At 43.1% G+C, this 51,221-nt stretch overlaps 3 protein-coding genes across 3 annotated transcripts; 1 reads left to right on the top strand and 2 right to left on the bottom strand.

Annotated features, from left to right (window-relative positions):
- Positions 1-222: 222 nt before the first annotated feature.
- sall1b (spalt-like transcription factor 1b) lies at positions 223-4,232 on the bottom strand. The gene is made up of 2 exons (XM_029757468.1): positions 1,074-4,232; positions 223-648 (listed from the first exon to the last, which is right to left on the bottom strand). Exons 1-2 carry the CDS (start codon positions 4,230-4,232, stop codon positions 223-225), a joined length of 3,585 nt encoding a protein of 1,194 aa, XP_029613328.1.
- An 18,733-nt stretch (positions 4,233-22,965) lies between these two features.
- snx20 (sorting nexin 20) lies at positions 22,966-25,151 on the top strand. The gene is made up of 3 exons (XM_029759136.1): positions 22,966-23,271; positions 23,422-23,585; positions 24,151-25,151. Exons 1-3 carry the CDS (start codon positions 23,151-23,153, stop codon positions 24,820-24,822), a joined length of 957 nt encoding a protein of 318 aa, XP_029614996.1. The 5' UTR covers positions 22,966-23,150; the 3' UTR covers positions 24,823-25,151.
- Positions 25,152-28,432: 3,281 nt separating this feature from the next.
- Positions 28,433-44,798, bottom strand: LOC115197517 (terminal nucleotidyltransferase 4A). Its single transcript, XM_029759137.1, has 12 exons — positions 43,490-44,798; positions 41,252-41,375; positions 41,013-41,059; positions 40,767-40,896; positions 40,520-40,627; positions 34,143-34,271; positions 33,649-33,862; positions 33,255-33,381; positions 31,564-31,667; positions 31,313-31,461; positions 30,219-30,359; positions 28,433-30,089 (listed from the first exon to the last, which is right to left on the bottom strand). The coding sequence occupies exons 1-12, from the start codon at positions 43,810-43,812 to the stop codon at positions 29,901-29,903; spliced, it is 1,785 nt and encodes a 594-aa protein (XP_029614997.1). The 5' UTR covers positions 43,813-44,798; the 3' UTR covers positions 28,433-29,900.
- Positions 44,799-51,221: the final 6,423 nt, after the last annotated feature.

The following is a 51,221-nucleotide window of genomic DNA, read 5'->3' on the forward strand; positions in this document are numbered from 1 at the left end:
CACATTTCCTGTCGCTGCAGGAAGCAAACTGGCTCAAATTAAGACCCTACATCTGTACACAACCAGTAGGCTACTCTACCCATGTAAATAGGTAATAAAAATAGTCCAACTCTAATAAGCACACTGAAAAGCAAGGAGACTTTCCAAGCCACTTGACTCCAAATAAGGTTATTATCATTTATATACAAACTCCTAAAAACTCTAAGATAATATTCAGTCTCTTTAATTTGTAATCATTTCCTTCCTCTCTTCTATCAAATGAGTGAAACAGAAATTAGTCGCTCTTTTGGTATCATCTTTACCAGGCAGCGCAAGAGCAGCATTGTGTTCTGTATGGTGCAATTTGTCCCGACCAACATTTACGCCCCCTATGGGTGAGCTGGCCCCATGCCCCATTGGTCCAGAGAGGTAAGGCCCACCTCCGACTGAGATATCATTGGTCCTCATGGCCAGGTTCTTAGAGAAGGAGTCTGTACAGTGGTTCCAGATAAAAAAGGAGTCTCCATTACTGGACCTAATGTCTGGCCTCTGGGGAGGCTCTGGTAGCTTCACAGGATGAGTTCCCATAAACATTAATGGTCCGTCCACAGACAGTCTGCGTCCTCGCCTGGTGGGGGTGCTACACCACATGTGAGTTCCCATATGGACCTACATGGGGAAGAGGGCAATGGTGAGTCACACTCCTTTTATGAAGACAAATGGTTCGATATACTACATTTCTCGTGGACAGAGTACGTAACATAAATGGTATCGTAACATCTGTCAGAAGACTAACAAGCAACAGTTGTTCCGGTGAACTGGTTTTTCGCCACTGATTAGTTGGAAAAATCAAGATTTAGCAGGTGTGAGCATCTTTTGAAATTCGGAACCGGAGGGGACATTTGGCCCATAGACTTGAATCGAGTAACTGGCGCAAGATTTCCGTTCTGGGTTTTCGAAATGATATATACTGAATTAATGAAAAAAAAAAGCTGAACTTTGCATGATTTTATATCAAGTGTCCATCGTTTTCACATTTTGTTTCTTGACAATCTCTCTAAACCCTATCTCATAAATGTAAAAGTGGAATGTACCTTCAGATTTCCTTTGGTGGTGAATGCCCGACCACAGACAGTGCAGGCAAATGGCTTCTCCCCAGTGTGAGTCCTCTCGTGGATTTGCAGGGCACTAGAAGAAGAGAAGGTTTTCCCACAAGTGTGGCAGTAATGCTGCTTGGGGGTCCGTCGAGGTGGCGGGGTGGCAAGCACTGGGGAGGAAGAGGCAGAGGACGTCCTCATACTCAAACTCCCTAGAAGATCCCTTGGTACCCCATAGCGGGCACTACCCAGGAAACTGTTCATTTCTGTCTTGATCATTTGGGAGCTCAGAGGATGTACAGAGTTGTTGGGGCTGGAGGCAAGGCTGGGAGTGGTGGGCTCAAACAACTGGGATGGCAGGTCCCTCATCTGATGTGTTAGCATGTGCTGCTTGAGGTTCCCCTTGGTGGAAAACCCTCTGTTGCACGCTGTACAAATAAATGGTCTCTCCCTGGTATGGCTTCGATAATGGATGTCCAAGGCACTTTGGCAGGCAAAGGTTTTACCACAAATATCACATTCAGTGTTCTTGAATATGCCTAGTTGTTCACGGAAAGCATAGACCATGTTAGTGGGATCCTTCAGTGGGTTTAAAGATTTTAGGTGGTCAAGGGACACCAGTGGACCAGTGCCAGTGAACTGCAGAAGGTTTGGATTGATATGTGCCTGGGATAAAGCTTTCTGGTACATTTCCTCAAAGCTTGTGGGGCTAGAACATACTGGAACAGTCTTGCTTTGGGAAAGAGACTGCTTGTCAACAGTATTCTCAGAAACAGCAAGGCTCCCACCACTTCGGTCCCCTCCAAGAGATGACGAGTCATAGACCTGCTGATCCTCTTTAGCCATTCCCTTCGTCTTAAACCAGTTGACCTGCTTCTCCTTCACTGGCCTATGATAGTTAGTTGTCCTTTCGGCATCAGAGGAGCCTGCTTCTGTACTATCAGATGGAGAGGAAGACATGCTGCTGGATGAGGAGTTATTAAACCTAGTTTTTAAGTCTATATCATCAGAAGGGTTCTCCAACTCTTCTAATTTCCTCTCATCTATTGAACCTCCATCAGACTCCATTGACATTGGGTAGTTCTGTTCAGAGAGAGGGGTGTTGGGAATCTGGCAACCCATATGCATACGGATGTGCTGCTGAAGGACAATAGCGTTAGTGAACTTCTTCTGGCAGATAGGGCAGGAGTGGTGGACCCTCAGTGGCGGCGTAGTGCGATGAACCGCATGGTGCGTCTTCAGGTTCCCTTTGGTGGAGAACGCCCGTCCGCACACTTTACATCTGAAGGGCCGCTCTCCTGTGTGGGTGCGGTAGTGCATCTTGAGGGCGCTCTGACAACTGAGTATGCGGTTGCAAATGACGCACTCATTGGGGTCTGTCACCTTGTTGTCAATGTTCTCAACCAGCTGCTGGAGTTTCAAGGTCTCTGATGTCTGCATGGGATCAAGGACTCCTCCTCTGAAGGGATGTTTGGTCTTGAACTGCTCCAACTTGATGGGATTTGTGCTGATGGAAGTGACATTGGCGGATACATAGTCAGCTGATCTTTCTGTTGTGGAGCTCATCTTGGAACTAAAGGTCAAGGGAGGTTTAACGTTGTCTGTTTTCAGATTCATGGTGGGGAAGGTTGGGACTTTTCCAGCCTCTATCAAGTCTACGCTCTTGGTAGACTTTACTGCACTAGATGAATCATGTACAACCGGACTGGAATATGCAGTTATTGAAACAGGCTGCTCCTCTTTCTTGATGAGAAAGGGTAAGTTGGGTGATCCAGTTTGGAGCAACAGGCCTACAGAAGTTGTCAAGGTGGCTAGGGATGGTTTATTATCTTGCCAGCATGTAACTGGTTTTTCTGGTGGCATAGACATGCCATAAGGGATTCCTGTGGTGGTTGGGATGTTGTCCAGGTGTTCTGGAACAGGGTAAGGGTTCATTTGGATATGGGGGAACCTCTCTTTGTGCCGCTGGAAGTGTACCTTCAAGTTTCCACGGGTGGAGAAACGATTCCCGCAGATGTTGCACTTGTATGGCCTCTCCCCAGTGTGGGATCGCAAATGGATCTGTAAGGCACTGTCACTCCCAAAAACCTTAGAGCAAAACCTGCATTTATGTTTAAAGAAAGCCTCTTTGGAAGAACTTTTGGGTTTGAAAGAAGTCACATTGGGTGGTTTTCCTTTCCTTTGTTCGGCTAACGCCTTTAAGGCATTCAGGTCCTGCACAATTGTGCCAATGCTTGGTCCAGCGCTAGAGAGTGTTTGATTGCTGGGTGGTGGCTGAGGTAGACATGGTGTATTTGATCGGTTTAGCGAGCTACTTGTGCCAAGTACCGGTGAGTTCTTTATGGTTTGGGCTGAAAAATGTAGTTGAGGGTACAGACCGCTAGCATGAGTGTACTTCTTTCTAGAGTGGGGCTTGCTAACTGCTGAAGCTATGTGTTTACTTATACTTTGTAAGGGTTCAGTGCTAGAGTGCACAATACTCCTTCCAAAGGGGCTCTGTGGTAATTGTACTTTTGCAGTTAATAGTTTAAAGTGTCCGATGCTGGCAGACTGGCTGACGAGACTCTGGGCTAACCCAGCAGCTGCAGCTAGCTGCTGGGAGAGATGGGAACTGAGGGTTATCAACTGGCTGGCCTGCGTTGATGCTAGACTAACCTGAGGGCAGCTGATGGGTGTTTGTGTCAGTGTCTCTGATACCTCAGACCTCTGGGAAGCAAATAGTAAGACCTGGTGACGAATCTGATCAATCAGCTGCAGCTGGTGGATCTGATGCAGCTGCAAGGCCAGGAGTTGTTCCATCAGAGATGAGATGGCCATCTTACTGCTGCCACTGCTGCCGGTGTCCGATCGGCTCTGCTGGGGAAACTGGGCCACGGCCACTTTAGTGCTCTCTAGGTTTTCAATGATGACATTGCTGTTGAACCATGAGAATGTCCCCTTATGTTCCAACAGATCGCTGCCAGGTTGAGGTAGTGAAATTGGGAGAACTGAGGTACATGAAACAATGTCAGTCATGCTGTCAGCACTGCTTTTCCGGCTGCTACTGATGCTACTGGGGCTATCTAGCTGGCAATGGCTATTCTTAGTTCTGGAAACATTAATGGATTCTTCCTTCACTTCTGACTTCTCCTCCGACAGATCGCCGCACTCTTCCATTTCAGAGTTGTTGACTGTTTCACCTGGTTCCGCTGCTTTACGAGGCGACAAGGCTAGATGGAACATTTCAGCAGACGACACTGGATCTTCATTATCATTGATGATCAGGACTAACTGATTGGGAGAGCAATCCCTGACATGTAGTTCCAGATCTGATAGTTCAACAAACTCAGCGCAGCATCTACTGCAGACATGAGTACAAGAGACCGCTAAACTGTCGTGTGTGCCCCCTGAAACAGACAAGAAGGAGGCAAAGGTTATTTATATATATATATATATATATATATACAGTACCAGTAAAACATTTGGACACACCTACTCATTCAAGGGTTTTTCTTTATTTTTACTATTTTCTACATTGTAGAATAATAGTGAAGACATCAAAACTATGAAATAACACATATGGAATCATGTAACACATTTTTTTTTAAGTTGCCACCCTTTGCCCTGATGACAGCTTCACACACTTTTGGCATTCTCTCAACCAGCTTCATGAGGAATGCTTTTCCAACAGTCTTTAAGGAGTTCACACATATGCTGAGCACTTGTTGGCTGCTTTTCTTTCACTCTGCGGTCCAACTCATCCCAAACCATCTCAATTGGGTTGAGGTTGAGTGATTGTGGAGGCCAGGTCATCTGATGCAGCACTCCATCACTTTCATTCTTGGTCAAATAGCCCTTACACAGCCTGGAGGTGTGTTGGGTCATTGTCCTGTTGAAAATCAAATGATAGTCCCATTAAGCACAAACCAGATGGGATGGTGTATAGGTGCAGAATGCTGTGGTAGCCATGCTGATTAAGTGTGCCTTGAATTCTAAATAAATCCCAGATAGTGTCACCAGCAAAGCACCCCCACACCATCACACCTCCTCCTCTATGCTCCACGATGGGAACCACACATGCCGAGATCATCCGGTCACCTACTCTGCGTCTCACAAAGACACAGTGGTTGGAACCAAAAATCTCAAATTTGGACTCATCCGACCAAAGGACTGATTTCAGCCGGTCTAATGTCCATTGCTCGTGTTTCTTGGCCCAAGCAAGTCTCTTCTTATTATTGGTGTCCTTTTAGTGGTGGTTTCTTTGCAGCAATTTGACCATGAAGGCCTGATTCACGCAGTCTCCTTTGAACAGTTGATGTTGAGATGTGTCTGTTACTTGAACTCTGTGAAGCATTTATTTGGGCTGCAATTTCTGAGGCTGGTAAACTCGAATGAACTTATCCTCTGCAGCAGAGGTAACTCTGGGTCTTCCTTTACTGTGGCGGTCCTCATGAGAGACAGTTTCATCATAGACCTTGACGGTTTTGCGACTGCACTTGAAGAAGCGTTCAAAGCTCTTGAAATTTTCCACATTGACTGACCTTCATGTCTTAAAGTAATGATGGACTGTCGTTTCTCTTCGCTTATTTGAGCTGTTCTTGCCATAATATGGACTTGGTCTTTTACCAAATAGGACTATCTTCTGTATACCACCCCTACCTTGTCACAACACAACTGATTGGCTCAAACGCATTAAGGAAAGAAATTCCACAAATTAACTTTTATTAACAAGACACACCTGTTAATTGAAATGCATTCCAGGTGACTACCTCATGAAGCTGGTTGAGAGAATGCCAGGAAGTGAGCAAAGCTTTCATCAAGGCAAAGGGTGGCTACTTTGAAGAATCTCAAATATAAAATATATTTTGATTTGTTTAACACTTTTTTGCTTACTACGTGATTCCATATGTGTTATTTTATAGTTTTGATGTCTTCACTATTATTCTACAATGTAGAAAATAGCAAAAATAAAGAAAAACCCTGGAATGAGTAGGTGTGTCCAAACTTTTGACTGGTACTGTATATTTGAGCAATTACATTTACTTTTGATACTTAAGTATATTTAAATCAAATACTTTTAGACTCAAGTAAGATTTTACTGGGTGACTTTCACTTTTACTTGAGTAATTTTCTATTAAGGTATCTTTACTTTTACTCAAGTATGACAATTGGGTAATTTTTCCACCAATGAATAGTATTGCAGTTAAGAGTATCACAATGACAGTGATCAAAAATAATTTGTTGGTCTTGTAGTTTAGCAGCCACATTACCCACCCATTTCAGAGGCAGGTAGAGGGGCAGCAGGAATCCTAGTGGTTAGAATGTTGGGCCAGTATCTGAAAGGTTGTTGGATCGAATCCCTGAGCTGACAAGGTATACATCTGTTGTTTTGCCCCTGAACTTGCCTAGTTAAGTAAAAAATGTATAAATTCAGCAATTTCTAAATAAACAAATACGTTAAATGCAATGAATTATTGACTATAAAAATATGTATTACTTATTTAGGCAGGAATAGTAGAAAATATTAACTCATAATTAATGACTACATAATTTCTGTTCAATTGAAAGGGGCAGACACACAGATTTCATGTCTGACATGAAAATTGAATTGTGATGACTGTTTTTGACACATTATTAGTAATAAAATGTAGGCTATAGACAATTAGCCTAACAATAATATTTGACATTATAAAAAAATGAGGCCTCCATTGTCATTTAATAGTTGTGTGCAACTAAGTAATCATTTATAACTTCTGTAAGCCTAAAATTGCCCTAAACCTATTACAGAATTGCACACAACTATTAAATGATCTTCATATCATTTTCAATTGCATCATATGTTCCCTTATAATCATTTAGCCTACAGTTTCGTCCCAAACTTACCAATGCGTTCCGATAAAGCCAAATTATGATCCGACTGTACATGTTGAGGCTTTGCTTGTTTCCTGCGCGACATGATGATGTCCCAGTTCCACACATCAATTCAGACAGAAGAGAAAATGTCAAAATAAATATGCTTCGGAAGTTCGGAGTTATGAAAGCTGAATCCATTCATACAGTTTGTTGTGTTCAATGAACTCTGTAGTAGTTATTGCCAGCTGACAGAGCGCGCACCACCGTTCTCTTTCGTGGAGGAGACGGCACTTAACAGCGCGCGCAGAGTTAACGACGCGCGCACATTCGCAGTTTATGTCAAGGCAATCCGCTGTGGGTAGTGTCCATATTCCAACTGTCCAATCCTTGGAAAAAGTTAATAAACTCATTTTGAAATGTAACAAAGGTCACCGTTTTATTGAAATGCTGTTGATGATACTGAAATGCATATCTTACATTCTATTAAATCACTGAAAACGTGAAAAGCTCATAAGAAGTACTTTAAAATAAGTTATTGTGTTCACTGTTATGTGTTTGATATTGTAGTCTGTTTCTAGTATCCAGCATGACTTGAAGTCCTCAATGCTGGCCAGCAATGCTATTGGTTACCAAGCTATTGTATCAAAACTGAAAGGGTGGAGGAAGAGAGTGAGTATGAGTGTTTGTACCGATCAGTGTGGGATTGTGTGTAGGCTATCTGCTGGTGCAATGTCACACATCCAAGTCTGTGAGTGTGTGCAATCAATTGGCTGAAACAGTCTCAATGATTATCACACTCATTGGTAACTCATTCATGTTAAAATTATAAGTCTGTTTCCATTTTCTTTTGTGTAGCCTACTATTCCCATACAGTATCATTAACTGGCACCTTTTTCCAGTGTTCTCATGAACAAAAACATGGATGACCTGAGTCAGTCAACCAACTACCCTAGAGGTTTGGAATTCACCTACCCTTTGAAGCTCTATGAACATGACAATTACTGTCCACTGGATCCTTTGAGTCATGGCTGATTCATTTCACAGCTCAAATACACAAATACATATCTGTCTGGTCTGCCTTTTTCACAGGTAGGGGCTGACAGGGAGTGTGCCAGGTGCTCCTTGCCTCATCCTATGACTCACCCACCTGCCGTCATTAGGTATGAAGGGGCCTGATAGCACACAAACATCCCAGGCCCCAGGGCCTTAGCAACAGACTCAGGGGCCAAACGGTTACAGAACAGTGAGTCGTGTAAATAACAAAAAAACTGTTTCTTGCCCACCTTAACTACCTTCCTGTGACCAACGCTGTGCAGGCTACCTTTGTATGCCCCAGGTACAACTTTGAGCCAGTGTATGAATCAACATTAGAAACATCAGACAACAATGTCTTGAGTCATTATGCTTTTATGTAAGGATGAATTTTCGGCCTAAGTGCTGAATACTGAGGTAAAAGTTTTAAGAGGAATTACTTGGTGGTCAACACTGTTCCCTATAGACATCCCTAGAACACCATTACAATTCCCCTTGAAATCTGATTCTAGAGACATTTAAACTTATAGGGACAATCATTCATTTTGAAGACTGGATGACTGAAATATTCTATTATTTTTGTAAATTTCCCCCATATTTCCCCTGCCTCAACTATGACAGGCAGAATCCTTTAGGTTCCATTGCTTTTCAAAAGTTAAGGTTTCTAGTTCTGTCCCCCTGTTCTTCTGAAAGGTGCAGCCGTCAAACCCTAATCTCTTATTGTCTCACAAAGTTGTCAGAAGGAAAGTGTCTGAGTTTTTCTTAGGTGGAGTAAAATAACATATATATATATATATATATACTGCTCAAAAAAATAAAGGGAACACTTTAAACAACACAATGTAACTCCAAGTCAATCACACTTCTGTGAAATCAAACTGTCTACTTAGGAAGCAACACTGATTGACAATAAATTTCACATGCTGTTGTGCAAATGGAATAGACAACAGGTGGAAATTATAGGCAATTAGCAAGACACCCCCAATAAAGGAGTGGTTCTGCAGGTGGTGACCACATACCACTTCTCAGTTCCTATGCTTCCTGGCTGATGTTTTGGTCACTTTTGAATGCTGGCGGTGCTTTCACTCTAGTGGTAGCATGAGACGGAGTCTACAACCCACACAAGTGGCTCAGGTAGTGCAGCTCATCCAGGATGGCACATCAATGCGAGCTGTGGCAAGAAGGTTTGCTGTGTCTGTCAGCGTAGTGTCCAGAGCATGGAGGCGCTACCAGGAGACAGGCCAGTACATCAGGAGACGTGGAGGAGGCCGTAGGAGGGCAACAACCCAGCAGCAGGACCGCTACCTCCACCTTTGTGCAAGGAGGAGCAGGAGGAGCACTGCCAGAGCCCTGCAAAATGACCTCCAGCAGGCCACAAATGTGCATGTGTCTGCTCAAACGGTCAGAAACAAGCTCCATGAGGGTGGTATGAGGGCCCGACGTCCACAGGTGGGGGTTGTGCTTACAGCCCAACACCGTGCAGGACGTTTGGCATTTGCCAGAGAACACCAAGATTGGCAAATTCGCCACTGGTGCCCTGTGCTCTTCACAGATGAAAGCAGGTTCACACTGAGCACATGTGACAGACGTGACAGAGTCTGGAGACGCCGTGGAGAACGTTCTGCTGCCTGCAACATCCTCCAGCATGACCGGTTTGGGGGTGGGTCAGTCATGGTGTGGGGTGGCATTTCTTTGGGGGGCCGCACAGTCCTCCATGTGCTCGCCAGAGGTAGCCTGACTGCCATTAGGTACCGAGATGAGATCCTCAGACCCCTTGTGAGACCATATGCTGGTGCGGTTGGCCCTGGGTTCCTCCTAATGCAAGACAATGCTAGACCTCATGCGGCTGGAGTGTGTCAGCAGTTCCTGCAAGAGGAAGGCATTGATGCTATGGACTGGCCCGCCCGTTCCCCAGATCTGAATCCAATTGAGCACATCTGGGACATCATGTCTCGCTCCATCCACCAACGCCACGTTGCACCACAGACTGTCCAGCAGTTGGCGGATGCTTTAGTCCAGTCCTGGGAGGAGATCCCTCAGGAGACCATCCGCCACCTCATCAGGAGCATGCCCAGGCATTGTAGGGAGGTCATACAGGCACGTGGAGGCCACACACTCTACTGAGCCTCATTTTGACTTGTTTTAAGGACATTACATCAAAGTTGGATCAGCCTGTAGTGTGGTTTTCCACTTTAATTTTGAGTGTGACTCCAAATCCAGACCTCCATGGGTTGATACATTGGATTTCCATTGATTATTTTTGTGTGATTTTGTTGTCAGCACATTCAACTATGTAAAGAAAAAAGTATTTAATAAGATTATTTCATTCATTCAGATCTAGGATGTGTTATTTTAGTGTTCCCTTTATTTTTTGAGCAGTGTGTATATATATATATATATATATATATATATATATATATATATTCAATAATTTGTTCCTTCTCTCCAGCAATCTAAAATCAAATTTTCCCAAAAAATTATTGTAAAGCTGAGAGAAAAACGATTGTTTCAAAACATCGATGTCAGATTAGTAATACAAGGTATATGCTCGACAGAAAGATGTATTAAACCCAGCTTGTTGATTTCATCCTCAGTCATTCATTGCTTCATGTTTCTATGCTTCTTGTGCAACAATGCAACGTTTCCTGCTCTCTGCTGATTAACATTTTAGTTATTTAACCTAATCTGGCCTTGAGGTATAGAAAGGGAGTTAAATGTGGTTGTGACAGGCTTTTCTTTGGAATATCACTGCATCTGAATGGACAAGAAGCACAAAAGAGATCTGTGAAGTTCTATTTAAACAAAATTGAAAAGACTAAGATGGCAGTCAGAAGGGTCAAAGAGTTAGAAAAAAGTGAGAAAAGATAGTAAAAAATATGATCACATAATCCCTCTGAAAGATATTCCACAGGAGCTCTGTTTCCATAGCGATGATGTCATTTGACAGCTGGAGATTGATGCTGACAACGCAACAACCTTGGTCAAGTTGTTCTTCCTGTTTATAAAAATACCAAATTGAACCATCTCCCCAACCTAAACACCCAGGGTATTTTGTAGCTCCTCCTAGCATAATGCTCACCAAATTTACAGTTTTGTTTTAAAGGTAAACATGGAGTTTGTGACATAGTAAATCATGCCATTAAAATAAAGGAAGGAAGACAAACAAGACCAAATGCTTCCTTTAAATGACCGGTGGAGTTTATACTATCCTGTCAATCTCTGACAGTCAAGTCTTAAAACCCACAATGTTTACAACACTAAGCCCCAGATACGTGCACTCCACAGATATGTGCTCTACCGGAGTAAATTGTCGCCCTGCCAGGGAAAGTATGTCTTTAGACAATTTATGAGTGACACGCCATTCACATTGCCATGCAGAGATAGAGCCATATCAAACCATACACGTTTTAAGACACATGACAAACACTAACCTAATTCCCCTATGATAAAAAATGGTCTCTATACATTGATAAACTCCTCATCCAGCTGTGCTACTAGTCAGATATTTTACTAGCCAAGAAAGCCTTAGATTCGCTCAGCTTGCCGCATATAACTCATCATAAACCACAAGCCTAAGAGACAAGATGGCTTCCATTGACTGCACTAATTACTTTGACATTTCTCTTAACAGTTGACCATGACATTTTTCATACAGCCCACACTAGAAATTGTTGATAGATTTTTGTTTTGGATTAAAACACAAGACTCTCATGAATACAGATAGCAAGCACCAACGTGCACATTTATTCTGCTGAAGGCCACCTTATCCATTAGCAATTGGCCTATAGTGTTCATAAACATAAAATGTATTCAATTTAACACCAATCATTTTCAAAATGGGTCTGACATTTCTGGTTAATAATAAAGGGAATGTTTTAGCACCCAGAGAGACTAGCCAGAGATCAGATTTGATTGATTTCACAGGTTTAACCCCATCAGTTGGCAGAAGCTGATAACTGTCATGTAAAATCATCCCACTCTGACATAGCTAATAGTTTATTATCATTATTATTATCTCTCGACAGACAGCTAGCTTGAGATGAGATGAAGATCTATATCAGATCTAACAGGTTACGTGGGACAAATATAGTTGAAAAAGCTGTTATTGATTGCAACTGTTTACATTTGAGTATTGCGCACTGCTCACAACTTATACCCTATTAGTAATAGCCCATTACTGATAGCTGATTTCAAATGGCAGCTTGTATTAGTAGCTCAGCTGGCAGGCTAACAATCACAATGAGAGACTCATCTCTCGCAGCTGTCTTTATTGCACACTGTACACACTGGCCTCAGAACAAACAGTGAATTATATAGTCACTGGTACAAACAGAGAGAAATGTATCATCAAATCTAATAATTAAATCCAAAGCATCCCCGGCCTGCTTGGTGAAACAATAGACCCTCATGAAATGCCATTGTTTTCCTCACAAGCATTGATTTATGTGCTTATGGCTGTATTAGACAGACAGACAGACACTGGATCGTTTCATAAAGGGATGCTGGTTGGTGTCAGTCTCACAGTTTATACACTGACTGGAACTGTGGCTCATATCTGAGCTGGAGATGGATCTGATGTTACAACCTGGCCCATACGAAAAATTATATATTTCAATAAAATATGAATATATTTAAATATATTGGGGAAATATATTTAGCAAATATATAAATAAAATATATGTACATGCAGTACCAGTCAAAGGTACTCATTCAAGGATTTTTCTTATTTTTACTATTTTCAAATCAATTCAAATTTTATTTGTCACATGCGCCGAATACAACAGGTGTAGAGTGAAATGCTTACTTACAAGCCAAGCCCTTAACCAACAATGCAGTTTTAAAAAAAATACCAAAAAAGTAACAAATAATTAAAGAGCCGCAGTAAAAAACAATAGCGAGGCTATATACAGGGGGTACCGGTATAGAGTAAATGTGCGGGGGCACTGGTTAGTCAAGGTAATTGAGGTAATTATGTACATGTAGGTAGAGTTATTAAAGTGGCTATGCATAGATAATAAGAGAGAGTAGCAGCAGCGTTAAAAAGGGGGGTGGAGGTGGCAATGCAAATCGTCTGGGTAGCCACACCTACTCATTCCAGAGGTTTTCTTTATTTTTACTATTTTCTACATTGTAGAATAACAGTAAAGACATCAAAACTATGAAATAACACATATGGAATCATGTTATAAAAACCCTCTTAGGCTTCACTCCCCCCTATCTGAGATATCTACTGCAGCGCTCATCCTCCACATACAACATCCGTTCTGCCAGTCACATTCTGTTAAAGGTCCCCAAATCACACACATCCCTGGGTCGCTCGTCTTTTCAGTTCGCTGCATCTAGCGACTGGAACGAGCTGCAACAAACACTCAAACTGGACAGTTTTATATCAATCTCTTCATTCAAAGACTCAATCATGGACCCTCTTACTGACAGTTGTGGCTGCTTTGTGTGATGTATTGTTGTCTCTACCTTCTTGCCCTTTGTGCTGTCGTCTGCGCCCAACAATGTTTGTACCCTGTTTTGTGCTACTACCATGTTGTGCTGCTACCATGTTGTGCTGCTGCCATGTTGTGTTGTGTTGCTACCATGCTGTGTTGTCATGTGTTGCTGCCATGTTATGTTGTTGTCTTAGGTCTCTCTTTATGTAGTGTTGTGTTGTCTCTCTGGTCGTGATGTGTGTTTTGTCCTATATTTTAATTACATTTATTTTTAATTCCAGCCCACATCCCCGCAGGAGGCCTTTTGCCTTTTGGTAGGCCGTCATTGTAAATAAGAATCTGCCGAGTGCTGAAAATCATCTGTCCTTGGTTGCAACACTCACTACCGAGTTCCAAACTGCATCTGGAAGCAACGTCAGCACAAGAACTGTGTGTTGAGAGCTTTGTGAAATGGGTTTCCATGGCCGAGCAGCCGCACACAAGCCTAAGATCACCATGCGCAATGCCAAGCATCGGCTGGAGTGGTGCAAAGCTCACCGCCATTGGACTCTGGAGCAGTGGAAACACGTTCTCTGGAGTGATGAATCATGCTTCACCATCTGTCAGTCCGATGGACGAATCTGGGTTTGGCGGATGCCAGGAGAACGCTACCTGCCCCAATGCATAGCAACAACTGTAAAGTTTGATGGAGGAGTGCTCAGTACACACATGCATATGGCATGTCCATATCTGTCTGTATTCTCTAAAATAGAATAGATATGCACTTTTCTTTGTATGATGTTATTCAAAAAATGCACTATGCAAGTGAAGGGTAGAGTGAATGCCACTGTCTACAAAACAATGAAATGGTCCAGACACCCCTGTGCATGTACTCTCTTTTGCAAACAGAACAAATGTGCTGTCCATGTATAAGGTCATGTATAGGGATGTATGTATATAAAGCTGTGTTCATTGTTTAATATTCACTCTGCTTTACCGTATTGAGGTCCTGAAACAAACCTGAAGAAAACAATCTTAACTATACCAGTAGGCTACCCATGATACTGACTGATTGCTGTCTACAGAATACCCAGGCAAACCTATACTGCAATCCTTTGAATAAGTCTCCACCCAGTGGACATAACTAGTACTATCGGAACTGATACAAAACCTAACCCGTTGGGTACCAACCTTTTCTGAGTCAAGATCACTTTCTGAGTCAAAATGCAAGCCAAGATCTACTGCTCAGATTTTTTTGGAACATGACTTAAAAAACTTAAGCCTATACAACATTAACCTATTAAAAACAGTACTGTAGCAATGAGGTTTGTGCAGTAGGCTAAAGGCCCAATACATTATCACTGCATATTGGCTTTGCTTGAATAGCCTTGTCAATGCATTGTTGTTCGGACCATTTAAAAATATATATATTTCAGAATTTGAGATAGGCTATATGATCACACTGGTAATAGATCAGTTGTTGTATTACTTGTGAGGCATACATTTAAATAATGTGTTTTTTATTTTACTGGGCTGATGGTGCCTGCATCTGATGGTCAGTCTCAGCTGAGGGAGAGAGCAGCAGACTGAGCGTCCACTTCTCAACATCCCTCCGCTCTCCCTTTCTTCCACTGACACTGACCAAAAAGAGACAAGTCTTCCAGCTAATGGCGAAACTCCAGTCGCACCACATTATTTCTGCCTCATGCACAAATTCATGTTGTTACTCCTACGAACAGTGAAATATTCCTCAATATTAAAAAAAGACCCAAGCCTATTGATACCCTTTCCTACTCATTCATTACAGCTGCAGTGTTGGTAGATGCGTGAGTGGAAGTAAGTAGAACACACATTTTCTGGCTTATATAGTGTTGAAGTGTTGAATAAAAAGTGTTGACAGTGCTGAGTAAGAACTTAAACATGAACTCACTCATAAACACAGCATCTCTTCGCTGTATTTGGTGACAGTCTCTCTCTGGTCATGGTTTTAAAAGTTTTGAAATCTCAGTATCAACTTTTTTTTACGCCTGCTACGCTACTGCAGACAAATCTGAGCAATCCAATTGGCCAGCGGTAGGCCTATAGTGCAGTTGATTTGTCAGTGCTGCAGGGAAGGCAGAAGGGAAGGCCACATTAAATGGCTCTAAATCGGAACACTACGACTACCTGGCGCTTAGGGCAGCTGAATCCGGTACAGCTGCTTTTACGAAATAAAGTATGAAAATGTGTGTACTCACTAAAGGGAAAGTGCACTCACTAAAAGGACACTGGATTTTATTAAGTCACTTAAACATCATTAGCATAGTGTTTTTTGTTTGGAATTTCGGATGACTGACGTGTCCAAAGAAAACTGCCTGTTACTCAGGCCCAGAAGCTAGGATATGCATATACTTGGTAGAATTAGATAGAAAACTGTTTCTAAAACTGTTAAAATAATGTCTGTGAGTATAACAGAACTGACATGGCAGGCGAAAACCCGAGGAAAATCCATCTGGAATTCTTTTTTTTTTGAGGTCACAGGCCACTTCAATGCTTGCCTATGGGATATACAAATAGATAGATTGCAGTTCATATGGCTTCCACTAGATGTCAACAGTCTTTAGGAAGGGTTTCAGGCTTGTTTTTTGAAAAATGAGCAAATAGTTGGAAAAACTACAAGGTGTCTCTCATTAGAAATGTAGTCTTGTTGGCGCGTGAATGAGGTGCGCACTCTTCGTTATTTATCTTCCCTGTTGAACATACTATTCTCCATATTAAATATTATCCTTTATTTAGATATTAGAGTACCTGAGGATTAATTAGAAACATCGTTTGACTTATTTGGACGAACTTTACTGGTAACTTTTTGGATTCGTTTGTATGCATGTTGAACGAGTGGATTACTGAATCAAGCGCGCCAACTAAACTGACATTTTTGGGATATAAAGGAGGACTTTATCGAACAAAACAACCATTCATTGTGTAGCTGGGACCCTTGGGATTGCAAACAGAGGAAGATCTTCAAAGGTAAGTGATTTATTTAATCGTTATTTGTGATTTTGTGACGCCTGTGCTGGTTGAAAAAGTATTTTGGTTTGGGGTACTGTTCTCAGATAATCTCATGGTATGCTTTCACCGTAAAGCCTTTTTGAAATTTGACAACGCGGTTGGATTAACATGAAGTTAAGCTTTTAAATGATGTATGACACTTGTATTTTCATGAATGTTTAATATTACGATTTTTGTATTTTGAACTTCACGCTCTGAAATTTCACCGGATGTTGTCATAGGTGTCCCACGAGTGGTTCATGCACTCAAACAGGTTAAGAACAAATTCTTATTTACAATGACAGACCAGTGGGTTAACTGCCTTATTCAAGGGCAGAATTACAGACTTTTACCTTGTCAGCTCGGGGATTCGAGCTAGAAACCTTTCGGTTACTGGCCCAACGCTCTAACCACTAGGCTACCTGCCGCCCCAAGAGCATCTGCTAATTTACTAAAATGTAAATGTTCCGCCAAAAGGCACGAGATAAAAAACATGTATTTTTTAAACGCAAGGCTTTATCGTTGGGTTTTTACAGAAATGTTTGGGATTGACTAGAAATGCCTTGGAGATCGACCAGATCTCGATCCACCGGTTGGTGACCACTGACATACCCATATATCAGTGTTTAATGAGAGGACGAATGGTGGTGAGTAGTGTGGACAAAATTGAGAAAAAGTTGGTGAAGCAACAGCTGTGATGGAATGTGAACTAAATGGGTGTCAGTGATTTAGCACTATATTATACAAATGGGTGGGTAGGGTCCCTACCCACCTACCCATGAAGGTGAACCTTCGCCCCAGTCTGAGGTCCTGAGCGCTCTGGAGCAGGTTTTCATCAAGGATCTCTCTGTACTTTGCTCCATTCATCTTTCCCTCGATCCTGACTAGTCTCCCAGTCCCTGCCGCTCAAAAACATCCCCACAGCATGATGCTGCCACCACCATGCTTCACCGTAAGGATGGCGCCAGGTTTCCTCTAGACATGACGCTTGGCATTCATGCCAAAGAGTCCAATCTTGGTTTCATCAGACCAGAGAATCTTGTTTCAGTGTCTTTATGTGCCTTTTCGCAAACTCCAAACGGTCTGTCATATGCCTTTTACTGAGGAATGGCTTCCGTTTGGCCACTCTAAATCAACTCAAATTAAATGTTATTGGTCACATACCCATATTTAGCAGTTTGATATTGCGGGTGTAGTGAAATGCTTGTGTTCCTAGCTCCAACAGTGCAGTAGTATCTAACAGTACAGTAGTATCGGAAAAAAATTCACAACAATACACACAAACCTAAAAGTAAAATAATGGAATTAAGAAATATCTCAATATTAGATCGAACAATATCAGAGTGGCATTGACTAAAATACAGTAGAATAGAATACAATATACATATGAGATGAGTAAAACAGTATGTAAACATTATTTAAACATGATTAAAGTGACAAGTGTTCCATTATTAAAGTGTCCAGTGATTCCATGTCTGTGTATTGGGCAACAGCCTCTAAGGTTCAGGGTTGCATAACCGGGTGGAAGCCGACTGGTGATGGCTATTTAACAGCCTGATTGCCTTAAGATAGAGTGATGGAAAAAACGTATTTGATCCCCTGCTGATTTTGTACGTTTGTCAAATGACAAAGAAATGATCAGTCTATAATTTTAATGGTAGATTTATTTGAACAGTGAGAGACAGAATAACAACAAAAAAATCCAGAAAAACGCATGACAAAAATATTATAAATTGATTTGCATTTTAATGAGGGAAATAAGTATTTGACCCCTTCTCAATCAGAAAGATTTCTGGCTCCCAGGTGTCTTTTATACAGCTAACGAGCTGAGATTAGGAGCACCCTCTTAAAGGGAGTGCTCCTAATCTCAGCTTGTTACCTGTATAAAAGACACCTGTCCACAGATGCAATCAATCAATGAGATTCCAAACTCTCCACCATGGCCAAGACCAAAGAGCTCTCCAAGGATGTCAGGGACAAGATTGTAGACCTACACAAGGCTGGAATGGGCTACAAGACCATCGCCAAGCAGCTTGGTGAGAAGGTGACAACAGTTGGTGTGATTATTCGCAAATGGAAGAAACACAAAAGAACTGTCAATCTCCCTCGGCCTGGGGCTCCATGCAAGATCTCACCTCGTGGAGTTGCAATGATCATGAGAACGGTGAGGAATCAGCCCAGAACTACACGGGAGGATCTTGTCAATGATCTCAAGGCAGCTGGGACCATAGTCACCAAGAAAACAATTGGTAACACACTACGCCGTGAAGGACTGAAATCCTGCAGCGCCCGCAAGGTCCCCCTGCTCAAGAAAGCACATATACATGCCCGTCTGAAGTTTGCCAATGAACATCTGAATGATTCAGAGGACAACTGGGTGAAAGTGTTGTGGTCAGATGAGACCAAAATGGAGCTCTTTGGCATCAACTCAATTCGCCGTGTTTGGAGGAGGAGGAATGCTGCCTATCACCCCAAGAACACCATCCCCACCGTCAAACATGGAGGTGGAAACATTATGCTTTGGGGGTGTTTTTCTGCTAAGGGGACAGGACAACTTCACCGCATCAAAGGGACGATGGACGGGGCCATGTACCGTCAAATCTTGGGTGAGAACCTCCTTCCCTCAGCCAGGGCATTGAAAGTGGGTCGTGGATGGGTATTCCAGCATGACAATGACCCAAAACACACGGCCAAGGCAAAAAAGGAGTGGCTCAAGAAGAAGCACATTAAGGTCCTGGAGTGGCCTAGCCAGTCTCCAGACCTTAATCCCATAGAAAATCTGTGGAGGGAGCTGAAGGTTCGAGTTGCCAAACGTCAGCCTCGAAACCGTAATGACTTGGAGAAGACCTGCAAAGAGGAGTGGGACAAAATCCCTCCTGAGATGTGTGCAAACCTGGTGGCCAACTACAAGAAACGTCTGACCTCTGTGATTGCCAACAATGGTTTTGCCACCAAGTACTAAGTCCTGTTTTGCAGAGGGGTCAAATACTTATTTTCCTCATTAAAATGCAAATAATTTTATAACATTTTTGACATGCGTTTTTCTGGATTTTTTTGTTGTTATTCTGTCTCTCACTGTTCAAATAAACCTCACATTAAAATTATAGACTGATCATTTCTTTGTCAGTGGGCAAACGTACAAAATCAGCAGGGGATCAAATACTTTTTTCCCTCACTGTATAAGCTGTTTTTCAGTCTCTTGGTCCCAGCTTTGATGCACCTGTACTCACCTCGCCTTCTGGATAATAGCAGGGTGAACAGGCCGTGGCTCGGGTGGTTGATGTCCTTGATGATCTTTTTGGCCTTCCTGTGACATCGGTTCCTGTAGGTGTCCTGTGTTTGCCCCCGGTGATGCGTTGGGCAGACCGCACCACCCTCTGGAGAGCCCTGCGGATGCAGGCGGTGCAGTTGCTGTACCAGGCACTATATTACAGCATGACAGGATGCTCTCAATTATGCATCTGTAATAGTTTGTGAGGATTTTAGGGGCCAATCCAAATTTCTTCAGCCTTCTGAGGTTGAAGAGGCGCTGTTGCGCCTTCTTCACCACACTGTCTGTGTGGGTGGACCATTTCACATCGTCAGTGATGTGTACGCAAAGGAACTTGAAGCTTTCCACCTTCTCCCCTTCGGTCCCGTTGATGTGGATAGGGGTGTGCTCCCTCTGCTGTTTCCTGAAGTCTACGATCAGCTCCTTTGTTTTGTTGACATTGAGTGAGAGGTTATTTTCCTGTCCCCACTCTCCCAGGGCCCTCACCTCATCCCTGTAGGCTGTCTCGTCGTTGTTGGTAATGAGACCTACTACTGTTGTCGGCTGCAAAGTTGATGATTGAGTTGGAAGAGTGCATGGCCACGCAGTCATGGGTGAACTGGGAGTACAGGAGGGGGCTGAGCACGTACCCCTGTGTTGAGGATCAGCGAAGTGGAGGTGTTGTTTCCTACCTTCCCCCCCTGGGGATGGCCTGTCAGGAAGTCCAGGACCCAGTTGCCCAGGGCCCCGAGTTTAATGATGAGCTTGGAGGGTACTATGGTGTTGAATGCTGAGCTATGGTCAATGAATAGCATTCTTACATAGGTATTCCTCTTGTCCAGATGGGATAGGGCAGTGTGCAGTACGATGTCAATTGCATCGTCTGTAGTTCTATTGGGGCGGTAAACAAATTTAAGTGGGTCTAGGGTGTCAGGTAAGGTAGAGGTGATATGATCCTTAACAAGCCTCTAAAAGCACTTCATGATGATAGAAGTGAGCGCTACGGGCCGATAGACGTTTAGTTCAGTTACCTTTGCTTTCTTGAGTACAGGAACAATGGTGGACATATTGAAGCAAGTGGGGACAGCACACTGGGAAAAAGATTGAATATGTCCGTAAACACTCCAGCCAGCTGGTCTGTACATGCTCTAAGGACGCGGCTAGGGATTCCGTCTGGGCCTGCAGCCTTGCGAGAGTTAACACGCTTAAATGTCTTACTCACGGAGAAGGAGAGCCCACAGTCCTTGGTAGCGGGCCACGTCGGTAGCACTGTGTTATCCTCGGTGGCACTGTGTTATCCTCAAAGAGGATCCGCAAAGAAGGTGTTTAGTTTGTCCGGAAGCAAGACATTGGTGTCCGCGACGTGGTTGGTTTTCCCTTTGTAGTCTGTGATTGTCTGCAGACCCATTGAATTGCGTCCTTACGGAGGGAATAACTACACTGTTTGAATTTTGCCAAATTTCCAGTCACCTTATCATGGTTAAATGCGGTGGTTCGCGCTTTCGGTTTTGCGCGAATGCTGCCATCTATCCACGGTTTCTGGTTTGGGTAGGTTTCAATAGTCACAGTGGGTACAACATCTCCTATACACTTCCTGATGAACTCAGTCACTGTATCTGTGTATTCGTCGATGTTATTCTCAGAGGCTACCCAGAACATATCCCAGTCCGCGTGATCAAAACAATCTTGAAGCATGGATTCCAATTGGTCAGACCAGCGTTAAATAGACCTTAAAACGTGTACTTCCTGTTTGAGTTTCTGCCTATAGGAAGGGAAGAGCAAAAGGGAGTTGTGATTAGATTTGCCGAAGGTAGGGCAGTTGAGTAGCAACTGTTGGGTAGCAGTTGTCCAATGTTTTACCAGCACGAGTACTACAGTCAATGGGTTGGTAGAACTTCAGTAGCGTTTTCCTCAAATTTGCTTTGTTAAAATCCCCAGCTACAGTAAATGCGGTCTCAAGATACGTGGTTTCCAGTTTGCATAAAGTCCAGTGTAGTTCTTTGAGGGTCGTCGGGGTATCGGCTTGAAGGGGAATACATACGGCTGTGACTATAACCGAAGATAATTCTCTTGGGAGGTAATGCGGTCAGCATTTGATTGTGAGGTATTCTAGGTTGGGTGAACAAAAGGACTGTATGTATCACAATCACACCATGAGTGGTTAATCATGAAACATACACCCCCGCCTTTCTTCTTCCCTGAGAGTTCTTTATTTCTGTCGGCGCGATGTACTGAGAACCCAGATGGCTTAATGTATTTCCCGAGAGAGCCATGTTTCCGTGAAACAGAGTATGGTACAAAAAATATATATACCGCAAAGTTGCTTAGGAGCTAGAAGCAGAGCTGCCATATCTGTCGGCGCCATCTTACTACCATAAAGACCTGATTGGTGATGTGCTGTAGAGATGGTTGTCCTTCTGGAAGGTTCTCCCATCTCCACAGAGGAACTCTGGAGCTCTGTCAGAGTGACCATCGAGTTCTCGGTCACATATCGGTCACAAACTTCTTCCATTTAAGAATGATGGAGGCCACTGTGTTCTTCGGGACCTTCAATGCTGCAGACATTTTTTGGTACCCTTCCCCAGATCTGTGCCTCGACACAATCCTGTCTCGGAGCTCTACTGACAATTCCTTCGACCTCATGGCTTGGTTTTTGCTCTGACATGCACTGTCAACTGTGTGGCCTTATATAGACAGGTATGTGCCTTTCCAAACATGTCCAGTCAGTTAAATTTACCACAGGTGGACTCCAATCAAGTTGTAGAAACATCTCAAGGATGATCAATGGAACAGGATGCACCTGAGCTCAATTTTGAGTCTCAGAACAAAGGGTCTGAATACTTATGTAAATAGGAAGAAGTTAGTAGGGATTTATTTGGTCTTTATTTTATTTTCATGGTAGTACAGAATTGAGCAGATCATGATTGATCGTACATTCCAGCACAGTAGGCGGCGACATGCACTTAAACGATTGTTTGCAGACCGCCATGATATCATAGAAGAAGAAGAGAAGACATGACAGGGGAAAGCCTTATAGTGAAGCGACATGCTTTCTTCTGTCCGATGTTTATCAGGTCAGTGCAGATGTCAGATACAAGACCAGGAGAGGAGGATAGGATGCCTGTTAAAACTATTGAGATTCAGCCATAGTTCACATAAACCATAAACAGACAGAAAAATACATGTATGGGGAAGTATAGAGATGGTGGTTAAGATTGGCCAAACTCATCATTACACACACCCTTCCCACCATCCCCCCACTGCACTACAGTTTCACTTCCCCATTGGTCTCTCTGCTTTCTCTTGCTTCAGTCTTGCGTGTACTACTATATATTCACACACTCCCTCTTTCTGTATTTTTCCATTTCTTTTTTCAAACAGGGCATGTCAACAACCTTAGTTATACCGAGTGTGTGTTTGTATGCGCTTGTTTGTGCAGAGCAAGCAGCTGATTTCAGACTGAGTATTTCAATCATCTTCCCCAGAACTACTACTGTATGCTGACAAGCCCGGATGGCGGAGAGGGCAGTGCCACAAGAGAACACAGGGATCAATACAGGGATCCAACAGTCCAATGGTCCATACCCTGAAGCAACAGCTGAGAGCCTGGACCTTGAGGATTCGCATCAACAGGGTAAGAAGCACCTGGTTGCTTTCAGTAATTTTCCTTCAAATGGTACTTTAAATAAGTAGCTAAGCAAAGCATTTGTTTGACTCTGCTTGTGTAAGCAGTAATATGACATTTTCATGTGTCTGTCTGCCTGTCTGTCTACTCTGTACATAGGTGCGTGTGTCTATGACCTGTGTCCAGGCCCCAGTTCATCCTGTATGACCACCAAAGAGCTGCAGCAGCACTGGGGCGCAGTGAAGCACAGACTGAAGCCGGTCAAGCTGTTGTTTGAGATTCCTTCTGCACGCATCATAGCGCAGCACCTGTCCAAATACGTTGTGAGCTCTATTTTATGTACAGCATACAGCAAAGATTGTCAACTGGCGGTCCTCAGTCCAAATTCAATTTATTTGACCCCTCCCCAAGTTTTCTATGCCCAATTTCTAAAATTGTATCTAGGTTTTGGAAATAAAAGGCTGTAAAATTACTAGGAATTCACCTCAAAATGTTCCACTCAGAAATAGAGGCATATGAGATTGTGTACCAATGTAATCAAGGTTGGAAATTATGTTTTTGTCAAACACAATAATCTGTTTCAGCTTGTGTCAATTTGCAGAGTACAAATTATTTATAATTACTGTATGTTCCGCCCCTTGACTATCCGCTCAAGAAAAAAGCAGCGCTGAGTCTAGATGATGATCCCTGGCATATAGTTTAGGGCACTGAAAAACATACTTTGTGAATTCTTCACCGTAGTTAGTGAGTGTTGCTGTGTTGCAGGAAAGACAATTCCATATTTATTGTCTTCTATTGGAAGATAGTCGAGTGAGTTTTAATAACAAAGTTGCAAGATATGAGGTTTTCTAAGTTAGGCGTTTGTCCCAATGTTCCTGTGTTCTCCAGGTGTATCAGATCGTGTTGATCCGGTCAGGCAGCTATGACTCCAAGCGCGTGTCTGTCGAGCGTCGTTATAGCGACTTCGTCCACCTCCATCAGCAGCTCCTTGAAGAATTCAGCGAGGAGCTCGAGGAGGTCATACTTCCCCGGAAACTCCTAACTGGAAATTTTAACCCCGAGACCATCTGGGAACGCCGCCTGGCTCTGCGGGACTACCTGGCCCAGCTCTATGCAGTCCGCTACGTCCGACATTCCCGCCACTTCCTGGATTTCTTCACTGAGCCTGAGCAAAGACGAGCGCACGGCCTGCTCCGAGCGGGGCAGTTTGGGCCAGCGGTCGCTCTACTAGAGACTGTCCTGGAGCTTCAGGACAAGATGGGAGGGTGGCAGAGTCCTGTTCTGCTAGTGCCCACGCTGTGTGCCCTCACAGTGTGCCAGAGAGACCTGGAAGAGCCGGAGTCGGCGTTCACCATGGGCCAGAGGGCGCTGCCCACGGTAAGGCGCTATGGGCTGAAGCGCTACCGAGGGCCACTGCTGGAGATGATGGTGGATCTGGGATACCAGTTAGGGCGACCCGTGGCTCAGCTGCAGGAGGAGTTGGTTCAAGTTAGGGATGCAGAGAGGGGACTGGTGTCTTTTCGCTCCCTTAAGGAGTTGGTGGTGCAGGAGTTTACCTAGGCCAGATTCAGTTGAGATATGCATGCACAACTTTAAATTATCCAATTACATCAATGGGAGTTGTGCAAACACTTCAATGGGAAGAACATGTCCTTTAAAGTATAGACTTTATTCAGGAATTCTAGACCTAGCCTTTCCAGGGTTGAGCGAATTCCATTTAAATTCAATCAATTCAGGAAGTAGAAATTCCAATTCAAGGGTCTTTTCAATAACATTTATGTTGGAGCACTCTTTTGAACATGTAAATGCAGACATGCCCCCCCCACCCAAATGTTTTCTTTCAAAACTGTTTTTCTTTTAATAATAAAAGATACAACTTACATTTTCCCACTTACACCCTCAGGGTCTTAACATATATATAAGTACCAATCAAAAGTTTAGACACACCTACTCATTCAAGGGTTTTTCTTTATTTTTACTATTTTCTACATTGTAGAGTAATAGTATAGACATCACAACTATGAAATAACACATATGGAATCATATAGTACCACAAAAAAGTTTAACAAATCAAAATATATTTTATATTTAAGATTCTTCAAAGTAGCCACCCTTTGCATTGACAGTTTTGAACACTCCTGGCATTCTCTCAACCAGCTTCATGAAGAATGCTTTTCCAACAGTCTTGAATTAGTTCCTACATATGCTGAGCACTTGTTGGCTGCTTTTCTTCACTCTGCGGTCCAACTCATCCCAAACCATCTCAATTGGGTTGAAGTTGGAGGATTGTGGAGGTCAGGTCATCTGATCACTGTCCTTCTTGGTCAAATAGCCCTTACACTGCTTGGAGGTGGGTTTTAGGTCATTGTCCTGTTGAAAATCAAATGATAGTCACACTAAGCGCAAACCCGATGGGATGGCGTATCGCTGCAGAATGCTGTGTTAGCCATGCTGGTTAAGTGTGCCTTGAATTCTAAATAAATCACCGACAGTGTCACCAGCAAAGCACCCCCACACCATCACACCTCCTCCTCCATGCTTCACGATGGGAGCCACCCATGCGGAGATCATCCGGTCACTTACTCTGCCTCTTACAAAGACTTGGCTGTTGGAACCAAAAATCTCAAATTTGGACTCATCAGACCAAAGGACAGATTTCCACCGGTCTAATGTCCATTGCTCGTGTTTCTTGGCCCAATGAAGTCTCTTCTTATTGGTGTCCTTTAGTAGTGGTTTCTTTGCATAAATTCGACCATGAAGGCCTAATTCACAGTCTCCTCTGAACAGTTGATGTTGAGATGTGTCTGTTACTTGAACTCTGTGAAGCATTTATTTGGGCTGCAATCTGAGGTGCAGTTAACTCTTATCCTCTGCAGCAGAGGTAACTCTAGGTCTTCCATTCCTGTGGCGGTCCTCATGAGAGCCAGTTTCATCATAGCGCTTGACGGTTTTTGCAACTGCACTTGAAACTTTTTAAGTTCTTGACTGACCTTCATGTCTTAAAGTAATGATGGACTGTCATTTCTCTTCGCTTATTTGAGCTGTTCTTGCCATGATATGGATTGGTCTTTTACCAAATTGGGCTATCTTCTGTATACATTCCGACCTCAAAAGCATTAACAAAGGAAGAAATCCCACAAATTAACCTGTTAATTGAAATGCATTCTTGGTGACTACCTCATGAAGATGGTTGAAAGAATGCCAACAGTGTGCAAAGCTGTCAAGGCAAAGGGTGGCTTCTTCGAAGAATCTCAAATCTAAAATATATTTTGATTTGTTTAACACTTTTTTGGTTACTACATGATTCCATATGTGTTATTTCATAGTTTTAATGTCTTCACTATTATTCTACAATGTAGAAAATAGTAAAAATAAAGAAAAACCCTTGAATGAGTAGGTGTGTCTTACCTTTTGACTGGTACTGTGTGTGTACACAGACAAACACACTCATATATTCATTCATCTACATTCCACCAAAATAGAATTAGCTAAATGAAAAATATCTAATGTGAATAATATGAAAATACAATTCAATGAAGGGATTGTACATTTCTGTTGAGAATTATGAGAAAACAAAAAGGTTCAGAGCAATAAAGTAAACATGTTTTCCTATTCCATTTCAAATTGGATGGAAAGTGACTTTTTGTTTTGCTTGAAATGTTGACTGGTTTTGAATTGGCATAGACATTAGGCAATGGCATCAACATTCTGAATAAATATTTTTATCAAATTAAGCATTTTGTTAAATTAAGATGCACGTTAGTGGCTTGTCTGCTCGAAAAAAACAAATTCAGTGTTGAAATGAATGAGCAGTGAGCACATCAAACACATTTTCAGTGAACAAAACATTATTTACTCATCATTTGTTCTATTCTAAATCGCATAGAGTGAAGTTTGAAGATCTCAATGGTTCAGAGTGGTAGTACTTTACACAATAACAGCTACAGACAAATGGGAAATGTCATTTATTTCACAACATCCTCTCATTGGTCCATATTATCATTTGTAAAATAACAAGCTACACTACATGACAAAGTATGTGGACACCTGCTCGTTAAACATATCTTTCCAAAATCATGGACATTAATATGGTGTTGGTCCCCCTTTACTGCTATAAAAGCTTTCTCTCTTCTGGGAAGGCTTTCCACTAGATGTTGGAACATTGCTGCAGGGACTTGCTTCCATTCAGCCATAAGCATTAGTGAGGTCGGACAATGATGTTGGGCGATTAGGCCTGGCTCGCAGACGGCGTTCCAATTCATCCCAACAGTGGTTGATGGGTTTGAGGTCAGGGCTCTGTGCAGGCCAGTCAAGTTCTTCCACACCAATCTCAACAAACCATTTCTGTATGGACCTCGCTTTGTGCACGAGGGCATAAACCGTTGCCACAAAAGTTGGAAGTACAGAATCGTCTAGAATGTCATTGTATGCTGTAGCATTAAGATTTCCCTTCACTGGAACTAAGGGGACTTGCCCAAACCATGAAAAACAACCCCAGACCATTAGTCCTCTTCCACCAAACTTTACAGTTGGCACTATGCATTGGGGCTGGGAGCGTTCTCCTGGCATCCGCCAAACCCAGATTTGTCCATCGCACTGCCAGTTGGTGAAGCATGATTCATCACTCCAGAGAACGTTTCCACTGCTCCAGAGTCCATTGGCGGCAAGCTTTACAACACTCCAGCCGACGCTTGGCATTGTGCATAGAGATCTTAGGCTTGTGTGCGGCTCCTCGGCCATGGAACCCCATTTCATGAAGCTCCCGATGAACAGTTATCGTGCTGACGTTGCTTCCAGAGGCAGTTTGGAACTCGGTAGTGAGTGTTGCAACCGAGGACAGACGATTTCTACGTGCTATAGCACTCGTCTGTCCTGTTCTGTGAGCTTGTGTGGCCTACCACTTCGCGGCTGAGCCATTGTTGCTCCTAGACATTTCCACTTCACAATAAAAGCACTTACAGTTGGCCGGGTCAGCTCTAGCAGGGCAGAAATGTGATGAACTGACTTGTTGTAAAGGTGGCATCCTATGCCAGTTCCATGATGAAAGTCACTGAGCTCTTCAGTAAGGCCATTCAACTGCCAATGTTTGTCTATGGCGATTGTATGGCTGTGTGCTCGACTTTATACACCTGTCAGCAACAGATGTGGCTGAAATAGCCGAATCCACTCATTTTAAGGAGTGTCCACATATACTTTATTTACAAAAGTATCTTGAAGGTTGGAACAAATGTCTGGATACAACTGAACTGCATACAAAATGTTTTGTGAGGAGAAATTTTGGGAACGTACTAAATCGAGGAGAGGGATGTCAAAGAGACTTGCTAACTCCAGGACAAGCAGTGGCCTAACCCTACCCTTATATGGTGGCATTTGGACAACGTAAAAAGTGCTGTCTAAACATTCAGTAACTTTTAAATAAATACAGTTACGAGCAAAAAGTTAATTATGTTCTCAATTAACATTATAACAATATATTTGTAATGTCAAAATTAGGTCCATATTCTTTTTGTGGATCTGAAAGGATTGGATGGATGAAAGCAACTTGGCAGAAGCTGCACTCAGCCTCTTTAAAAGCTAGGAGGTCCCATCACCATATTGCTTACATCTAGTCCGATCCTTTTAGATCTGTGAACGCTAAAGGGCTAAGGCCTAGACAGGAAGAGAAAGCAAAGTGTTGGACACCTCCCAGCCCAGATAAGTTAAGGAAATGGTATGACTATTAGGACACAGCCTGTGTCTGAGATATTCAGTACAAAATGTGCATCACAACCATCTCTTAAACAGGCATACGGGCTATTGCTAAGCGTTCCATGCATACCCCCTTCACATTATAGATTCATATAAATATACTACAAAAATAAATACATAAACAAATACAAATCATTTTGTAATAGGCAAAATAGTTGAGTACTGATATTTTCATATTAGGAAGTTTGCAAACTACAGATATTGTCTATTCTACCAGTAGGAACATGAAACTGTTCGCCATTATGCGATTAAACAGTATTGTGAAATCATCCCCTCATCCCCATTATGCAAGGAAACTGGTCCATTTGGGCTGTAGCAACTCAAGGATGTATTCTGCTGATGGTTGAAGTTGCCACTTAGAAACCACACTTGGCCCAGTCCACAAGAGATGGCAAATCAATATTCATTCAGCTTGTTATTTTTTAAATATACAATCCCTAATCATTGTAATGTTTTTCTTCCTTTCCCCACCATTTTGCCTTTTGAAAATCGCAAACGAAGGAGATGACTTGCTGAAAAGCTTAAATGTTCAATGACCCGTTTTGTCAGTGCAAACACCATAATAACCATACATTTTTCCTTGTAATTTCTGCTGTAAAGTTGAATTGCCAGTAAGTAAGAGACCCAACTAACTGCTAGTCCAATGCACCAGGGTGTACTACCAATTCTAAAGTTCAGGCTTAACAACCTTCCTCCATATTCATATTACAGAAAGACTACGCCCTCAAGACGAGGATTGCGTCAATCTGCCCTTTCAACTGACAGAAATAGGAGAAATCTCCTTCCAACTTGGCTTAAAAAATATCACTACCAAAAGCCCTGGTAAGATTGCCTCGATCCTTTCGTTTCAGCAGCAGAGAGTGGAGTCGAGTTCCGTGACATAGCGCCCCCTATCTACAGAGGTCCTGCACTTCAGGTTTACATTGGTGCTTTGGCTGGGGTTTCCTCCTCCTGCCAGGACAGCTCTGCTTTCTGTCTCGGTGGCTCCTGCTGTTGCTGCCTGATGACTGTCCTGTTCCTGTGCTAGGCTGTTTGTTAGCATGGCTGTTCTGACAAGACGTCAAACTCGCTCTGTCCACCTGTTGCCAGGAAAACATATAGGATCAGATTAACTTTATTGTCCCATTTTTCCTTGGAACAACATTTAGTGTGACATAATTTGATGTGTGGTAATTTAACACTAAAACTTGTCTGTTATAGTCACCTACCTTGCTCTTGTTCGACTGGTTTACGCAGCTGCTGGAAGAGAAACTTGTATCCCTGTGATTGGTCAATCCAGCACTGGGTGCAGATGAGCCTCGCCTACCCCGCGTCGTAGTCACCGGTTTACAGCGGATTCCGTCCGAATCCTGGAGGGATCATAGCAACCAATCAAGCGAGGGCAAAATATGATTTAACGACAGGCATCTCAATGTTTTAACGCATGAAAGGGTAGATTACCTAAGGGACCTTTCTTTTTATTAACCCCGTTTTCTACCAATTTCGTGGTATCCAACTGGTAGTTACAGTCTTGTCTCATCGCGTACGGACTCGGGAGAGGCGAAGGTCGAGAGCCGTGCGTCCTCCGAAACACAACCCAACCAAGACGCACTGCTTTTGACAATGGCCACTTAATCCAGAAGCAAGCCGCACCAATGTGTCGGAGGAAACACCGTACACCTGGCGACAGGAGTCGCTAGTGCGCGATGGGTCAAGGACATCCCTGCCGGCCAAACCCTCCCCTAACCCGGACGTGCCAATTGTACGCCGCCCCATGGGTCTCCCAGTCACGGCCAGCTGCGACAGAGCCTGGACTCGAACCAAGAATCTCTAGTGGCACAGCCTTAGACCACTGTGCCACTCAAGAGGCTCCTAAGGGACCTTTCTGATAGATTAAATATTTTAGAGCTTTAAATCACAGGTGCGAATGAAAGGGCAACACTGGGGCTGTAGTTATCAAGCGTCTCAGATCTACACGCCAGAGTATCACTTGATACATACAGTGCATTCGTAAAGTATTCAGACCCCTTGACTTTTACCACATTTTCTTATGTTGCAGCCTTGTTCTAAAATGTATTACATAATGTTTTTACTTATGTAAATAAAATATTTCCATTTTTTTTTTTATACATTTGCAACATTTTCTAAAACTTGTTTTCACTTTGTCATTATTGTGTATAGATTGATGAGGAAAATGTTTTCTTTTATCAATTTTAGAATAAGGCAGTAACGTAACAAAATGTGGAAAAAGTCAAGGGGTCTGAATACTTTCCGAGGAGCAAAGCGTGTGGAGAGAACACGCTCTGTTTCACAAGGCACTCACAGCATCACTGGAGCTAGCTGATGAAGACTGTGGCGAGGAGAATGACGAAGAGGGGGGAGGAGAGGAGCTGTGGGACTCTGCCCCTTCCTCAGAGAGATTGTTGATGCATTCCTCCATCTCCTGAAGCTCCACCAGCAACGTGACATTACCTGTGACATCATAGGGGAATGGAAAAAAATGTGGGGTTTGACAATTTTATACTGTTTTGATATAGTGTTATAATTGGCCTATAAAATGTCTCCTCTCCTTACCTTTTAAGGTCAGGGAGTTCAGTGATAGGGCAGCCCACTTCATGGTGATCAAGTCTCTGTATTCAGCAACTTCCTGGGTCACCCGGATGATTCTGCCCAGTATACTGCAGGACACACAATAATTTATATTACTACACGTTGGAACAGTGGACACAATATTTTTTTCCACTTAATATTGTTGAAAATATACAGTGCATTCGGGAAAGTATTCAGACCCCTCGACTTTTTCCATATTTTGTTACCTTACAGCCTTATCTAAAATGGATTAAATGATTCCCCCCCCCCTTAATCTACACACAATACCCCATAATGACAAAGCAAAATCAGGTTTAGAATTTCTTTTGCAAATGTATTATAAATAAAAAACTTATATGACATTCACCTAATTATTCAGTACTTTGTTGCAGCACCTTTGGCATTGATTACAGCCTTGAGTCTTCTTGGGTATGATGTTACAAGCTTGGCACGCCTGTATTTGGGGAGTTTCTCCCATTTCTCTCTGCAGATCCTCTCAAGCTCTGTCAGGTTGGATGGGGAGCATCACTGCACAGCTATTTTCAGGTCTCTCCAGAGATGTCTGATAGGGTTCAAGTCAAGCCTCTGTCCTTGAGTGGCCTAGCCATTCAGAGACTTGTCCCAAAGCCATTCCCGCGTTGTCTTGGCTGTGTGCCTAGGGTCATTGTCCTGTTGGAAGGTGAAACTTCCTTCATCTTTCCCTCGATCCTGACTTGTCTCCCAGTCCCTGCCACTGAAAAACATCCCCACAGCATGATGCTGTCACCACCATGCTTCACTGTAGGGATGGTGCCAGGTTTCCTCCAGACATGACGCTTGGCATTCAGGCCAAAGAGTTCAGTCTTGGCTTCATCAGACCAGAGAATCTGGTTTCTCATGGTCTGAGAGTCTTTAGGTGCCTTTTGGCAAACTCCAAGTGGGCTGTCATGTGCCTTTTACTGAGGAGTGGCTTCCCTCTGGCCACTCTACCATAAAGGCCTGTGCTGTCTTTCTGGAAGGTTCTTCCATCTCCACGGAGGAACTCTGGAGCTCTTTCAGAGTGACCATCGGGTTATTGGTCACCTCCAGCCAGTTCTAGGAAGAGTCTTGGTGGTTCCAAACTTCTTCCATTTAAGAATGATGGAGGCCACTGTGTTATTGGGGACCTTCAATGCTGCAGAAATGTTTTGGTACCCTTCCCCAGATCTCTGCCTCAACACAATCCTGTCTCTGAGCTCTACAGACAATTCCTTCGACGTCATGGCTTGGTTTTTGCTCTGACATGCACTGTCAACTGTGGGACCTTATATAGACAGGTGTGTGCCTTTCCAAATCATGTCCAATCAATTGAATTTACCACAGGTGGACTCCTCATTAAGGATGAGCAATGGAAACAGGATGCACCTGAGCTCAATTTAGAGTCTCATAGCAAAGGGTCTGAATACTAAATACATTTTTGTTAGATAGATATCTATATACACACACGTGTAGATTGATGAGGGGAAAACTATTTTTAAAATCAATTTTAGAATAAGGCTGTAACGTAACAAAATGTGGAAAAAGTTAAGGTGTCGGAATACTTTCCCGAATGCAATGTATTGTTCAAAGTTCCATTCCTGGCAGTCAGCTCCAGCGAACCCATCACTCACAATTATGTGACTGTAACCCTCCCCATGTGTCCCAGCCCTGCCCAGTACCTCTCGCCGTGGTTGTTGAGATGGTACTTAGCGATGGGCGACACAGCATGGCTCAGCACCATGAAGGCATAGTCAAACACCTGCTTCACCTGCATGGCCCCGTATGAGCTACGGCCAACATCATTGCCTGGACAACACAGGACAGACACCAAACTCTCAAGGTCAGGTACAAGCTTAGACTTGGCAGGTGCTTATTGCAGGAGTTCTCAAACGTCATCTCAATAAAACAACTGCATCTGATGTTTTATTTATGGCAGAAGTCAGAAGCACAAGCCACTACATTGAATGTGTAATTTTCAGAGATGCATCACATAGGTAGCTAGCTACCAACCATACTGTAACCAGCGTATGTAGTAAGGAGTCTTAAACTACAAAGGTGTGAACCCGGGCTCACCTGGCTGCAGTGGGTCTTCGATGTACAGCAGGGAAGGTCTGTATCCATCCAGCATGCTCTTCTGGACCTCGTCTTTGGAGAGGTAGCAGCCCCCGTCCTTGATCCGGATCCCCGTCTTCAGGTAGTTAAAATGGCGGCCGTACAGCTCAAAGAACTCTATGAGTAGGACACCAGTGTTGGCGTTGGGACTGCAGGCGTTCTCCCTGCTATGGAGCTGAAACACACACACTCTATTGTCTATTACTTGCTTCCATCTTAAGAACACGTAGCAGTAAGAACACTATACTGCTGGTGACAAATACAATTTGCCCTTGGGGATCAATAAAGTTTATTCAATGGTACAAAATGTATATCTCCTCACACCAGGTACGGAAGCACAGGATACTCTCAATGGTTGAGGAAAGGCCGGACAAATGCATCATATAATCATTTAATTAGAATACTAGATTGAGAGTATAATGATAATAATACAAGGCTGACGGGCACCAACCCACCTGTAAGAAGCTGACAGCGACGAGGAAGAGGCAGTAGGAACTGATGCCTCCTGTAAACACTTCATTCATGTCTCTTTGTAATAAGAACTGCTTCAGAACTAGCACCAGGTATGGAAGCACAGGATATTTCTGAGGAGAAACAGATGGGGAGAGAACTTTAGAGAACAGTAGTTCACACTTTGAGGATTGTGCCTAAATTCAGATGACGCTCAATCATTAGAAAGAAACACACACACACACTACCAGATAAGCTAAATGCCTTCCATGCTCATTTTGAGGCATGTAACACTGAACCATGCATGAGATCACCAGCTGTTCCGGAAGACTTTCTGATCAAGCTCTACGTAGCGGATGCAAGACCTTTAAACAGGTTAATATTCAAAGCCGCAGAGCCAGATGGATTACCAGGACACATACTCAGCGCATGCACTGACATGATGAACCTCTCCCTGTCCCTGTCTGGAATACCTACATGTTTCAAGCAAACTGGCATAGTCCCTGTGCCCAAAAATGCCAAGTTAACCTGTCTAAATGACTAATCGGCTCGTAACACTCACATCTGTAGCCATGAAATGCCTTGGAAGGCTGGTCATGGCTCACATCAACACCATCAGACACCCTGGACCCACTCCAATTCGCATACCGCCCCAACAGATCCCCCAGGTGACGTTCTCTCTATTGCACTCAACTGCCCTCTCCCACCTGGACAAAACTAACATCTATGTGAAAATGCTGTTACATTTACATTTTAGTCACTTAGCAGACGCTCTTATCCAGAGCGACTTACAGTAGTGAATGCATACATTTCATGCATTTCTTTTTTTGTACTGGCCCCCCGTGGGAATCGAACCCACAACCCTGGCGTTGCACACACCATGCTGGCGTTGCAAACACCATGCTCTACCAACTGAGCCACTGTTCATTGACTACAGCTCAACATTCAACACCATAGTGCCCTCCAAGGTCATCACTAAGCTAAGGACCCTGGGACTGAACACCTCCCTCTGCAACTGGATCCTGGACTTCCTGACAGGCCTCCCCAGGTGGTGAGAGTAGGCAACAACACATCCGCCACACTGACCTTCAACACCGGGGCCCCTCAAGGGTGCATGCAAAGTCCCCTCATGTACTCCTTGTTCCCCCATGACTGAGTGGCCACGCACGACTCCAACACCATCATTAATATTGCTGACGACACGACAGTAGTAGGACTGATCACCGACGACGATGAGACAGCCTTTGGGGAGGTGGTCAGAACCTCTCAACATCAGCAAGACAAAGGGAGCAGATCGTGGACTACAGGAAACGGAGGGCGGAGCACGCCCCCATTCACATTGACGGGGCTTTAGAGTAGCGGGTCGAGAGCTTCAAGTTCCTCGGTGTCCACATCACTAAGGATCTATCATGGTCCACACACACCAACACCAGTCCTGAAGAGGGCACGACAACGCCTCATCCCCTTCAGGAGGCTGAAAAGATTTTTGCATGAGCCATCAGATCATCAAAAGGTTCTACAGCTGCACCATTGATAGTATCTTGACTAGCTGCAATACCGCTTGGTATGGCAACTGCTTGGCATACGACCGCAAGGTGTTACAGAGGGTAGTGTGTACGGCCCAGGGTTTTCTGTATTCTGATGAATACAACTGGCACCGGCAAATTGGAAGAAGAAAAAAATCCCATTGCGAAATAATGCTTTTTAGCCTATTCATTGATGGAAATACATTTGACTGGTCATGTTTATTGGTCTATAGGTTAATTTGCATAATTTTGTAGAATTAAATTGCCGCAGATATACAGATGCAGAGCCTTTGAGAGGAGAATCTGTCAGACTGCGCAAGAGCCGCTGCAGCAACATCTTGTGGTGCTTTCAAGACAACTGGGAACTCCGAGAAATACGAGGTCAAATGATCTTCAGCTTGTAAAGTCAGAGCTCTAGAAAGGGGCCCGAGTTCCCAAGTTGGAATTCCGAGTTGGCCAAACCCTCCCCTAACCCGGACAAAGCTGGGCCAATTGTGTGCCGCCTCATGGGTCTCCCAGTTGCGGCCGGCCGCAACACAGCCCGGTATCTAAACCCGGGTCTGTACTGATGCCTCTAGCACTGCAATGCCTTAGACGGCTGCGCCACTCGGGAGGCCTGTGCAGTGCCCTTTTGACAACAGTGTTTTCCCCTAAGTGCATTAGGGAATAAACATTCGCATGTAGCCTATTGCCTTGTGCACATTGCTGTACTCATAAATGCGAAGAAACAAATGTGTATCAACATTTTAAGCTAAACGTTCTGATCTCTTGCATCACTCATTGCTTTTTTACAAAAACAAATAATGTAGCCATGGCCTACTGGTTGTATGAATTTAGGATCTATCGTCCCACAACTGTCTCAGAGTATGTTTGGAATAGGCTATTTCTTTCTTGACAAGCTGACCAATTGAATATGTAGCCTAAACTTTTCTACTATAGTAGATTGACATAGGCTAGCGATTTTGCTGTTCGTTAATTGTCTTGTTGGCTGAGGAAAAGTAAATGTGGACAGTTATTCTAACATGTTCAAAGTGACATCAGAATTCGGTTAAAAGGACCGGACATCGTTACATCCTCGACTTGCATGTTGTATTAATATGAATTACCATAATCTAAATGTGATTTGTCATTCTGAGCACCGTGGGTGGACGCCCTAATCAGGTAACCCACCTAATGCATATGGATCCGGTAAATCTAAATTTTGCCGGTAAAATGTCCGGCACCACCTTTTTCTAACGGAAACCCTGGTACGGCCCAGTACGTCACTGTCAAGGACTCCAGCTACCCTAGTCATAGACTGTTCCTTTTCCTACCGCACGGCAAGCGGTACCGATGCACCAAATCTGGAACCAACAGGACCCTGAACAGATTCTACCCCCAAGCCAGAAGACTGGCAAATATACTGAACAAAAATATAAAATGCAACAAGTTCAAAGATTTTACTGAGTTACAGTTCATATGAGGAAATCAGTCAATTTAAATAAATAAATTAGGCCCTAATTTATGGATTTCACATGACTGGGAATAGAGATATGCATCGGTTGGTCACAGATACCTTAAAAAAAAAAAAAGGGCCTCAGGATCTTGTCAAGGTATTTCTGTGCATTCAAATTGCCATCGACAAAATGCAATTGTGTTCATTGTCCGTAGCTTATGCCTGCCCATACCATAACCTCAACATGGGACACTCTAGTCACAACTTTGACATCAGCAAACCGCTCGCCCACAGGACGCCATACACGTGGGTCTGCGGTTGGGAGGCCGGTTGGCTATACTGCCAAATTCTCTAAAATGACATTGGAGGCAGCTTATGGTAGATAAATTAACATGACATTCTCTGATGGACATTCCTGCAGTCAGCAGGCCAATTGCACGCTCCCTCAAACATTTAGACATCTGTGGCATTGTGCTATGTGATAAAAGTGCACATTTTACAGTGGCCTTTTACTGTCCGCAGCACAAGGTGGATCTGTGTAATGATCATGCTGTTCAATCAGCTTCTTGATATGCCACACCTGTCAAGCGGATGGATTATCTTGTCAAAAGAGAAACGCTCACTAACAGGGATGTAAACAAATTTGTTTAGAGAAATAAGCTTTTTGTGTGTATGGAACATTTCTGGGATGTTTTATTTCAGCTCATGAAACATGGAACCAACACTTTACATGTTGCATTTATATTTTTGTTCAGTGTAGTAAGTCCGGGTAGCCATTTGGTTAACTATCGACATTGACCGTTATTGCACTAACTTTTTTGACTCACACGCTGCTGCTACTGTTTATCTATCCTGTTGCCTAGTCACTTTATTCCTAGTTATATGTACATATCTACCTCAATTACCTCATACCCCTGCACAACTCAGTACTGGTACCCTTTGTACAGTGCCTTGCAAAAGTATTAATCCCCTTTGCATTTTTCCTATTTTGTTGCATTACACCAGTAATTTAAATGGATTTTCATTTGGATTTCATGTAATGGACATACACAAAATAGTCCAAATTGGTGAAGTGAAAAAAATTACTTGTTTCAAAAAATAAAATAAAAAAGTGGTGCGTGCATATGTATTCACCCCCTTTGCTATGAAGCCCCTAAATAAGATCAATTACCTTCAGAAGTCACATAATTAGTTCAATCTAAGTGTCACATGATCTCAGTATAATTAGTTAAATAAAGTCCACCTGTGTGCAATCTAAGTGTCACATGATCTCATATATATATACACACCTGTTCTGAAAGGCCCCAGAGTCTGCAACACCACTAATCAAGGGGCACCATGAAGACCAAGGAGCTGTCCAAACAGGTCAGGGACAAAGTTATGGAGAAGTACAGATCAGGGTTGGGTTATAAAAAAATATCAGAAACTTTGAACATCCCAGGGAGCACCATTAAATCCATTATTAAAAAAATTTAAAGAATATGGCACCACAACAAACCTGCCAAGAGAGGGCCGCCCACCAAAACTCACAGACCAGGCATGGAGGGCATTAATCAGAGAGGCAACAAGGAGACCAAAGAGAACCCTGAAGGAGGTGCAAAGCTCCACAGTGGAGATTGGAGTATCTGCCCATAGGACCACTTTAAACCGTACACTCCACCGAGCTGGGCTTTACAGAAGAGTGGCCAGAAAAAAGCCATTGCATAAAGAAAAAAATAAGCAAACATGTTTGGTGTTTGCCAAAAGGCAGGTGGGAGACTCCCCAAACATACAGAAGAAGGTACTTTGGTCAGATGAGACTAAAATTGAGCTTTTTGGCCATCAAGGAAAACACCTGGTCTGGCACAAACCCAACACCTCTCATCACCCCGAGAACACCAAGCATGGTGGTGGCAGCATCATGCTGTGGGGATGTTTTTCCCCTTCGGCAGGGACTGGGAAACTGGTCAGAATTGAAGGAATGATGGATGGCGCTAAATACAGGGAAATTCTTGAGGGAAACCTGTTTCAGTCTTCCAGAGATTTGAGACTGGGACGGAGGTTCACCTTCCAGCAGGACAATGGCCCTAAGCATACTGCTAAAGCAACACTTGAGTGGTTTAAGGGGAAACACTAAATGTCTTGGAATGGCCTAGTCAAAGCCCAGACCTGAATCCAATTGAGAAACTGTGGTATGACTTAGATTGCTGTACACCAGCGGAACCCATCCAACTTGAAGGAGCTGGAGCAGTTTTGCCTTGAATGGGCAAAAATCCCAGTGGCTAGATGTGCCAAGCTTAGAGACATACCACAAGAGACATACCACAAGAGACTAATAGGCTGACCACACCGCTCGCGTAGCGTGCACGAGCGTTGCAAAATAAATTTTGAAATCTATGTTAATCAATTATCGCACCCACACTGCTCACGAGCGTCTGCATTGCCAAGGGCTAAAATAGAACTCCTTTCTATTTCTGACGCAGATCGCGCTGCAAGTCCTGCCTCTCCCATCTCCTCATTGGTTTATAGAAGCAGGTACCCACGTGCCATATCCTTATTGGTTATACCCATGTGGGTGATTGAAAGACGAACTGTGTTGCCGGTCGCTGTAGTAATACTATGAGTTTAGATGCCAATCATCATATAAGTTCAAAGCTGAAAAAGCCTGGAAGGAGGAGAGATGACCAGAAACGATTCGGTTGACTGTTTTATGTGTGGATGAATTGTCGGAGTAGAGGACCTTGTGCATTTCAGGTGAAATAACAACTCAATGTTTATATCCCAGGACAAATTAGCTAGCAAGTGCAAGCTAACTAGCTAAATTGCCATAAATGTTTAATGCTTTTCGACCTGTTCCCAAATTAATGTAATTGGTTTGTTTGTTTTGATATTTTAACCTGCGTGTCGTGATCGCGTTTGGTGTAGGGGGACAAAATAAACGTATTCACGATGGCGCACGCGTGCAGCCGGTTTGGGTTCCGTGTTACAGTTGTAATTGCTGCAAAAGGTGGCTCTACAAAGTATCGACTTTGGGGGGTGAATAGTTATGCACGCTCAATTTCATTTTTTTTTGTCTTATTTTTCTTGTTTGTTTCACAATAAATAAATAAAAATTGCATCTTCAAAGTGGTAGGCATGTTGTGTAAATCAAATGATACAAACCCCCCCAAAATCAATTTTAATTCCAGGTTGTAAGGCAACAAAATAGGAAAAATGCCAAGGGGGATGAATACTTTCACAAGCCACTGTATATAACCAAGTTATCTTTACACATTGTGTATTTATTATTATATGTTATTACTTTTCTATTATTTCTAAATTTTCTGTCTCTGCATTGTTGGGAAAGGCCAGTAAGTAAGTATTTCACTAATAGTCTAAATCTTTTCTTTACAAAGCATGTGACAAATACATTTTGATTTGACACACACAGGGAGCATTGTACCTTTTTATAATCTTTGATGAGGGCTGCAGCTTTGACGGCATTCTTCATGTTGAAACTGATGTCAACTTTGACCTCCGTGAGAGAGTCTGTCAGTTTGATGATTGGCACCTAAAGACCAGACAAGATCAGATTTGACCGGCATACAGACACCGATAATTCCCTGTCCAGAATTATGTTCACAACACACACACACCCTTAACAAGGCTTCCCTCCACAGACAGACACACAAAACACACACTACCCATACCGTGGCCTTGTCCAGAACTTTGACAGAATTCTCCTCCACCACTTTGTGTTTCCTCAGCGCCTCTTCTAACCTCCACAGAGGGAGGGTGTCTCCTTCCCTGAACTTCACAAACACCACCAGGTCAATGTCACTGCAACATCAATACAAAGAATCACATTATATTCCTCCTTGGCGTAAGTTGGTGATAATAAAGGTTATGAATACTTTTTCAGTGAGGAAAGGACTTGAAATTCAACGACAGGTTACCTGGTGGGTAGATAGAGACCCGTGCTGAAACTTCCAAATACTTGAACCTGCAAAGCAAGTTCACACCATGAGTAATGAGATTGCATATAAAACTCCATGACAGCAACGATAAGCTATAATATTATCATATCGGTATGCATGCTAATAAGAATTACTACACCATTTCAAATTCAATAAATAACAACACAAGGAAGTCAATGGCTTTACATCTCCGACTACAGTGAAGGTGATTGACTTACGTCAGCAGTGGGCCAAAGGTCCTTAATGACCCTCTCTATCCTCTCCACCACCTCCCTCCTCATCTTCTCCTCCTCCGGCCGCGGAGACATGTAGGCATAGAAGTCCTGGATCTCCTCATGAAGCCTGCAGAGTCAGAGACACACACCGTGGTTAGAATGTGTTCTAGAACACGTTTGAAATACTTCAATAGTAATGCAGTCAGGGGTTCCCTGGTAGATTTGACACTTGAAACATCGATTCATTAAATGTCTTTATATCAAGTTTCAAGCTTATTAACAAACAAGTAGGCTAAATACCTATTACATTTAATGTTTTCTGTTATAGCAAACTAATCACATAGCACTACAGTGTGTAGACCAGAAGTGGCCTTCAGTCTGCCAGTGTACCATGTAGCCTGTGATTACTGAGCAGGAAGTTACTTTAAATACACTAGTGGGTAAGTATGCAACTATACTAATGAGCAGCAGTGTGTATTCCCAGGAGGACATGACATGTGTCAGCCCAGCCAGCTGCTTTTCAATATGTCATTCGGTAATAAAGTGCTTTAGAATAACCCTCAATGGCGCATGGGACAAGGCTATCTGCGGCATCACACTAGGCTTTAAATACAGTAGAGGAGATAAGGTTCAAATTAATGTTTCTGCATGTACAGGTCTCAGTGCAGTGGTGGGTTTAACTGAAAACTCATAGTATAGGCCCTCGGCCATTGTGATAGTTTTGGGTATAGGCCCCATTTCTGATTTTGAAACTATATAGTATAGCTATGAAACCCCTGTAATTCAAACCCCCAGATCTGTGCCTCGACACAATCCTGTCTTGGAGCACTACGGACAATTCCTTCCACCTCATGGCTTGTTTTTTTTCTCTGACATGCACGGTCAACTGTGGGACCTTATAAACAGGTGTGTGCCTTTTCAAATCATGTCCAATCAATTGAATTTACCACAGGTGGTCTCCAATTAAGTTGTAGAAACATCTCAAGGATGATCAATCAAAACAGGATGCACCTGAGCTCAATTTCAAATCTCATAGCAAAGGGTCTTTTAATTTGCAAAAAAAAATATCTAACAACCTGTTTTCACTTTGTCATCATTGGGTATTGTGTGTGGATTGATGAGGATTTTTTATTTAATACATTTTAGAATAAGGCTGTAACGTAACAAAAATGTGGGAAGAGTCAATGGATCTAAATACTTTCCAAAGGCACTTTATGCTGCAATAGCCACTCTCTCAGGACCTGAGCACTAGGACCATGCCAAAGGACCACCTGGCTTTGCGACTCCTTGCTGTCCCAGTCCACGTAGTCGTGTTGCTGATCCAGTTTCTGCTGTTCTGCCTGTGGAACCCTGACCTGTTCACTGGACCTGCTACCTTATCCCAGACCTGCTGTCTCAACCTCAATGCTCTGCTATGAAAACCCAACTGACATTTACTCCTGAGGTGCTGACCTGTTGCACCCTCTAACCACTTATTATTATTTGACCCTGCTGGTCATCTATGATGAACGATCCAGCCTTAATGGCCATTTTCACAATCTCCACCGGCACAGCCAGGAGAGGACTGGCCACCCCTCAGAGCCTGGTTCCTCTCTAGGTTTCTGCCTTTCTAGGGAGTTGTTCCTAGCTACTGTGCTAGTACATCTGCATTGCTTGCTCTTTGGGGTTTTAGGCTGGTATTCTGTATGAGCACGTTGTGACGTCTGCTGATGTACAAAGGGCTTCATGAATAAATGTTATTGATTGACTGATTTAGTTTGAGCAGAGAGGAAGGGTCGTAACTAGTTACCACAGCCAGAAAGTAATAAATCCTGCCTATGTATACCATTTCTACTCTTAAAATGTGATTATAAACCTAACCACAATGCTAATCTTAAATTAAGACCAAAAAGCTAATTTGTGTTCACATACATTTTTACGATTTAGCCACATTGGCTAGAATGGTCCCATCTGATATTTCCTCCTCGGGATTGCCTTACATTTTAAGACATTTATTTTCATTTATTTTCATCTGGTATCTGGTCAATATAATGTATAATCTGTGGTTTGAGAGGTCACTCGGGCTAGGAAAAAAGACAATGTAGGATCCTTCTGAGAAATCATCTCATGTTGATCAATTTATCAGGTACAAATCCTTGCCAACACACAAAAGTCCCTCCCTGTGCTCTGTAATAAATCGTCAGCCACAGTTCAAACATGACAAGTTAGAGCAGTTATGCTGCCCCAGGCATCCTTCCTTACCCCAAAATCCCTGCAGCGTAGTTCCTGGTTTTCCAAGGCGTGTCCGTGTAACCAACTCTACGGCATCCAGTTTCGTCCACCGTAGAGTTGCAGCTAAAACTCAATAAACTGCGGTTAAAACCGAAAGTGCTCGCTCGGTTGTCTCCCCTCCTTCTGTTCCCAAATTCGTATTCTCTCTCTCTCCAGCTACCGAATGCAGTGCCACCCACAATCCCGGCACCACTACTGTCCTTCCCCACAGGATGCTGGTTGATATTTTCTTCCAATAAATCGAATAGCTGTTCTATTTTATTATCGCCTTTCGGATTAATCGTCCCTTGCATTCTCGCCTCACTGCTGCTCGTGCCACCGTCGGGTACTCCGTACTGAATCACGTTTCCCGTGCCCCCGTTCACCGATACAGTTGTACAGGACTAGTCTTGCTGGTGGACGTGTTCGAGGCAGCAGAGCCGTGGTTCTTATGATTATTCAAACTCAAATTGCGCAGACCATGAGTCTTTATCCAAATCTCCAACCACGCGCTGTTGGCAGTGCTGAGCTGTTGGGTTGGGAACCAGGCGAGTATTGGATCCACGCACCCGTGCACGGCACGCTCGCTAGGTTTGCGTGACTGGCACGATAGAGGCAGTTACGTTGATCTGCTAACGAAAGAGGAGAATTGACAAACTCTACGTGCAGTATATGCAGTCCAATAATGTAGATGTAAACAACAGTTTGTATTAACACGACAACAAATTGTGGAAATACAGACGTCGAGTATTTCTTAAGAACAACACGTGACAAACTAGTTTTCTCCAGACACTCCATCAATGGCGGAACTGATAGTATTGCTCAAACCAAATATGATGGATATACTGACTAGATACATGTCTCTTCGCCCTAACAATGGGAGTAGATTTCCACAAAGAGGAACGGCGGGATGTCTAGCTCCGGCCTATTAGTAGGATTGGTGGATATATCATTATTGTTATCCTTTTTTTGAACCGCCTGTATTCAATGGAGAGAGATGCTATGCTACTAGCATCATTCCATAGACATCTCCGATATTGTTTTTTCTCAAAGTTTCCGGGATGTCACGTGTCCTATCTATTATCAGTCCACTAACAACTTTAAGCATTACGAAAGTAAATTCGATTAAATAATCCTCACGTAGCCAATAAGACATACATTTTTATTGACCAAATTCGAAACTCCCATTCATGGCCTCCATACAAAAAATCATTGCGGATCAACGAAAAAAAACCTGTTGGAGGGTGGCAGACTTTCCGCCAAGTTGGGCCTTTCAATTCAATTTCAATTTAAGGGCTTTATTGGTATGTTTACATTGCCAAAGCAAGTGAAATAGATAAACAAAAGTGAAATAACATATAAAACATGTACAGTAAACATTCCACTTACTAAAGTTCCAAAATAATAAAGACATATAAAATGTCATATTATGTATATATACAGTGTTGTAAGGATGTGCAAATAGTTAATGTACGAAAGGGAAAATAAATAAACATAAATATAGGTTGTATTTACAATGGTGTTTGTTCTTCACTGGTTGCCCTTTTCTTGTAGCAACAGGTTACAAATCTTGCTGCTGTGATGGCACACTGGTATTTCACCCAATAGATATGGGAGTTTATCAAAATTAGATTATTTTTTGATTTTTTTGTTGGTCTGTGTAATATGAGGGAAATATGTGTCTCTAATGTGGTCATACATTTGGCAGGGGGTTAGGAAGTGCAGCACAGTTTCCACCTCATTTTGTGGGTAGTGTGCACATACCTTGTCTTCTCTTGAGAGCCAGGTCTTCCTTCGGCGGCCTTTCTCAATAGCAAGGCTTTGCTCACTGAGTCTGTCTCAATAGTAAGGCTTTGCTCACTGAGTCTGTCAAATATTTCTTTAATTTTGGGTCAGTCACAGTGGTCAAGTATTCTGCCACTGTGTACTCTCTGTTTAGGGCCAAATAGCATTCTAGTTTCCTCTGTTTTTTGGTCAATTCTTTCCAATGTGTCAAGTAATTATCTTTTTGTTTTCTCGTGATTTGGATGGGTCTAATTGGGTTGCTGTCCTGGAACCCAGACCTCACAACCATAAACGGCAATGGGTTCTTTAACTGATTCAAGTATTTTTAGCCAGATCCTAATTGGTATATCAAATGTTATGTTCATTTTGATGGCATTGAAGACCCTTCTTGCCTTGTCTCTCAGATCGTTCACAGCTTTGTGGAAGTTACCTGTGGCGCTGATGTTTAGGCCGAGGTATGTATAGTTTTTTTGTGTGCTCTAGGGCAACGGTGTGTAGATGGAATTTGTATTCGTGGTCCTGTGAACTGGACCTTTTTTGGAACACCACTATTTTTGTCTTACTGAGATTTACTGTCAAAGCCCAGGTCAGACAGAATCTGTGCAGAAGGTCTAGGTGTTGCTGTAGGCCCTCCTTGGTTGGGGACAGAAGCACCAGATCATCAGCAAACAGTAGACATTTGACTTCAGATTTGTTGATATATATGTTGAAGAGGGTGGGGTTTAAGCTGCATCCCTGTCTCACCGGCCCTGTGTAAAGAAATGTGTGTGTTTTTTGCACACTTGTTGTTTGTGTACCTGGATTTTATAATGTCGTATGTTTTTTCCACCAACACCACTTTCCATCAATTTGTATAGCAGGCCCTCGTGCCAAATTGAGTCGAAAGCTTTTTTGAAATCAACAAAGCATGAAAATACATTGCCTATGTTTTGGTTTGTTTGTTTGTCAATTAAGGTGTGCAGGGTGAATACATGGTCTGTTGTACGGTAATTTGTTAAAAAGCCAATTTGGCATTTGTTCAGTGCGTTGTTTTCGCTGAGGAAATGCACGAGTCTGCTGTTAATGATAATGCAGTGGATTTTCCCAAGGTTGCTGTTGACGCATATCCCACAGTGGTTATTGGGGTCAAATCTGTCACTACTTTTGTGGATTGGGGTGATCAGTCCTTGGTTCCAAATATTGGGGAAGATGTTAAAGAGTTTAAGTATAGCCAATTGGAATTTGTGGTCTGTATATTTTATAATTTCATTTAAGATATCATCAATGCCACAGGCTTTTTTGAGTTGGAGGGTTTGTATTTTGTCCTGTAGTTCATTACATGTAACTGAAAAATCCAGTGGGTTCTGGTAGTTGATTCTAAGATTTGTATTTGATCATATATGTTTTTGTTGTTTGATTTTTGTTATAGAGCCAAAAAGATTGGACACGTGGTTTATCCATACATCTCTGTTTTGGAAAGATAACTCTTCGTGTTGTTGTTTGTTTAGAGTTTTCCAATTTTCCCAGAAGTGCTTAGATTCTATGGATTCTTCAATTACATTGAGCTGATTTCTGACATGCTGTTCCTTCTTTTTCCGTAGCGTATTTCTGTATTGTTTTAGTTATTCACCATAGTGAAGCCGCAGGCTTAGGTTTTCTGGGTCTCTATGTTTTTGGTTGGATAGGTTTCTCAATTTCTTTCTTAGGTTTTTGCATTCTTCATCAAACCATTTGTCATTGTTGTTAATTTTCTTAGCTTGTCTGCTTGACATTTTTTCATTTGATAGGGAAGCTGAGCGGTCAAATATACTGTTTAGGTTTTCTACTGCCAGGTTTACACCTTCACTATTACAGTGAAACATTTTGTCCAGGAAATTGTCTAGAAGGGATTGAAATTGTTTTTGTCAAATTGTTTTTTGGTAGATTTCCAAACTACTGTCCTTCCATCTATATCATTTCTTAATATTATTCAGCTCCTTTGGCTTTGATGCCTCATGATTGAGGCATTTCGGGCTCCCGAGTAGCGCAGTGGTCTAAGGCACTGCATCTCAGTGCTAGAGGCGTCACTACAGACACCCTGGTTCGAATGCAGGCTGTATCACAACCGGCCGTGATTGGGAGTCCCATAGAGTGGCGCATGTCGTCCGGGTTTGGCCGGTGAAGGCCATCATTGTAAATAAGAATTTGTTCTTAACTGACTTGCCTAGTTAAATAAAGGTAACATTTTTTTTAACGTTTTTTTTTATTTTTTAAATTGAGCGACGCTCTGTTCAAGTAGAGTGTGATTTTGCTGTGATCTGATAGGGTTGTCAGTGGACTGACTGTGAACGGTCTAAAGAGACTGGGTTGAGGTCAGTGATAAAGTAGTCTACAGTACTACTGCCAAGAGATGAGCTATATGTGTACCTACCATAGGAGTACATACCTACCATGTACATTCCCAGCGTCCGACAGAGCTCCAGGAGTTGTGACCCGTTTTTGTTGGTTATGTTAGTTATGTCTGGGTTGGCGCCCCCCCTTGGGTTGTGCCGTGGCGGAGATCTTTGTGGGCTATACTCGGCCTTGTCTCAGGATGGTAAGTTGGTGGTTGAAGATATCCCTCTAGTGGTGTGGGGGCTGGCTTTGGCAAAGTGGGTGGGGTTATATCCTGCCTGTTTGGCCCTGCCTGTTTGGTATCGTTGGGTGGGGCCACAGTGTCTCCCGACCCCTCCTGTCTCAGCCTCCAGTATTTATGCTGCAGTAGTTAATGTGTCGGGGGGCTAGGGCCAGTCTGTTATATCTGGAGTATTTCTCCTGTCTTATCCAGTGTCCTGTGTGAATTTAAGTATGTCCTCTCTAATTCTTTCTTTCTTTCTCTCGGAGAACCTGAGCCCTAGGACCATGGCTCTGGCCTGATGGCTCCTTGCTGTCCCCAGTCCACCTGGCCGTGCTGCTGCTCCAGTTTCAACTGTTCTGCCTGCGGCTATGGAACCCTGGCCTGTTCACCGGACGTGCTACCTGTCTAGAGACAGCAGGAGCGGTAGAGATACTCTGAATGATCGGCTATGAAAAGCCAACTGATATTTGCTGACCTGTTGCACCCTCGACAACCACTGTGATTATTATTATTTGACCCTGCTGGTCATCTATGAACATTTGAACATCTTAGCCATGTTCTGTTATAATCTCCACCCGGCACAGCCAGAAGAGGACTGGCCAGCCCTCATATCCTGGTTCCTCTCTAGGTTTCTTCCTGGGTTCTGGCCTTTCTAGGGAGTTTTTCCTAGCCACTGTGCTTCTACACCTGCGTTGCTTGCTGTTTGGGGGTTTAGGCTGGGTTTCTGTACAGCACTTTGAGATATCAGCTGATGTAAGAAGGGCTTTATAAAAACATTTGATTTGATTTGATGTTGTCGTAGTTGTGTCTAGGAGGGATTATGGAGGAGGGAATGTTGTCAACTCCAGATAGGTGTTTGTCCCCCTGTGTGCTGAAAGTGTCAGGTTCTTGTCCAGTTCTGGCATTTAGGTCGCCACAGACTAGTACATGTCCCTGGGCCTGGAAATTGTAGGATGGTGAAGCTGTCATCGTTAAAGTATGGGGATTCTATTGGGGGGATATAGGTAGCATATATGAGGACATTTTTCTCTGTTGAGGTAATTTCCTTATTAATTTCTAGCCAGATGTAAAATGTTCCTGTTTTGACTAATTGAATAGAGTGGGTTAGGTCTGCTCTATACCAAATTAGAATACCCCCTGAGTCTCTTCCCTGTTTCACACCTGGTAATTTGGTGGATGGGACTACCAGCTCTCTGTAACCTAGAGGGAAACCAGTGGGTCCATCTCCTTTATACCATGTTTCTTGTAGGATGACAATGTCTGTTTTTCCAATTTCTTTGATGAAGTCTGGGTTCCTGCTCTTTAGGGCAAAGGCAGATGACCTCAGACCTTGTATATTTCAGGATGAGATTTGTGTTCCAAAGTGTCTAGTGTTGTTTATGTGTGGTTTAGGCTCGGACCATCACAGTAGGTGTGAGCAGAGCATGTTGAGCATCTGATACATACCTCTTAGGTCGCAGGATGGGGCTTGGGCGGGTATAATAGTGGGGGTTGGGCCTGTTGCTCTGCTCACGGCCTGGGCTTATCTCCTACTGTCATGTTGAGGCCCTTGCCGCAGGGGCGGGGGGCATGAGGTGGGCAGAAGGGGCATAGGTTTGATATGGGGGGGCCTATATAGAGTGTGGCCAGGGTTTGCTTGGGGTGGTCTTAGCTGGTTGGGGTGTGGCTGGTGATGCTGTGGTCTGGGTGTAGGTCCTCTTGGCATGGGTTTTCTCGGTGCTCCTCCTCTTCTTCTATGGTATGTTTAAGCAATAAGGCACGAAGGGGTGTGGTATATGACCAATATACCATGGCTAAGAGCTGTTCTTATGCACGACGCAATGCAGAGTGCCTGGATACAGCCATTAGTCATGGTATATTGGCCATACACCACAAACCCCGGAGGTGCCTTATTGCTATTATAAACTGCTCATCGACGTAATTAGAGCAGTAAAAATACATGTTTTGTCGTATCGGTGGTATATGGTCTGATATACAACGGCTGTCAGCCAATCAGCATTCAGGGCTCGAACCACCCAATTTATAATGGCAACTACACAATTTTATGTGCATCCTGCCACCTACTATGCGGTATGGAAACAGGATTCCCCCAAAAAACTGAACTACTAAAAAACGACCCCCCAAAAAATTATACAGTATCAGTCAAAACTTTGGACACACCTACTCAGTCAAGGGTTTTTCATTATTTTTACTATTTTCTACATTGTAGAATAATAGTGAAGACATCAACACTATGAAATAACACATATGGAATAATGTAGTAACCAAAAAAGTGTTATACAAATCAAAATGTGTTTCTTCAATGTAGCCACCCTTTGGCTTGATGACAGCTTTGCACACTTTTGGCATTCTCTCAACCAGCTTCACTTGGAATGCTTTACCAATAATCTTGAAGGAGTTCCCACATATGCTGAGCACTTGTTGGCTGCTTTTCATCAGGTCATCTGATGCAGCACTCATCACTCTCCTTCTTGGTCAAATAGCCCTTACACAGCCTGGAGGTGTGTTTTGGGTCATTGTCCTGTTGAAAAACAAATGATAAGCTCAAACCAGATGGGATGGCGTATCGTTGCAGAATGCTGTGGTAGTCATGCTGGTTAAGTGTGCCTTGAATTCTAAATAAATCCCAGACAGTGTCACCAGCAAAGCACCCATCACACCTCCTCCATGCTTCACCTTGGGAACCACACATGCAGAGATTATCCATTCACCGATTCTGTGTCTCACAAAGACACAGCGGTTGGAACCAAATCAGACGAAAAGACAGATTTCAACCGGTCTAATGTCCATTGCTCGTGTTTCTTGGTCCAAGCAAGTCTCTTGTGTCTGTTACTTGAACTCTGTGAAACATTTATTTGGGCTGAAATTTCTGAGGCTGGTAACTCTAGCGCTTGATGGTTTTTGAAGAAACTTTCATTCCGGAGTCGCCTCTTCACTGTTGACGTTGAGACTGGTGTTTTGCGGGTACTATTTAATGAAGCTGCCGGTTGAGGACTTGTGAGGTGTCTGTTTCTCAAACTAGACACCCTAATGTACTTGTCCTCTTGCTCAGTTGTGCACCGAGGCCTCCCACTCCTCTTTCTATTCTGGTTAGAGCCAGTTTGCACTGTTCTGTGAAGGGAGTAGCACACAGCGTTGTACAAGATTTTCAGTTTCTTGGCAATTTCTCGCATGGAATAGCCTTCATTTCTCAGAACAAGAATAGACTGGCGAGTTTCAGAAGAAAGTTATTTGTTTCTGGTCATTTTTAGCCTGTAATCGAACCCACAAATGCTGATGCTCCAGATACTCAACTAGTCTAAAGAAGGCCAGTTGTATTGCTTCTTTAATCAGCACAAAAGTTTTCAGCTGTGCTAACATAAT

Source organism: Salmo trutta, chromosome 7 (assembly GCF_901001165.1).
Source record: "Salmo trutta chromosome 7, fSalTru1.1, whole genome shotgun sequence".
NCBI classification, from domain to species: Eukaryota; Metazoa; Chordata; class Actinopteri; order Salmoniformes; family Salmonidae; genus Salmo; species Salmo trutta.

Bases quoted from the DNA above. Each gene is read 5' to 3' on its own strand.
- snx20 (XM_029759136.1), top strand. From the start codon at position 23,151: ATGGCGGAGAGGGCAGTGCCACAAGAGAACACAGGGATCAATACAGGG. The intron at 23,272-23,421 runs GTAAGAAGCACC...CTCTGTACATAG, and splicing joins TGAGGATTCGCATCAACAGG to GTGCGTGTGTCTATGACCTG. The intron at 23,586-24,150 runs GTGAGCTCTATT...TGTGTTCTCCAG, and splicing joins AGCACCTGTCCAAATACGTT to GTGTATCAGATCGTGTTGAT.
- sall1b (XM_029757468.1), bottom strand. From the start codon at position 4,232: ATGGAAGAGTGCGGCGATCTGTCGGAGGAGAAGTCAGAAGTGAAGGAA. The intron at 649-1,073 runs GTACATTCCACT...TTCCCCATGTAG, and splicing joins CCACCAAAGGAAATCTGAAG to GTCCATATGGGAACTCACAT.
- LOC115197517 (XM_029759137.1), bottom strand. From the start codon at position 43,812: ATGCAAGGGACGATTAATCCGAAAGGCGATAATAAAATAGAACAGCTA. The intron at 40,897-41,012 runs GTAACCTGTCGT...TTGATGTTGCAG, and splicing joins GGTCTCTATCTACCCACCAG to TGACATTGACCTGGTGGTGT. The intron at 34,272-40,519 runs GTACAATGCTCC...GTTTCTCCTCAG, and splicing joins TCATCAAAGATTATAAAAAG to AAATATCCTGTGCTTCCATA.